Source organism: Oncorhynchus masou, chromosome 6 (assembly GCF_036934945.1).
Source record: "Oncorhynchus masou masou isolate Uvic2021 chromosome 6, UVic_Omas_1.1, whole genome shotgun sequence".
Taxonomy (NCBI): Eukaryota; Metazoa; Chordata; class Actinopteri; order Salmoniformes; family Salmonidae; genus Oncorhynchus; species Oncorhynchus masou.
This window is the reverse complement of record NC_088217.1, coordinates 33,619,501-33,679,814: the sequence shown is the minus strand read 5'-3', so window position 1 is coordinate 33,679,814 and position 60,314 is coordinate 33,619,501. Positions and strand designations below refer to the sequence as shown.

Genomic DNA, 60,314 nt, shown 5'->3' with positions numbered 1-60,314 from the left:
AGCTCCCATGCTGAGGTCTGTCCACACTCCGAGACTGCTTCCATCACGTGGACTGGGATATGTTTCGTATTGCGTCAGACAACAACATTGACGAATACGCTGATTCGGTGTGCGAGTTCATTAGAACGTGCGTTGAAGATGTCGTTCCCATAGCAACGAGTAAAACATTCCCTAACCAGAAACCGTGGATTGATGGCAGCATTCGTGTGAAACTGAAAGCGCGAACCACTGCTTTTAATCAGGGAAAGGTGTCTGTTAACATGACTGAATACAAGCAGTGCAGCTATTCCCTCCGTAAGGCTATCAAACAAGCTAAGCGTCAGTATAGAGACAAAGTAGAATCTCAATTCAACGGCTCAGACACAAGAGGTATGTGGCAGGGTCTACACTCAATCACGGACTATAAGAATAAATCCAGCTCAGTCACGGACCAGGATGTCTTGCTCCCAGGCAGACTAAATAACTTTTTTGCCCGCTTTGAGGACAATACAGTGCCACTGACACGGCCGGCAACGGAAACATGCGGTCTCTCCTTCACTGCAGCCGAGGAGAGAAAAACATTTAAACGTGTTAACCCTCGCAAGGCCGCAGGCCCAGGCGGCATCCCCAGCCGTGCCCTCAGAGCATGCGCAGACCAGCTGGCTGGTGTGTTTACGGACATATTCAATCAATCCCTATATCAGTCTGCTGTTCCCACATGCTTCAAGAGGGCCACCATTGTTCCTGTTCCCAAGAAAGCTAAGGTAACTGAGCTAAACGACTACCGCCCCGTAGCACTCACTTCCGTCATCATGAAGTGCTTTGAGAGACTAGTCAAGGACCATATCACCTCCACCCTACCTGACACCCTAGACCCACTCCAATTTGCTTACCGCCCAAATAGGTCCACAGACGACGCAATCTCAACCACACTGCACACTGCCCTAACCCATTTGGACAAGAGGAATACCTATGTGAGAATGCTGTTCATCGACTACAGCTCGGCATTTAACACCATAGTACCCTCCAAGCTCGACATCAAGCTTGAGACCCTGGGTCTCTACCCCGCCCTGTTCAACTGGGTACTGGACTTCCTGACGGGCCGCCCCCAGGTGGTGAGGGTAGGCAACAACATCTCCACCACGCTGATCCTCAACACTGGGGCCCCACAAGGATGCGTTCTGAGCCCTCTCCTGTACTCCCTGTTCACCCACGACTGCGCGGCAACGCACACCTCCAACTCAATCATCAAGTTTGCGGATGACACAACAGTGGTAGGCTTGATTACCAACAACGACGAGACGGCCTACAGGGAGGAGATGAGGGCCCTCGGAGTGTGGTGTCAGGACAATAACCTCACACTCAACGTCAACAAAACTAAGGACATGATTGTGGACTTCAGGAAACAGCAGAGGGAACACCCGCCTATCCACATCGATGGAACAGTAGTGGAGAGGGTAGTCAGTTTTAAGTTCCTCGGCATACACATCACAGACAAACTGAATTGGTCCACTCACACAGCAAGCATCGTGAAGAAGGCGCAGCAGCGCCTCTTCAACCTCAGGAGGCTGAACAAATTTGGCTTGTCACCAAAAGCACTCACAAACTTCTACAGATGCACAATCGAGAGCATCCTGGTGGGCTGTATCACCGCCTGGTACGGCAACTGCTCCGCCCACAACCGTAAGGCTCTCCAGAGGGTAGTGAGGTCTGCACAACGTATCACCGGGGGCAAACTACCTGCCCTCCAGGACACCTACACCACCCGATGTTACAGGAAGGCCACAAAGATCATCAAGGACAACACCCACCCGAGCCACTGCCTGTTCACCCCGCTATCATCCAGAAGGCGAGGTCAGTACAGGTGCATCAAAGCTGGGACCGAGAGACTGAAAACAGCTTCTATCTCAAGGCCATCAGACTGTTAAACATCAACCACTAACAATGAGTGGCTGCTGCCAACACACTGACTCAACTCCAGCCACTTCAATAATGGGAATTGATGGGAAAGGATATAAAATATATCACTAGCCACTTTAAACAATGCTACCTAATATAATGTTTACATACCCTACATTATTCATCTCATATGTATACGTATATACTGTACTCTATCATCTACTGCATCCTTATGTAATACATGTATCACTAGCCACTTTAACTATGCCACTTTGTTTACATACTCATCTCATATGTATATACTGTACTCGATACCATCTACTGTATCTTGCCTATGCTGCTCTGCACCATCACTCATTCATACCTTTATGTACATATTCTTTATCCCCTTACACTGTGTATAAGAAATTAGTTTTGGAATTGTTAGTTAGATTACTTGTTGGTTATTACTGCATTGTCGGAACTGGAAGCACAAGCATTTTGCTACACTCGCATTAACATCTACTAACCATGTGTATGTGACAAATAACATTTGATTTGATTTGATATACCAGCAGTCTTAAATGCATTGATTGACTTGAATACTGTTCTCTCTCTCTTGTTGAGCTCAGCTGCATTGCTATAGATACCAGCAGTCTTAAATGCATTGATTAACTTGAATACTGTTCTCTCTCTCTTGTTGAGCTCAGCTGCATTGCTATAGATACCAGCAGTCTTAAATGCATTGATTAACTTGAATACTGTTCTCTCTCTCTTGTTGAGCTCAGCTGCATTGCTATAGATACCAGCAGTCTTAAATGCATTGATTAACTTGAATACTGTTCTCGCTCTCTTGTTGAGCTCAGCTGCATTGCTATAGATACCAGCAGATGGTACATCCTCTGTCCATTAACCCGTGGTCACCTTGGGCTCACCTCAAAATATGCAGTATGCCCCCCTCCCCCACCAACACAGCTCTGTCTCTCAATCCATCTCATCTACATCCTCCCCTCCCCTCTCTCCTCCACTTTGACCTCCCCACCAACACAGCTCTCTCTCACAATCCATCTCATCTACTTCCTCCCCTCCTCTCTCCCCTCCACTTTGACCTCCCCCCGTTCTTCTCCCTCTGCCCCAATGCTGTTACTTTCTCTCTCTCTTGACCTTTTCCTTAATCTCTTATTGCCTTCCTCCCCATCCCACCCTATCCCATCCCTGTCTCTCAGTCTTAATCAGATGCGATTGACTGCTGGGTCTGTGAGTAGTGATCGGCAGAACACACATCATTTCAGACATTTTACTGAGACTCCACTTCTATGGGGTTGTAGAAAAGGCACCAGAGAGGGAGTGACAGAGAAAGTGACATGAAAAGAGAAAGTGACATGAAAAGAGAAAGTGACATGACAAAGAATAATGATTTAAGGTAGGAGGGTAACCCAATCCACATAGTGCCCTATCTAAATGTGCTTGTCTGTAACCTTACTTCTCTGATCATCAAACACAGACCTCTGGATCGCTGTCCTAAACATGCTGCCGTCTTTTGGTGGCAGGTCATTCAATGTTATGCTACTAAGACTGCAGAACTCTCCACCAAAAGGTATTAGGACGATACAAATAACCTCTTTTAAATCCAAGAACATACAAAAACGCATATTTGTTCTCTGTCCTATCGTGGCCTCTTAATCTGTTGTGATGTCTTGTGGTTTTATTTGGTTCTCTCTTCTTAGGCATTTATTTGACCTTTGTCTGTTTCACTCTTAATGCGTCAGTGTGCTTGTTCTGCAACTACCTTTTGTAATGTTTTTACTTCAAACGTTTTAAGATGTCCTGTGTCTGTTGTTCACTCTATCGTAAGAGGTGTCCTTGGGTTTGGTTAAGGTGTTCCATAAATAAGACAAACAGCCAGTCATCATTATTGTCATAGTCTGTCTCAGTGGGGTGCAGCTGGGCAAATTATGGAGGTGCTCGCACAATGGAACACCGCCCTGCACAATCATCATTACAATGTCTTCATTAGAACACCACCCTGCACCAACATCATCACAATGCCCTCAGTAGAACACCGCCCTGCACCATCATCATCACAATGCCTTCAGTAGAACACCGCCCTGCACCATCATCATCACAATGCCCTCAGTAGAACACTGCCCTCCACCATCATCATCACAATGCCTTCAGTAGAACACCGCCCTGCATCATCATCATCGCAATGCCCTCAGTAGAACACTGCCCTCCACCATCATCATCACAATGCCTTCAGTAGAACACCGCCCTGCACCATCATCATCACAATGCCTTCAGTAGAACACCGCCATGCACCATCATCATCACAATGCCTTCAGTAGAACACCGCCCTGCACCATCATCATCACAATGCCCTCAGTAGAACACCGCCCTGCACCATCATCATAACAATGCCCTCAGTAGAACACTGCCCTCCACCATCATCATCACAATGCCCTCAGTAGAACACCGCCCTGCACCATCATCATCACAATGCCCTCAGTAGCCTAACAACACATCTAATCAGCCAATTTGTCAGTGTGTGCGTGTGTGTGTGTGTGTGTGTGTGTGTGTGTGTGTGTGTGTGTGTGTGTGTACTCTGTACATGTGTGTGTGTGTGTGTGTGTATAACATTTGATTCATTAGATGTGTGTGTGATTACTCTGTACATGTGTAGTGTACGGTACTGAATGTGTGTATAACATTTCATTCATTAATAAAGAGTGAATGAAATGTATAACTGCAGAGGAGTCTGATGCGGCAGGGAGAGAGTATAGTCGTGTTCAACTACTGCAAAGTGAAAGCTTAGCAGACACACATGCACGCACACACACACACACACACACACACAGACAGACAGACAGACAGACGCACGGACGCACGCACGCACGCACACAGACACACACACACACACACACAGACACACAGACACACACACACACACACACGGACAGACAGACAGACAGACAGACAGACAGACAGACAGACAGACAGACAGACAGACAGACAGACAGACAGACAGACAGACAGACAGACAGACGCACGCACACACACACACAGGAAAACACGTTAACCCAGTCAATAACTGAATATACCTACACACACTGTTTTTCTCTCCAGCACACACATTGTCTGAAGACAGTGCAGAATTGTATTTAAAAAAATACTTATAAATCACATACACGCTTCTAAATCCCACACAGTTTTTCCAAATTTTCCCAAACTCACATTCTTCCCCAAACACAGAGCGAGCACTTGTCAAAGTTCCCAGTGAGCTCTGAGGCAGCATTTAAACCTGACCACTGAGGTGCAGAACATCTATCATTAAAGCCCGGTGAAGACTGAAGTTAACTATGTATTCTCCCTCACATCCTCTATGCCTCTCTCTCTCTCTGTACTGCTGAACTAGCCTCCAGAGGAACACTAATAGATCATTATGTGAATGAATGTCAGGCCAGTGAGGTGATATGACAGGAACACGTTGTGCCCTGGTAGTTATTGTGTGTCTTTTAAGAATCAACTTCTGATGGCACTGTAATTATAGTTTAGGACTGGAGGAGAGATAATGAGAGAACATCTCATTCTAGGAGCTGACTGAATAAATCTGCCTTATATATGCATGTACTCATTTCCAATGACAACTATAATAATTCATAAGTGTGTGTGTGCTGTGTGTACATTGTGTGTGTGTGTGTGTGTCCGCTGTGTGTGTGTACACTCTGTGTGTGTGTGTGTGTGTGTGTGTGTGTGTGTGTGTGTGTGTGTGTGTGTGTGTGTGTGTGTGTGTGTGTGTGTGTGTGTGTGTGTGTGTGTGTGTGTGTGTGTGTGTGTGTGTGTGTGTGTGTGTGTGCTGTGTGTGTGTGAGCTGTGTGAGTGTAAAGTTACCATTCCTCCTTTGAAAAAGTCATTAGCATTTGATGTCTGTGACTTTAGCTAGTTAACTGTGTGTGTTGCATGCTTGTGTTTGTGTTCGTATATGTATGTTTGCCTGCATGTGGATGTTTGCGTGTGTGTGCCCCCTGCGTAGGTCGAAATAGCTGCGTTTGGCTGGAGGGTAAGCTAAGCTGCAGAAAAATATGATTTCATTCCCAGTCTTTCACAGCGGCAGAAAGCGACACAGAGAGAGAATCATCTTTCCCCTGCACAAAAACATTAGCACTGTGGTTCTGTGACAAGCAATTGCGTATAGAATACTTTCCTGAGCAGCATTTTGTCTGCAGAGCAACTGAGGACTAAATAGCAATCTATCTCTGTAACTGATGCGTTGTGCGATTTATTGCCCTGATAATAATTGTAATCATCTATCGTCTGTATGTCTGTCTGCGCAGAGTAAGTCACTTCACAATGGACAAGACAAATCCAGCAGATGCAGTGGATAAGGGATCTGTAGTCCATCCATAATTGTCTCATGCTATGCTATCATCTCAGCCCTCCCCTCCGTGCTCTCTGGCAGCAGTTACATAGCCTTTTCTCAGGAGCCTGTGGTAATCCAGTACAGTAGGTAGCTAGCACGTCTCACAGCCGGCTGTGCAGCAACAGACCCATTTACATGAAGATGTGGGCAGACTGGCATCATCATGTGCTCAGCTTAATGCTAAAATAATCCACTGTGTGTGTGTGTGCGTGCGTGCGTGCGTGCGTGCGTGTGTGCGTGCGTGTGTGTGTGCGTGTGTGTGTGTGTGTGTGTGTGTGAGTGAGTGAGTGAGTGTAGCATTGGGCTCGATGCAGTGGTTTATGGGGATTTTGCGACGTTGTTGTTTATCAGGTTTTCATCGGGGGAGATGGGGAGACACATCAGTAGCCTCTGGTTCCCCTGATCGGAGTGAGATAGAGTTCGAGATAGAGACAGAGATAGTCAGGGAATACTGAGAGGCTCGACTACATCACTGACTTTGACATTACCTCTGTGATCATTACATCTGGATCGGGTAAATTAATTGCCAATTTCAGCAGCTTTAGTCACAGCTGTGTATGTGCATGGGGGTGGTGAGTCTGGGGGGGGGGTTGGTTACACTATCCTTATTTCCTTATTAGGGCCAGAAGTTCTCACAAGGATAGTAAAGCAAGGGCAATTCGGACAAGTGGGGACATTTCACCATTCACCACAAGGAAAATTGGGTCTCTTAGGATTAGGGGTTTGGTTTATCACTAGGGTTACAGGTGTTTGGTCCTCACAAGGATAGTAAAACGTGTGTGTGTGTGTGTGTGTGTGTGTGTGTGTGTGTGTGTGTGTGTGTGTGTGTGTGTGTGTGTGTGTGTGTGTGTGTGTGTGTGTGTGTGTGTGTGTGTGTGTGTGTGTGTGTGTGTGTGTGTGTGGGTGTGTGGGTGTGGGTGGGTGGGTGGGTGGGTGGTCTAATGTTTACTACCCTTTTGGGTTCCGAAAGCCCTAACAAGTTAAACAAAATAATACTGGGGATTTCACTGGTCCCCAAAAGTGCTTAGGGGTTAGGTTTAGGTTGACAACTAGAGTTAGGGTTAGGGTTAAGCGTTAGGGTTAGGAGTTAGGGTTAGGTTTAGTTTTAGAGTTAGGTTAAGGGCTAAGGTTTAAAGTTCGGGGTTAGGAAAAATCAGATTTTTAATGGGAATTTTATGGTCCTCACTTGAACAGTAAAACCAATGTGTGTGTATATGTGTGTGTGTGTGTGTGTGTGTGTGCGTGTGTGTGTGTGTATATGTGTGTGTTCATGAGTGTCTGTGAGCCATGTGCTCTTGCTAGACTGTTGGGGAGACTGGAGGTCAGACATTGTGTCAATATCAAATGAGATACAGTACATCAACATAAGCATTACACTAAAGTAGTAAGGTAGCAATCCTATAATACATTTTTTATTTGTATATCATTTCTGTATGTAAAAAAAATCATAATTTACAGTATATTTTAACATCTCTATGAAGCATCCCAAGGCCATCTGTCAGTCTGTCACTGTGAGTAGTTGTGTCAAGTGTCTGTCATCTGTGATTCAGTACAGTGGATATTAAGAATTATCCCCCTAGAATCAATGTCTGTGCCAGCACCAACATTTTATTACCATTATCAAAATCTGTCTTCAGCCTTCAGACCAAGACATCCATGGCTAGTTTGAAGAATCTAAAATATACTTTGATTTCTTTAACACTTTTTTGATTACTTCATGATTCCATTTGTGTTATTTCATAGTTTTGATGTTTTCACTATTATTCTACAATGTAGAAAATAGTGAAAATAAAGAAAAACCCTTGAATGAGTAGGTGTGTCCAAACTTTTGACTGGCACTGTAAATGTTGACTGTTTTGCTCTACGACACTGACAAGCTTTACGGGACTCGTCTGAAGGCAATACCGCTGATCGGTCAATTTCTGTCTGTAGAGTCTGAATGGTTTGGGCTACAAACTAATATGATCAGAAGGTGAGACTCTCACGAAGATGTACATGTCAGGTGTTTTGCTCTACATCCCCCATAAGCATCATGGGACTCGTCTGAAGGTAACCCGGTACCAGTTTAAAAATGAATAGAAGTATGGAAGTACAGTGCATTCGAGAAGTATTCAGACTTCTTGACTTTTTCCACATTTTGTTACGTTACAGCTTTATTTTAAAATTGATTAAATCATATTTTTTTCTCATCAATCTGCAGACAATAACCAATAACAACAAAGTGAAAACAGGTTTTTTGAAATTTCTTCAAATTTATAAAAAATTTAAAACAGAAATATCTTATTTACATGAGTATTCAGACCCTTTGCTATGAGACTCAAATTGAGCTCATGTGCATCCTGTTTCCATTGATCATCCTTGAGAAGTTTCTACAACTTGATTGAAGTCCACCTGTGGTAAATTCTATTGATTCGACATGATTTGGAAAGGCACACACCTGTCTATATATGGTCCCATAGTTGACAGTGCATGTCAGAGCAAAACCCAAGCCATGAGGTAGAAGGAATTGTCCGTAGAGCTCTGAGACAGGATTAGGGGAAAGGTCAAGGCACAGATCTGGGGAAGGGTACCCAAACATTCCTGCAGTATTGAAACTCCCCAGGAAGACAGTGGCCTCCAGCATTCCCCCTCAAGCAGACACATCGATGGCTCTGAACGAACTTTATTTGACTCTTTGCAAACTGGAATCCATACATCCTGAGGCTGCATTCATTGTAGCTGGGGATTTTAACAAGGCTAATCTGAAAACAAGACTCCCTAAATTGTATCAGCATATCGATTGCGCAACCAGGGCTGGCAAAACCTTGGATCATTGCTATTCTAACTTCTGCGACGCGTATAAGGCCCTGCCTCACCCTCCTTTCGGAAAAGCTGACCACGACTCCATTTTGTTGATCCCTGCCTACAGACAGAAACTAAAACAAGAAGCTCCCACGCTGAGGTCTGTCCAACGCTGGTCAGACCAATCTGATTCTACACTCCGAGACTGCTTCCATCACGTGGACTGGGATATGTTTCGTATTGCGTCAGACAACAACATTGACGAATACGCTGATTCGGTGTGCGAGTTCATTAGAACGTGCGTTGAAGATGTCGTTCCCATAGCAATGATTAAAACATTCCCAAACCAGAAACCGTGGATTGATGGCAGCATTCGCGTGAAACTGAAAGCCCGAACCACTGCTTTTAATCAGGGCAAGGTGACCGGAAACATGACCGAATACAAACAGTGTAGCTATTCCCTCCGCAGAAGGGACTCAAACAAGCTAAGCGTCAGTATAGAGACAAAGTAGAATCTCAATTCAACGGCTCAGACACAAGAGGTATGTGGCAGGGTCTACAGTCAATCACAGATTACAAAAAGAAAACCAGCCCCGTCACGGACCAGGATGTCTTGCTCCCAGGCAGACTAAATAACTTTTTTGCCCGCTTTGAGGACAATACAGTGCCACTGACACGGCCTGCAACGAAAACATGCGGACTCTCCTTCACTGCAGCCGAGGTGAGTAAAACATTTAAACGTGTTAACCCTCGCAAGGTTGCAGGCCCAGGCGGCATCCCCAGCCGTGCCCTCAGAGCATGCGCAGACCACCTGGCTGGTGTGTTTACGGACATATTCAATCAATTCCTATCCCAGTCTGCTGTTCCCACATGCTTCAAGAGGGCCATCATTGTTCCTGTTCTCAAGAAAGCTAAGGTAACTGAGCTAAACGACTACCGCCCCATAGCACTCACTTCCGTCATCATGAAGTGCTTTGAGAGACTAGTCAAGGACCATATCACCTCCACCCTACCTGACACCCTAGACCCACTCCAATTTGCTTACCGCCCAAATAGGTCCACAGACGATGCAATCTCAACCACACTGCACACTGCTCTAACCCATCTGGACAAGAGGAATACCTATGTGAGAATGCTGTTCATCGACTACAGCTCGGCATTTAACACCATAGTACCCTCCAAGCTCGTCATCAAGCTCGAGACCCTGGGTCTCGACCCCGCCCTGTGCAACTGGGTACTGGACTTCCTGACGGGCCACCCCCAGGTGGTGAGGGTAGGCAACAACATCTCCACCCCGCTGATCCTCAATACTGGGGCCCCACAAGGGTGCGTTCTGAGCCCTCTCCTGTACTCCCTGTTCACCCACGACTGCGTGGCCACACACGCCTCCAACTCAATCATCAAGTTTGCGGACGACACAACAGTGGTAGGCTTGATTACCAACAACGACGAGACGGCCTACAGGGAGGAGGTGAGGGCCCTCAGAGTGTGGTGTCAGGAAAATAACCTCACACTCAACGTCAACAAAACGAAGGAGATGATTGTGGACTTCAGGAAACAGCAGAGGGAACACCCCCCTATCCACATCATTGGAACAGTAGTGGAGAGGGTAGTCAGTTTTAAGTTCCTCGGCATACACATCACAGACAAACTGACTCGTTCCACCCACACAGACAGCATCGTGAAGAAGGCGCAGCAGCGCCTCTTCAACCTCAGGAGGCTGAAGAAATTCGGCTTGTCACCAAAAGTACTCATAAACTTCTACAGATGCACAATCGAGAGCATCCTGGCGGGCTGTATCACCGCCTAGTACGGCAACTGCTCCGCCCACAACCGCAAGGCTCTCCAGAGGGTAGTGAGGTCTGCACAACGCATCACCGGGGAAAAACTACCTGCCCTCCAGGACACCTACACCACCCGATGTCACAGGAAGGCCATAAAGATCATCAAGGACAACAACCACCCGAGCCACTGCCTGTTCACCCCGCTATCATCCAGAAGGTGAGGTCAGTACAGGTGCATCAAAGCTGGGACTGAGAGACTGAAAAACAGCTTCTATCTCAAGGCCATCAGACTGTTAAACAGCCACCACTAACAATGAGTGGCTGCTGCCAACACACTGACTCAACTCCAGCCACTTTAATAATGGGAATTGATGGAAAATTATGCAAAATATATCACTAGCCACTTTAAACAATGCTAGCACAGGGATCATCAACTAGATTCCGCCGCGGGACAATTTTTTATTGAGCGGATGGTTAGGGGGCCAGAACATAATGACAAATCATTTGTAGACTGGCCACAAGATGACCACAGGAAGCACAAACAGCTATAATATTTGACTAAACTGTAATAATTTCAAACGTTACTTATCTTTGTACAGTATATGATCACGTTTATCTCTCTATTATGCATGGCAATACTTTGGAACAGATATCCATAATTAAAATTACTCCGAGCTAATTTGCTGGTGTTTTACAGTCTTTTACAGTGCCTTGCGAAAGTATTCGGCCCCCTTGAACTTTGCGACCTTTTGCTACATTTCAGGCTTCAAACATAAAGATATAAAACTGTATATTTTTGTGAAGAATCAACAACAAGTGGGACACAATCATGAAGTGGATGCCATTTATTGGATATTTCAAACTTTTTTAACAAATCAAAAACTGAAAAATTGGGCGTGCAAAATTATTCAGCTCCCTTAAGTTAATACTTTGTAGCGCCACCTTTTGCTGCGATTACAGCTGTAAGTCGTTTGGGGTATGTCTCTATCAGTTTTGCACATCAAGAGACTGAAATTGGATTCCGGTCTGGACTTTGACTTGGCCATTCTAACACCTGGATATGTTTTTTTTTAACCATTCCATTGTAGATTTTGCTTTATGTTTTGGATCATTGTCTTGTTGGAAGACAAATCTCCGTCCCAGTCTCAGGTCTTTTGCAGACTCCATCAGGTTTTCTTCCAGAATGGTCCTGTATTTGGCTCCATCCATCTTCCCATCAATTTTAACCGTCTTCCCTGTCCCTGCTGAAGAAAAGCAGGCCCAAACCATGATGCTGCCACCACCATGTTTGACAGTGGGTATGGTGTGTTCAGGGTGATGAGCTGTGTTGCTTTTACGCCAAACATAACGTTTTGCATTGTTGCCAAAAAGTTCTATTTTGGTTTCATCTGACCAGAGCACCTTCTTCCACATGTTTGGTGTGTCTCCCAGGTGGCTTGTGGCAAACTTTAAACGACACTTTTTATGGATATCTTTAAGAAATGTCTTTCTTCTTGCCACTCTTCCATAAAGGCCAGATTTGTGCAATATACGACTGATTGTTGTCCTATGGACAGAGTCTCCCACCTCAGCTGTAGATCTCTGCAGTTCATCCAGAGTGATAATGGGCCTCTTGGCTGCATCTCTGATCAGTCTTCTCCTTGTATGAGCTGAAAGTTTAGAGGGACGGCCAGGTCTTGGTAGATTTGCAGTGGTCTGATACTCCTTCCATTTCAATATTATCGCTTGCACAGTGCTCCTTGGGATGTTTAAAGCTTGGGAAATCTTTTTGTATTCAAATCCGGCTTTAAACGTCTTCACAACTGTATCTCGGACCTGCCTGGTGTGTTCCTTGTTCTTCATGATGCTCTCTGCGCTTTTAACGGACCTCTGAGACTATCACAGTGCAGGTGCATTTATACGGAGACTTGATTACACACAGGTGGATTGTATTTATCATCATTAGTCATTTAGGTCAACATTGGATCATTCAGAGATCCTCACTGAACTTCTGGAGAGAGTTTGCTGCACTGAAAGTAAAGGGGCTGAATAATTTTGCAAGCCCAATTTTTCAGTTTTTGATTTGTTAAAAAAGTTTGAAATATCCAATAAATGTCGTTCCACTTCATGATTGTGTCCCACTTGTTGTTGATTCTTCACAAAAAATACAGTTTTATATCTTTATATTTGAAGCCTGAAATGTGGCAAAAGGTCGCAAAGTTCAAGGGGGCCGAATACTTTCGCAAGGCACGGTATGTCCCCCTCACCCAAAATCAGCTGTGGGCCAAATAAAATCAGCTGTGGGCCAAATTCGTCCTGCGGGGGGACACTTCTCTAGGGAGTTTAACATGATCACGTATTCAGTGTCAGCTCAGCTGTTGTTTACAGTGTCCATTTGTCAAATGAAAGTGTAAATTGTCAAATCACCTTAGTTCTGTTACATTACAACAATACTATATTGAACAGACAGTCATTACCTTCATAACCTTATCAACTCATTATTCCATTATGACATGATGATGTTTGTGGTGTCGGGAGAAAGTAGAGAAAATATATCAATCTGTCAATACATCAATCTGCATGTCAACCTAGTCAGACGTTCTCTCTGTTTCATAGTCTCACTCACTCCATCTCTCTATTCTTGCACTTCTCTCTCTCCCTCGATCTCGTTCTTTCTCCTTCTCCATCTCCATGTCTCCCCCACCTCTCTCATAACCCCTGTACAATCCAATAAGCTATTACACTACCATTGATCTTCTCCTCAGCCAAACATTTGCATTTGGGGGAGAAAAGCAATAAGGAGAGAGAACAGGGGAGGATCGACAGGACAGGACTGTCTTAAAGGAGAGAAGGAGAGAGGGGTGGATAATTATAGAGTTTGGCAGGGATTTAACACTTTAGTGCCTTTCACGCCATGTCAGATTGATGCTCTCTCTCGACTTCGTCACTGGAGAAGGCGGAGTGTGTGTGTCAGTGGAGGCTGGTGAGAGGAGCTATAGAAGGATGGGCTCATTGTAATGGCTGGATTGGAATAAATGGAACGTAGTCAAACATGTTGTTTCCATATGTTTGATGTGGTTGATACCGTTCTATTGATTCCATTCTAGCCATTACAATGAGCCCATCCTCCTATAGCTCCTTCCACCAGCCTCTTCTGGTGAGTGTGTCTGTGTGTGTCTGGGTGTGTTCACTGATCTGATGCCAAAGTAAATCACTCAAGACTGGATTGGAGCTTGTGCTGCTGTCCAGCCACTGTCTGCTTGGCTAAGATCGCATCTGTTCAGGCAGATGCAGGATATCATGTGCTTCTAGGATGTGTTTCTGCACTAGTACTGTATGGGTGTAATATGTTTTTATGTGTGTATAGTGTGTAATTTTACATGTATATGTAATTCGTCTTTTGAGTAAATGTATCTTCATGATATGGTAACACATGGTTTGATTAAGATCACTCTATTCATCAAAGGAAATTTGACTTCCACATTATCCCAACCCTGCCGAAAGACACATACAGGATGGAGAAGTTGGATCAGTGGGCTGCCACAGAGCACACGAGCACCCCCCACCCCTCCAATCTCTCTCTCTCTCTCTCTCTCTCTCTCTCTCTCTCTCTCTCTCTCTCTCTCTCTCTCTCTCTCTCTCTCTCTCTCTCTCTCTCTCTCTCTCTCTCTCTCTCTCTCTCTCTCTCTCTCTCAATGGTTTTATTGGCATGGGAAACATGTGTTAACATTGCCAAAGCAAGTGAGTTAGATAATATATAAAGTGAATATATAAAATGAAATAAACAATAAAAATTAACAGTAAACATTACACATACAGAAGTTTCAAAACAATAAAGACATTACAAATGTCATATTATAGATATACAGTGTTTTAACAATGTACAAATGGTTAAAGGACACAAGATAAAATTAATAAGCATAAATATGGGTTGTATTTACAATGGTGTATGTCCTTCACTGGTTGCCCTTTTCTCGTGGCAACAGGTCACAAATCTTGCTGCTGTGACACACTGTGGTATTTCACCCAGTAGATATGGGAGTTTATCAAAATTGGATTTGTTTTTTAATTCTTTGTTGGTCTGTGTAATCTGAGGGAAATATGTGTCTCTAATATGGTCATACATTGGGCAGGAGGTTAGGAAGTGCAGCTCAGTTTCCACCTCGTTTTGTGGGCAGTGAGCACATAGCCTGTCTTCTCTTGAGAGCCATGTCTGCCTACGGCGGCCTTTCTCAATAGCAAGGCTATGCTCACTGAGTCTGTACATAGTCAAAGCTTTCCTTTATTTTGGGTCAGTCACAGTGGTCAGGTATTCTGCCGCTGTGTACTCTCTGTATAGGGACAGTCACAGTGGTCAGGTATTCTGCCGCTGTGTACTCTCTGTATAGGGACAGTCACAGTGGTCAGGTATTCTGCCGCTGTGTACTCTCTGTATAGGGACAGTCACAGTGGTCAGGTATTCTGCCGCTGTGTACTCTCTGTATAGGGACAGTCACAGTGGTCAGGTATTCTGCCGCTGTGTACTCTCTGTATAGGGACAGTCACAGTGGTCAGGTATTCTGCCGCTGTGTACTCTCTGTATAGGGACAGTCACAGTGGTCAGGTATTCTGCCGCTGTGTACTCTCTGTATAGGGACAGTCACAGTGGTCAGGTATTCTGCCGCTGTGTACTCTCTGTATAGGGCCAGTCACAGTGGTCAGGTATTCTGCCGCTGTGTACTCTCTGTATAGGGTCAGTCACAGTGGTCAGGGGTTCTGCCGCTGTGTACTCTCTGTATAGGGTCAGTCACAGTGGTCAGGTATTCTGCCGCTGTGTACTCTCTGTATAGGGCCAGTCACAGTGGTCAGGTATTCTGCCGCTGTGTACTCTCTGTATAGGGTCAGTCACAGTGGTCAGGTATTCTGCCGCTGTGTACTCTCTGTATAGGGACAGTCACAGTGGTCAGGTATTCTGCCGCTGTGTACTCTCTCTATAGGGACAGTCACAGTGGTCAGGTATTCTGCCGCTGTGTACTCTCTGTATAGGGACAGTCACAGTGGTCAGGTATTCTGCCGCTGTGTACTCTCTCTATAGGGACAGTCACAGTGGTCAGGTATTCTGCCGCTGTGTACTCTCTGTATAGGGACAGTCACAGTGGTCAGGTATTCTGCCGCTGTGTACTCTCTGTATAGGGACAGTCACAGTGGTCAGGTATTCTGCCGCTGTGTACTCTCTGTATAGGGACAGTCACAGTGGTCAGGTATTCTGCCGCTGTGTACTCTCTGTATAGGGCCAGTCACAGTGGTCAGGTATTCTTCCGCTGTGTACTCTCTGTATAGGGACAGTCACAGTGGTCAGGTATTCTGCCGCTGTGTACTCTCTGTATAGGGCCAAATACCATTCCAGTTTGCTCTGTTGTGTAGGTCATTCTTTCCAATGTGTCAAGCAATTATCTTTTTTTTCTCATGATTTGGTTGAGTCTAATTGTGTTGACAACTAGTTTAGGGTACTCTCTCGCTCTCTCTGTCTCCCTCTCCCTCTCATTCTCTTCATCTTTCTTTCTTTCATTGTTTTTCAGGAGATCTTTCTTTCTGTTTTTCTCCATCACTACAGAGACTTGGAGGCATGTCAGGACCAGCAGCCACACACCGATGAGACTGATTGCAGTTGAGCTTCAGCTGTGACAGCCTTTTAGCTTCTGGGGAGAGAAAGAAAGAGGGAGAGAGAGAGTGAGAGAGAATGAGAGAAAGAGAGAGCGAGAGAAACAGATAAAGAGAGTGAGAGAGAGCGAGAGAGAAACAGAGAGAGAAAGAGAGCGAGAGAGGGGGGTGAGAGAGAGAGAGAGAGAGCACTGTCTCTAACTCTGATACTGACAGCACATTGATGATACTCTTCAAGTCTTTCCTATTCAAAGGAACTTCCTCCCTCACAACCAAAATAGCTCCTGCTCACAATGTTTTGGATTTGTGACCAGTTTTCCAAACGTAGCAAATTTGTTTAGTTACAGTCACACTGGCACCCGGAATAAAAGTCTACAATAAAAGATAATAAAGAGAGCGAGATGGAGACAGAGAGAGGGAAGATGAACGAACAGCCAGCAGGAGAGTGACGAAGTAATGGAGGGTAGGGAGGTTACAGAAGCAGAGGCAGAAAAAGAGAGCATCAAATGGGGAGAGAAAGCAGTGCACAGAGTGAGGGAGAAAGAGCCTGTGAGAGAGAGAGAGAGAGAGAGAGAGAGAGAGAGAGAGAGAGAGATGGAGGAATACCGAGGAGCTGATATCTGCAGCGCTCCAGCTGTGAGGCTTAAGAAGCTTAACCTCCCTGCCCGTCACAGTAGACTATTCAAGTGCGGGCTTTCACCACTGCTTCATCGCCAGAGAGAACGCAGGGGAGGGGGGGATGGATGGAGAGAGAGACAGCACAGGAGAAGAGAAGGGGAGAGGAAATGGATGATGCAGAGTGGAGGTCTATGTTTATTCTTCTCTACCAGAGGAGTTGGGCTCAGAGGTAATGGTTGATTAGAGGAGAGGTGGCTGTCAGGTGTAGAGCTAGTCTCTCTCTCTCTCTCTCTCCCTCTCTCTCTCTCTGCTGTAAATTAGTGATTGAGGAGAGGGGGGATAAATCATTCCCCTTGACTTATTCCACATTTGTTTTGTTACAGCCTGAATTCAACATGGATTCAATTCTATCCCATCTACACACAATACCCCGTAATGACAAAGCGAAAACATGTTTTTAGAAAAGTTGCAAATGTATTGAAAATGAAATACATAAATATCCTATTTACATACCGTACTGTAGGGGTAGGTGTACAGTACCAGTCAAAAGTTTGGACACACCTACTCATTCAAGGACTTTTCTTTATTTCTACATTGTAGAATAATAGTGAAGACATCAAAACTATGAAATGACACATATGGAATCAAGTAGTAACCAACAAAGTGTTAAACAAATGAAAACATATTTATATTTGTGATTCTTCAAACTAGCCACCCTTTTCCTTGATGACAGCTTTGCACACTAGGCATTCTCTCAACCAGCTTCATGAGGTAGTCACATGGAATGCATTTCAATTAACAGGTGTGCCTTGTTGTGAAATATCATTCCATCCTAATGCGTTTGAGCCAGTCAGTTGTGTTGTGACAAGGTAGGGGTGGTATACAGAAGATAGACAAACTTTGTAAAAGACCAAGTCCATATTATGGCAAGTAAAGCTCAAATAAGCAAAGAGAAATGACAGTCCACCATTACCTTAAGACATGGTCAGTCAATGCGGAAAATGTCTGCATGAATCAGGCCTTCATGGTCAAATTGCTGCAACCAAACCTCTACTAAAGGACATCAATAAGAAGAAGGGACTTGCTTGGGCCAAGAAACACGAACAATGGACATTAGACTGGTGGAATTATGTCCTTGGTCTGATGAGTCCAAATTTGAGATTTTTGGCCCCAATCACCGTGTCTCTGTGAGACGCAGAGTAGATGAAGGGATGATCTCCGCATGTGTGGTTCCCACCTTGAAGCATGGAAGAGGAGGTGTTATGGTTTGGGGGTGCTTTGCTGGTGACACTGTCTGTGATTTATTTAGAATTCAAGGTACACTTAACCAGCATGGATACCACAGCATTGTGCAGCGAAATATCATCCCATTTTTTGCGCTTAGTGGGATTATCATTTGTTTCTCAACAGGACAATGACCCCAAACACACCACCAGGCTGTGTAAAGGCTATTTGACCAAGAATGAGAGTGATGGAGTGCTGCATCAGATGACTTGGCCTCCACAATCACCCGACCTCAACCCAATTGAGATGGTTTCAGATGAGTTGGACTGCACAGTGAAGGAAAAGCACCCAGCAAGTGCTCAGCATATGTGGGAACTCCTTTAAGACTGTTGGAAAAGCATTCCTCATGAAGCTGGTTGAGAGAATATCAATAGCGTACAAAGCCGTCATCAAGGCAAAGGGTGGCAAGTTTGAAGAATCTCAATTATAAAATACATTTTGGTTTGTTTAAAACTTTTTGGGTTACTACATGATTCTGTATGTGTTATTTCATAGTTTTGATGTCTTCACTATTTTTCTACAATGTATAAAAGAGTAAAAAAATAAAGAAAAACCGGTGTGTCCAAACTTTTGACTGGTACTGTATGTGTGTGTGAGTATGTGTGTGTGGGGGGGGACTGAAACTGAGTCTCATGGATTAGCAGTATGGCAATGCACATTATTAGATGTCACAGCACAGCAGTGCACACAAATATTGTTATCAGATTTCAGATACTTTTGAAAAGCTAGATTACCTATTAGATTACTTTCAAATTTAGAAAGGATGTTTGTGATAAAACAAAATACATTTATGACACCTTTCTATTTTCTTAATGAAGTTCAATTCTGCTTGTTTCACCTAAGCGACTCCGACCACAAATCAGAGACCACAATGATGACACACCAAATGCATTTGATGGATCTTTTTGGTCTTCTTCTAATGCCTCTTAAAGGGAAAGTAATCCAAATGTAAGTAATCAGATTACGTTACGGATTTTGGGTAATCCAAAAGTTACGTTACTGATTACAATTTTGGACAGATAACTAGTATCTGTGACAGATTACACTTCGAAAGGAACCAACCCAACTCTGGTAGTCGGTTACATTAAGAAACAACAGAAAAAGACCACTGACTGTTAAGATATTTTCTGAATAAACCATCTCTCTCTCTCTCTCTCTCTCTAGGCAGCATGAACCGTCCAGGGGTGGTCCCTGCCTTCTTCAGGACCCCCACAGTGATCCCACCCCCGCTGGACATGAAGCAATTCCTGCAGTTCCCAATGGACACAGCTCCACCACAACACAGCATGGGCCTCTTCCACAACTTCAACACCAACAGTTACTCAACAGTGAGTAAACGAACTCCACACACACACAGGCATGTTAAGGCACATACCACACATGCACGCCATACATATGCAGACATACACTAACACAGCGCACACACATGTAGACCCCCTTCAACTCAGAGGTCGCACAAGTTTCAAAGCTGTGTAGCAAAATTCGTACTTGTCTTTTCTGGGGCCTGGAGTTTTTCCTGATCTCATGACCTAGTCACGTAAAACACTGGCCCAAATGGTGTAGTTTTTAATTGCATTGGGGTATTCTTTCTCTCTATATGCAGCTTTTAATAGGTTACATTTGGTTATGATATGTATTAAAAAGCTGTTCAATATCATTTAGCAATGTCAGTCATTACTCTATTCTACCTCGGGGGTTTGTGGTATATGGCCAATGTACCACAACTAATGGCTATATCCAGGCACTCCTGGCACCACACCACCTCAGGCCTTATTGCTGAACTATACCACTGCTGCCATCTTGTTGCAGGCTGTCTGAGAATATTCATTGTAATTGGCTTTGGTTTTGCATAATATTCCTCTGGGATGTGCGTGCCAGTCAATTTGAGGGGTCTTGTAACTGTAGACAGGTGAGGTATTCTGATTAAGTGGTTTTATAGAATGATCCTCAATAATAAGCTGACAAGTGTTTGCTATCCCTGTGGCAGAATAAAGTTCTGCATCTTCACAAAATGCCCCAGCGAGCATTTTACTGCAAGACAATTGTAATGAATACTCAGGGGAAAAAAGGTGGAGATTCACACACAGAGCACAGCAGATGTTTATTAAGCCTTCGCAGAAGGTATGAATCATGGTCACAGGCAGGCAATGGTCAAACACAGGTAGGCAGTCAAAACAAACAATACCTCACAACCATACAAACAGAAGGAACAGAACTAAATAGGGAGCTGATGAGACCAGGTGAGAAACGAACGCAGGTGAAACTTCACGTGAAGGTCAGCACGGTGACAAACATTGGTGGGCACGTACACACACACTCAAGCACAAACGCCACATGCACGTACACACACACTCAAGCACAAACGCCACATGCACGTACACATACACAGAGGGCCAGCCCACCTCGTGGGCAAAAAAACCCTGTTGACGGTGGAGAGATGTTTTAAAGTGAATTTCCTGCTATTCTAATAATTTTGCCAAGATTTATTCCATGTTAATGATATCTAAGGGAGTGACTAACAAAACCAGTGGGGGACCCCTGGAGGTCAGGTCCCCTGTGCACCTGCCCAGTTGGTATAGTTTAGATTGCTGGCTAGACTAACTAGACTAACTTACCAATACAAAACATGTTAGCTAACACTCACCTCTGGTTGCCTCTTCTCCGCTGTGGACCCCCCCTCCTCCGGTGCACTCTCCAACCTCAGTAAGTTCTCTGGTCCCACTAAACCTTCAATGCTCACACACCCCGCGGGTACAGCACACCGACAGGACCCCTTGCCCAAAGCTGGAATCGCTGTATTTTAGATGAATCCACTACACGCATTCCAAACATACCACATCTTTGCTGTTACTCTTTATCCACCGTTCGCAAGCTGAGCATGGGTGTATAGGTCGTTAGATGAGTTCATGATAAAGTGAGGTCCAGGGCATTGATGGATATCACCCAATAAGAGAAGGCATGGAGTTATTATAAGATCTCCACCATTAATTTGCGATTTCAGACTGGATTTCTATGATCGTTTTGGTTTCTGCCAAGGTACTTTGAAAGTTTGGTATATAACATTTCTTCCAAATCCGAAGTGCTGGATGCCATCAAAAGTGTTTGCATGATCGAGTAGTTGCTGAGCAGATGCAATTATTTCCAGTACCATTTAAAACAAACACATAAAGTAAAAGTGCTGCCACCATGCCGAACTTGCCGGTCGCCATCTTGAAATCATGTGTGGCAGCGACATGCAGCCATGGTCCATACTGGACCAGATTCTTCTTTATCATATCCATTGATGCTAGGCTCAGGCTCCGAGCTCTTCACCTTCCAACTCACTTAATTCACCCTCATTCAGAACGTCTTCTCTGTTTGCACTTGACACCAATCTTTTTCGACACTCAATCTCCATTTTTATCGCCATCTTCCTCAGATTCAGCTCTACCCTCTGCTTTCTTCAACCTCTTCTTTCTCTTTTTCCAGCTCCATTCCTCCTCAGAAATCCACCTTTCTGTGTCGCTGTCCCAATATTCCTCTTCAGTTGCCATTTTAGAACTTCCTGCAAGCAATCTTCCCCTCACTGCAAGGATAGCCAATGACATTACACCGTATTGACATCTGACTTAAACCAACCAGTTAAAATAAATAAACATTAAATACACATTTCTGCAGTGCCAAGTGGAATTCTAACCAACCCTGTTACACACATATGTAGCAGACCCCTCTCTCTCTCTCTCACACACACACACACACACACACACACACACACACGCACGCACGCACGCACGCACGCACGCACACACACACACACACACACACACACACACACACACACACACACACACACACACACACACACACACACACACACACACACACACACACACAAGCTTTACATGGTCCTAGTTGCTAGGACCATTCATTCACTTTCACTCAAACCTCTCCAGTTCAGTTAAAACATAAATAATGCACCTGTGGAACGGTCATTAAGACACTAACAGCTTACAGACGGTAGGCAATTAGGGTCAAAGTTATGAAAACTTAGAACACTAAAGAAGCCTTTCTACTGACTCTGAAAAACACCAAAAGAAAGATGCCCAGGGCAGTGGCAGACCACGTGTAACACGTTCACAGGACACATCCAAACATCACACCTGCGTGACAGGCACAGGATGGCAACACAATTGCCTGAGTTACACCACGCACAATCCCTCCACCAGTGCTCAGACTGTCCGCAAAAGTCAGGCAGGGCAGGCCTGTTGTAAGACAGGTCCTCACCAGACATCACAGGCAACAACATTGCCTAAGGGCACTTATATTATGGCCACTCTCTCTGAGTGGTTATTACAGCCAGTGAGCCTATGACAGAACATAAACTCAGCAAAAAAAAGAAATGCCTCTTTTTCAGGACCCTGTCATTCAAAGATAATTCGTAAAAATCCCAATAACTTCACAAATCTTCATTGTAAAGGGATTAAACACTGTTTCCCATGCTTGTTCAATGAACCATAAACAATTAATGAACATGCACCTGTGGAACGGTCATTAAGACACTAACAGCTTACAGACGGTAGGCAATTAAGGTCAAAGTTATGAAAACTTAGAACACTAAAGAAGCCTTTCTACTGACTCTGAAAAACACCAAAAGAAAGATGCCCAGGGCAGTGGCAGACCACGTGTAACAACACGTTCACAGGATCGGTACATCCAAACATCACACCTGCGTGACAGGCACAGGATGGCAACAACAATTGCCTGAGTTACACCAGGAACGCACAATCCCTCCACCAGTGCTCAGACTGTCCGCAAAAGTCTGAGAGAGGCTGGATTGAGGGCTTGTAGGCCTGTTGTAAGACAGGTCCTCACCAGACATCATAGGCAACAACATTGCCTATGGGCACAAACCCACCGTCGCTGGACCGGACAGGTCTGGCAAAAAGTGCTCTTCATTGACGAGTTGCGGTTTTGTCTCACCAGGTGTGATGGTCAGATTCGCGTTTATTGTCGAAGGAATGATCGTTACACCGAGGCCTGTACTCTGGAGCGGGATCGATTTGGAGGTGGAGGGTCCATCATGGTCTAGGGCAGTGTGTCACAGCATCATTGGACTGAGCTTGTTGTCATTGCAGGCAATCTCAACGCTGTGCGTTACAGGGAAGACATACCCTTCCTGCAGGCTCATCCTGACAAGACCCTCCAGCATGACATTGCCACCAGCCATACTGCTCGCTCTGTGCGTGATTTTCTGCAAGACAGGAATGTCAGTGTTCTGCCATGGCCAGAGAAGAGCCCGGATCTCAATCCCATTGAGCACATCTGGGACCTGTTGGATCGGAGGGTGAGGGCTAGGGCCATTCTCCCCAGAAATGTCCCAGAACTTGCAGGTGCCTTGGTGGAAGAGTGGGGTAACATCTTACAGCACGAACTGACAAATCTGGTGCAGTCCATGAAGAGGAGATGCACTGCAGTACTTGATGCAGCTGGTGGCCACACCAGATACTGACTGTTACTTTGATTTTGACCCTACCTTTGTTCAGGGACACATTATTCAATTTCTGTTAGTCACAGGAAACTTGTTCAGTTTTTCTCTCAGTTGTTGAATCTTGTTATGTTCATACAAATATTTACACATGTTAAGTTTGCTGAAAATAAACGCAGTTGACAGTGAGAAGACATTTCTTTTTTTGCTGAGTTTATTAACCCTGATAACCTATAGAGGGTGCTCACAGAGCACTGATGAGTAATTTATGAAGATGAGAGAGCCACTAGAGCAGGGGTACTCAACTCTTACCCTACAAGGTCTGAAGCATGATGGTTTCCTGTTTTTCCTGATAATGAATTGCACATACCTGGTGTTCCATGTCTAATTCAGTCCCTGATTAGAGAGGAGCAATGACTACATGCAGTGGAACTGGCTTCCAGGACTAATTCAGTCCCTGATTAGATGAATAAATGCAGTGGAACTGGGTTCCAGGTCTAATTCAGTCCCTAATTAGAGAGGAACAATGAATAAATGCAGTGGAACTGGCTTCCAGGACTAATTCAGTCCCTGATTAGATGAATAAATGCAGTGGAACTGGGTTCCAGGTCTAATTCAGTCCCTAATTAGAGAGGAACAATGAATAAATGCAGTGGAACTGGCTTCCAGGTCCAGAGTTTACCAGTTGTTGTCAGATAATTAGTGCTATTCTCATGAGGACCTGTCATTGAGACCGTGTATAATAAGAACAACAAACAGGCAGTGCAGTGAGGGAGCAAGTTCCGGATGCTCTGTGAGCCTGGCTGCTAGACTGAATGCTCCATGATCCACTTATAAAGAGTTTGCTTGCACCATATATTACGCTCAGCTATCATACTGTCCAATGGATCGAGTGCTGCCCTCGTCTATGGAGAGTGCAGAGTGGAGTAGGTCATGATTTCTCTACCAGCCCCATATGGTGTACAGTATGGGTGGAGGTATGAAGAGAGGAGGGAATGAAAGAAGGGATGTAAAAGAGTGACTTGATGTGTGAGGTCATAACGGAAGACAGAACGTAGAGCCGGGTGGATAGAGAAATGGCAGGGTGGAAAGAGAGAGATCAATCAGCCTGTTCACAACAGCTGGACAAAGAGAGGGAGAGAGAGAGAGATGTTACAAAACACAAAGAGTAGTCCAGATGGCTAACCAAAATTGACAGTAGGACTTGAATAGGTGAGGACAATGACTTGCCGTCTTGTTTGCGCACACACACACCTGCATGCACACACACACACACACACACACACACACACACACACACACACACACACACACACACACACACACACACACACACACACACACACACACACACACACACACACACACACACACACACACACACACACATCTTCACAGATCAAACACCGAGTTGTTGGCATATAGAGAGTGAGAGAACGGTGAGTACAGACAAATTAATTTGGAGTCAGACATCTGGGGGAGGGAGAGAGAAAAAGAGAGTGAAGAGTGGGTGGGAAGTGGTAGGTGTGGTCTCAGGGTTTAAATATCTGTATAACATATCAGGAGAGAGAGGGATAGCGAGAGAGTGACGAGGGGAACAAACAGAACTCCAGGTTAAGGAAGAGGAGTATAAATATAGACAGGAACTGTATTCAACCACTTACATATGGGAGAATAATTACACCTTTTGCCTGGTGTTTGGAAGTTGAAAGTGAAACTAGCCTCTCATTTTGCAGTACAATTTCACAGTAGCAGTCAGTGATTAGAAACTGAATAAAACCTCAGTCCTTTTGGCAGCAGAGTGGAGAAACACCCAGCCTGGGTTGTGGATACAGAGAAGAGTGGTCAGAACCCTCACAACGCTCACAAATCCTGTTTTGGGCTATTTTGTTCACCACTGTAAACATCAGACGTCTGGGTTGGCTTGAGTCAGAACCACATGGTCAACTTGTCTTTGTAAAGAGCTGTGAAGTATTTCAAAATGCTCCACATGCTGTAAAAGCCTTCTATATTAGTCTAAGAACATGTTGCTCACATCAGATTCTAGTTGTCTACTATCGTGGTCTGTTCCAATTCTAAGGGGAGTCCTCTCTACAGACAGTGTTCAGGTGATTTGTTCATACAGTTTTGAGTTTTAATGTCACATGCAGAAGTACAGGGAAATGCCTTTCTTGCAAACTCAAAACCCAACAATGTAATAATAAATAATAATGTATTACTAGGAAAAAAAACACGAGAAATAAGAAGAAATATGCAGAACACAATAAGTAAGTAAGCATACTATATACAGGGTCAGTTCCAATACCATATTTACAATGTACAGGGATACTGTGTGATGGATGGAGGTAGATATGATGGAGGTAGATATGTATAGGAGTAAGGGGACTAGGCAACAGGATATAAAATAAACAGAGTAGCAGCAGCTTGTATGTGAGTGGGAGTGAGGTGAGGTGCTGACTTGTTGCACCCTCGACAACTACTGTGATTTATTATTATTTGACCCTGCTGGTCATCTATGAACATTTGAACATCTTGACCATGTTCTGTTATAATCTCCACCCGGCACAGCCAGAAGAGGACTGGCCACCCCTCATAGCCTGGTTCCTCTCTAGGTTTCTTCCTAGGTTTTGACCTTTCTAGGGAGGTTTCCTAGCCCCCGTGCTTCTGCACCTGCATTGCTTGCTGTTTGGGGTTTTAGGCTGAGTTTCTGTACAGCACTTTGCGATATCAGCTGATGTAAGAAGGGCTATATAAATACATTTGATTTGATTTGAGTGTGTGTGTGTAGCGTCAGTATAAATGTATGTGCATATTATGTGTGAGTGAGCAGATGATGAAGGGAGTGTGTGTGAGAGGCAGTGCAAAAATACAAAATAAAAGGTCAATAAAGATACAAGGTTAACTCAGACAGTCCGTGTAGCTATTTTGTTAGCTATTTATCAGTCGTATTGCTTCGGGATAGAAACTGTTCAAGAGCCTGTTGGTGCCAGACTTGATGCACCGGTACCGCTTGCCGTGCAGAATAGTCTATGGCTTGTGTGGTTGGAGTCTTTAACAATTTTCCGGGCCTTCCTACCACACCTACCACAGTGATGTACTGGGCTGTCCGGCCCCAGTGATGTACTGGACTGTCCGGCCCCAGTGATGTACTGGACTGTCCGGCCCCAGTGATGTACTGGACTGTCCGGCCCCAGTGATGTACTGGGCTGTCCGGCCCCAGTGATGTACTGGACTGTCCGGCCCCAGTGATGTACTGGACTGTCCGGCCCCAGTGATGTACTGGACTGTCCGGCCCCAGTGATGTACTGGACTGTCCGGCCCCAGTGATGTACTGGACTGTCCGGCCCCAGTGATGTACTGGGCTGTCCGGCCCCAGTGATGTACTGGACTGTCCGGCCCCAGTGATGTACTGGACTGTCCATCCCCAGTGATGTACTGGGCTGTCCGGCCCCAGTGATGTACTGGACTGTCCGGCCCCAGTGATGTCCGGCCCCAGTGATGACTGTCCTGGACTGTCCCCAGTGATGTACTGGACTGTCCGGCCCCAGTGATGTACTGGACTGTCCATCCCCAGTGATGTACTGGGCTGTCCGGCCCCAGTGATGTACTGGACTGTCCGGCCCCAGCGATGTACTGGACTGTCCGTCCCCAGTGATGTACTGGGCTGTCCGGCCCCAGTGATGTACTGGACTGTCCGGCCCCAGTGATGTACTGGACTGTCCGGCCCCAGTGATGTACTGGGCTGTCCGGCCCCAGTGATGTACTGGACTGTCTGCACCACCCTCTACAGGGCCATGCAATCGAGGGCTGTGCTGTTGCCATACCAGTCAGTCAGCCAGTCAGTATGCTATCAATGGTACAGCTTAAGAACTTTTTGAGGATATTTCAACCTCTTGGGGGGGAAGACTTTGTTTAGACCATTTGAAGTCTTTAGTGATTTGGACACAGAGGAACTTGAAATTAACATGATCTTTATGAATTATGAAGCCTTTCTTTGATTTATGTGTTTTTTATTATAACATAAATTCTTCAAAATTCACAAGTGACATTAGCTGATGAAGATTGTGTCATAGAACAACCTGTATAAGCTCTCCTAAGTCTGTGTGTACCACATACCTTATTTTTGGCGTTTATCCTAAAACCCTACGAAAACGCCATTAATTTTCCTCATAGGCTTTGTCGAACGAACAATGACAGAGTTAGTACCTACAAAAAGACCCCATTACTATTTCTCTCTATAGGAGACCATTATAACTTCTTAGCCATACAGTTTCCTTGATCCTCCTGCTATACTGTTGGATGGAGTCTGTAATCAGGGCCCTCTAACCCCACTATCAAAAAAGCATTTGAACAGCACCCAAGACCCAAGGCACAGACAGCTCTGGCAGCTGCTGATGAAAATAAACACTCTCCTGTCGTCATCAATCAGGGCTCTCGTCCCTTCTCTAACTATCTCTCTCTCTCTCTCCTCTCTCCCTCTCCTCTCTCCTCTCTCTCTCTCTCTCTCCTCTCTCTCCCTGCTTCCCTTCACTATCTCCCTCCCACTGTAGGGGCCTTTTTCAAAGCGTTTCATTAACTCTGCTACCACCACCATGGCACAATGACCTATGTCTATCTGCTCCCCTACTCAGAGTACTTACCTTATAACCTGCTCTCTGCCCCCTCCCCCTCCAGATGGACCCAGTACAGAAGGCAGTGATGAACCACACCTTCGGCCCCCCCATGATGAAGACCAAACGACCCATCATCTCCTGCAATGTCTGCCAGATCCGCTTCAACTCAGAAGTAAGGCAGTAAGGCACTATCCATCCATCCACCCATGTATCCACCATCCACACATTCATCCAGGCATCCATCAATCCACATTCATCCAGGCATCCATCTAAGTATTCCACACATCATTCTATGCACTACATCATAACCTGACCAATATGTCAATGATTGACTGGACTGCTGGAGCAGGTGTCAAGTGAGAAAGTGTGTCTATGATTCCTCTGCTCCACTTTTCCCCTTGGGGCAGCATTGCTTAGCTTACATTACCGTCTCTATGTTTGACACCATTTCATTGGCACTTCCCAGAAAGGAGTTAATATTATGCAATTGTGCTCTGGCGGGCTGTGGGGACAAAGCAGAGTAGAGGGGGCTGGATGGCTAAGGGATTAAAGTAAAGGGGGCTGGGTGACTAGAGAACAGGGGACTAGGGGACTAAATAACAGGGGACTGGGGGACTAGATAACAGGGAACTAGGGGACTAAATAACAGGGGACTGGGGTACTCGATAACAGGGGACTGGGGGACTAAAGAACAGGGGATTAGGGGACTAGAGAACATGGGACTAGAACAGGGGAATAGAGAACACTGGAGAACAGGGGACTGGGGAACTAGAGAACAGGGGGGACTAGAGGGACTAGGGGACTAGAGAACAGAACTAGGGGACTAGAGAACAGGGACTAGGGGACTAGAGGGGATTGGAGAACAGGGGACCAGGGGGAGAACAGGGGACTATGGGACTAGAGAGGGGACTAGGGGACTAGAGAACAGGGGACTAGGGGGGGACTAGACAACAGGGCACTAGGGGACTAGAGAACATGGGACTAGGGGTGGACTAGATAACAGGGGACTAGGGGACTAGAGAACAGGGGGGGACTAGAGGACTAGAGACCAGGGGACTAGAGAACAGGGGACTAGGGGACTGGGGGACTAGAGAACTAGGGACTGGAGAACAGGGGACAGAGGGGACTAAAAACAGGGGACTAGAGGGACTAGGGGAAGAGAACAGGGGGACTAGGGGACTAGAGAACAGGGGACTAGGGGACTAGAGGAGAACAGGGGACTAGAGGGGACTCGGGGAGAGACAGGGGACAGGGGACTAGAGAACAGGGGACTAGGGACTAGAGAACAGGGGAGGGGACTAGGGAACTATAGAACATGGGACTAGAGGGGGACTGGGGGAGAACAGGGACTGGGGGACCAGAGAACAGGGGACTGGGGGACTAGAGAACATGGGACTAGAGGGACTAGAGAGAACTGGAGAACAGGGGATTCGGGGACTAGAAACAGGGGTAGGGGACTAGAGAACAGGGGACTAGGGGACTGGAGAACAGGGGACTAGGGGACTAGGGGGGGACTAGAGAACAGGGGACTGGGGGACCAAAGAACAGGGGACTAGGGGACTAGGGGACTAGGGGAACATGGGACTAGGGACTAGAGAACAGGGGACAAGGGGGACTAGAGAACAGGGGACTGGGGGATTAGGGGGAGAACAGGGGACTAGGGGACTAGAGACAACAGGGCACTACTAGGGGAATAGAGAACAGGGGGGGACTAAAGAACAGGAGAACAGGGGACTAGAGAACAGGGGACTAGGGACTAGAACATGGGACTGGGGGACTAGGGGACTAGAGAACAGGGGACTGGGGGACCAGAGAACAGGGGACTGGGGACTAAAGAACAGGGGACTAAAAGAACAGGGGGGGGACTAGAGAACAGGGATTGAGGGGACCAGAGAACAGGGACTAGAGGGGAACTAAAGAACAGGGGACTAGGGGACTAGAGAACAGGGTGACTAGAGGGGACTAGAGAACAGGGGAGGGGACAAGGGGAGTCTTGAGAACAGGGGACCAGGGGGGGACTGGGAGAAAAGGGACCAGGGGACTAGGGGAGAACAGGGGACTAGGGGATTAGATAACAGGGGACGATGGGACTAGAGAACAGGGGACTAGAGGGGACTGGAGAACAGGGGACTGGGGACTGGGACTAGAGAACAGGGACTAGGGGACTAGACAACAGAGGACTAGGGGACTAGAGAACAAGGGAATAGGGGACTAGAGAACAGGGGACTAGGGGACCAGAGAACAGGGGACTGGGGGACTAGGGAGAGAACAGGGGAAGAGAACAGGGGACTAGGGGAAAGAACAGGGAACTAGGGGACTAAATAACAGGGGACTGGGGTACTAGATAACAGGGGACTGGGGACTAAAGAACAGGGGATTAGGGGACTAGAGAACATGGGACTAGAACAGGGACTAGGGGAATAAAGAACAGGGGACTAGGGACTAGAGGGGACTAGGGGAGAACGGGGACTAGAGAACAGGGGACTTGGGGACTAGGGGAGCACAGAGAACATGTGACTAGGGGACTAGAGGGACTAGGGGACTAGAGAACTAGGGACTAGAGAACAGGGGACTTGGGGACTAGACAGCAGAGGACTAGGGAACTAGAGAACAAGGGAATAGGGGACTAGAGAACAGGGGACTAGGGGACCAGGGGACTGGGGGACTAAAGAACAGGGATTAGGGGACTAGAGAACATGGGACTTGGGGACTAGAGAACAGGGGACTAGGGGACTAGAGCACAGGGGACTAGGGGACTAGAGAACAGGGGACTAGGGGACTAGAGAACAGGGGACTAGGGGACTGGAGAACCGGGGACTAGGGGACTAGAGCACAGGGGGTTAGGGTTCTGAGATGTTGAGGTTGGATTGAGTGTTTCAGTCTGTGTCTTAAAAGGAAACACACTGGAATGACTGCTGGCCAAGTGCTTATGATATATCATCAGCAAGCAATAGGACAGCCACCAACTGCTTTTCTTTCTGGAATGCTTCATGGAGATAGTTGTGATCAAGGGATTGTGAGGGGTCAGCGAGGGTGAATGTGAATGCAACGAAAAACTGACTTGATCTGGTCATTGGGTGAAATTTGAGAAAGTAGTGAATGCTGACAAAGCACATTCCAGCATGTCTTTGTACAGGGCAGCAAAAATAGGATGACTGAGGGAGTAGAACTAAAGAATTAACATAATTAACAGAAGAGTGTTCACATACACTACCGGTCAAAAGTTTTAGAACACCTACTAATTCAAGGGTTTTCTTTATTTTTACTATTTTCAACATTGTAGAATAATAGTGAAGACATCAAGAATGTTGAATAACAAATATATCATAACATATACATCCCTTGTGGGTTATTCAGAGTGGTTTGTTCCATCGGCATGTAAAAGTGATTAGGATCTTGGATGTTTCTGCACACATTCCAGTAGAGTGGGGGTCTAACAGCTAGGTGCTTATGACACTGACTGCCTTCGGAAACATACAGTCATAAAGACAGAAGCCCTCAGCTCTGTACACATCATTAAATGTGAAATAAGCACATAAACCAATGCTCAGTTTGAATGCATGTCTTTGTCTGTATTTTGTATTTTATTAGGATCCCCATTATCTGTTGCAACAGCACCAGCTACTCTTCCAGGTGTCCACACAAAACATGAAACTTGACATAATACAGAACATCAGTAGACAAGAACAGCTCAAGGACAGAACTACATCAATTCAAATAAAATACAAATGGCACACGTTGTCACGAACGTCGTCTTGAAAAGGACCGGACCAAGGTGCAGCGTGGTGAGCGTACATTTTTCTTTCTTTTTTAAATGTCGCCAACAAAACAATAAACAACAAAAACTAACGTGAAGCTCCGTAAGGCTATACATGCATTAAATGAAGACAACAACCCACAAATGAGAAAAGGATAAAAGGCTGCTTAAGTAGGATTCCCAATCAGAGACAACGATAGCCAGCTGTTCCTGATTGAGAATCATACCCTGCCAAAAACAAAGAACCAGAAAGCATAGACTTTCCCACCCGAGTCACACCCTGACCAAACAAACATAGAGAATAAAAGGATCTCTACGGTCAGGGCGTGACACACGTAGTCTACATATCAATACATACACACAAACTATTTAGGTCAAATAGAGGAGAGGCGTTGTGCCTTGAGGAGTTGCTTTATCTGTTTTTTTAATACCAGGTTTGCTGTTCATTTCAGCAATATGAGATGGAACGGAGTTCCATGCAATAATGGCTCTACTATAGGCTTTCTTGAATTTGTTCTGGATTTGGGGACTGTGGAAAGACCCCTAGTGACATGTCTGGTGGGGTAAATGTGTGTGTCAGAGCTGTGTGTAAATTGACTATGCAAACAATTTGTATTTTTCAGCATATTAATGTTTCTTATGAAAAGAAGAAACATTCATTTGTTGAAAATCAAATTTTGTACTGTAACCACATACATCTGTTGTCCTTACATTATTTTCTCTGTATATGATCCTCTCTCCTTGCTGCTGTGTGTATTAGAACACAAACTCACCTGTAAACATACACGGTCAAATCTGAGGCTGTTTTTAAGGCCTGATTATACAACCCCTCCCCCTCCCCTACACAGATGGGAGCATTTTATCACCAGTAAGATGTGGTGAGACCTGTTTTCCAGTCATAGACTGCATTGAGTATAACAATTTCACTGTAGCAGGCTTAGGCAATTTGCTTCATAATGTGCACTGCGTGTATTCATCATTATTGTTGTGTAATATTAAATGTTTTTGAAGTGCTTCACAATGGGTATAGAAAGTACAGGCCAGGGTACATTGGACCAGCTTGAGGGATGGGTATATCCCCTAAACATACAATAAAAGTCTCTTTGCTCAGGGGAAACGCAGTGTCACCTCTAAGCCAGACTCAAGTTTGACACACGATCCTGGCTAAAAATATTGACACATGCCAATGAATAAAGCACTAAATACTTTTCAGGAAAGAACGGTGGAAACATAGACAGGGGAGCGTCTGAACCGCCATAACAGCTGCATCTATCTACCCTCTCGAATCCACTCTCCTGGACACCATGTTCTCACATTCTGTAGTACACACTCAAATCAAATCCAATGTTATTTGTCACGTGCCAAATACAACAGGTGTAGACTTCACTGAGAAATTATAATAAAAAGAATAATAGTAACACAAGGAATAAAATACACAAGAATAAATCAATAGAGTACCAGTACCAGGTCAATGTGCAGAGGTACGAGGTATTTGAAGGCAGGGTAAAGTGACTTGGCATCAGGATAGATAATAATAGCAAATGAGTGTAAAAGTGTGTGTTTTTGTTGTCGGTATGCGTGTGTGTGTTATGTAAAAAGAAGAGATAGGGGCGGCAGGGTAGCCTAGTGGTTAGAGCATTGGACTAGTAACCGAAAGGTTGCAAGTTCAAATCCTTGAGCTTACAAGGTACAAAATCTGTCGTTCAGGCAGTTAACCCACTGTTCCTAGGCAGTCATTGAAAATAAGAATTTGTTCTTAACTGACTAGCCTAGTAAAATAGAAATGTTTGTGTGAGTGTGTGTATATATAGTGAATGTACATAGGGTCAGTGCAGATAATCAGGGTAACCACTTAATTAGCTATTTAGCAGTCTTATGGCTTGGGGATAGAAGCTGTCCGAGAGCCGATGCTCCGGTACTGTTTGCCGGACAGTAGCAGAGTGAAAAGTCTACGGCTTGGGTGGCTGGAGTCTATGGCAATTTTTCGGCTATCCTTTCACACCGCCTGATATAGAGGTGGTGGATGGCAGGGAGCTCGGCCCCAGTGATGTACTGGGCTGTTCGCACCACCCCCTGTGGCGCTTTGTGGTCGAGGGTTTGCTGTAGGGTCAGGTGTCACTGTCGTCAACCCTGTGTGTGTGTCGTCTGTCCGTCTGTGCCTGTATGTTGCAGCGTAGAATAGTGTACTGTGTGTGGTGTGTATGTGTGTGTTCAACTTCCACTGCTGTAAAAACTCGACTGGACCCTTGGCCACCTGTTTGGCCTTCACTCTCTTTATGCATCATCATCAGTACAGTCAGTGTGTGTGAGAAAGTCCTGAACTCCATCTGCTCTACCAGTCCCGTACTCAGTAATCTGAGAGGGAAAGTCAGGTTGTGAGCTCAGAGCACAATGGAAGTTCTCTAATAATTAAAGAATAGTCTGCTCACAGTATACAGCCAAGGATCTGTTATTGCAGCACTACTGCATTTCAGAAGCACAGTTAGAGACACTATTATATAATACTTTCCACATGTTTCAAATGTTATACCCCAGCCAGCATATATTGTCTTTCCTGCTATGAACAGTAAGATATTTTGATATAAATATTTAAAATAAAGTACCGGCAGCACTCTCACTGAATTGTGTTTTCTGTCAGTCAACACTGGCTAATCCATGGATTAAACGTCATCATCTGCTGAACCAGATACAATTAACACCTGAAGCTGAACCAAACCAACATATCTGGATTGATTCATATAAACTCAGAAGCAAACCTATCACACTGCCAGTCTGCCACCGGTAATGTACTGTATACTGCAATTCATTCCAAGCAGCCACCAGCCATACAGGACAGGCTGTCAGAGCTCAGCCCAGCTCTCTATGCTGCAAGACCGACGTCACATGCCTCTTTATTGTGCTGCATTGGCTATCGTTACCACTGCAGCACCACAAAGCTGGACACCTTCTCTCTCTCTCTCTCTCTCTCTCTCTCTCTCTCTCTCTCTCTCTCTCTCTCTCTCCATGTCAATTTCAGTCCCTAAGATAGATCCTGCTTCCTTTTCCTTTGTTCCGCCTCTTCTTCATACATGTTGATGTCTCTATCTCTTTCTCTCTTTCTGGTCTACTTCCTGTGCCCCTTCTCTTCTGCATTTCCCTCGTCCTCCCTCTCCTCTCCCACCCCCCCTCTCCTCCATTGTGTTGCGTGTCGGCTGAACAGTAGACTTGGCTGCTAGACCAGTTCTCTCTGGTTCCTCTGCCTTTGTCACTCATAGATTAAACATCAAAGCCGCATCCTGCTCAGAGAGAAAAGGATCATATTTTCATATCCACTTTTCATAAGGCTTCTTAACCTATTCCAAACATCATGTACTCCTCTTTTATAACTCTTCAGTCCTACACTAAAGATCTCTCTTTCCTCCTTCCTTCTAATCTCTTTCTAGACTTCCTCTGCGCTATCCCCTCTTCCTGTCTCCCTGTCCGTCTCCCCTCTCTGTTGTCAACTCTGTTCAGTTGTAATTGATTGTTGAATTTCATTGATCCCCCAAGACCCAAACACTGAAGGTCAGGACAGAGCTTCAAAACCAAAGCTTTCCTCCACCGAGAGAGAGAAGAGGAGATGAGAGAGAGAGAGAGAGGGAGAGAGAGAGAGAGAGAGAGAGAGGGAGAGAGAGAGAGAGAGAGGGGGTACAATCTGAAATAGTGAAAGTAGAGTGGGAGAGAAGTGAGAGAGAGAGAGAGAGAGAGAGAGAGAGAGAGAGAGAGAGAGAGAGAGAGAGAGAGAGAGAGAGGGGGGTACAATCTGAAATAGTGAAAGTAGAGTGGGAGAGAAGTGAGAGAGAGGCAATTACTTTTCTCTGTAAAACTGTCTCTTTGGAGAACATAACTGTTGCTGAGTGGGTTACCCCTCCTCCTTCATGTCTAATCTGGGGCTATATGTGTACCTCTGTCGTCGGCAATTACTGCCTGAGGTTTAGGGAGGCATTCCTGACACGTCCCAATAGCCCCCTCACCTCGTTGATGCCCCCCTCACTCCCTCGCTACTGCCAAGCCCCAGCTCTCTTTGTAGCTATGTAGCTGCCTACAGTACCACACAGCCTCCCTTGGTGACACTCTGGCCACTCACATTACTTATTCCTCCTTGAGCAGCAGTAGTCAGGTTGCAGCTGTCAGTGTTTCCTCACACCTCTGGATCTATTTTAGATAATCCCATTCCCAACACTCGATAATCATCAGACTCAGTTCAGTAATTAGTCATTTACAGCAGAGGAACCACCAGAACATTCTATAATTCTCCTCTGTAAAGACAGACTAGAGGTGTCCTGAACATTATAGTACTATATAGGGTCTGGAATGTTCTAGAACGCTTCAAGAATTATTACTGCTGACCTACTGTCTGTACACTCAGTGTAGTTCTCACATTGACAACACACCACAGAGAGCATGTGCTCCTCAGCTGCTGTATTTTGTGCTATTTTGTGTTGAACAAGGATAGTTATGAAGTCACTACAGTCCCTGGCTCGAATCCAGGCTGTATCACATCCGGACGTGATTGGGAGTCCCATAGGGAGACGCACAATTGTTCCAGCGTCATTCAGGTTTGGCCGGAGTAGACCGCCATTGTAAATAAGAATTTGTTCCTAACTGACTTGCCTAGTTCAATAAAGGGTAAATTACATTTTATTTTTTTTTTAAACACCACTGTGCAGACATTGGGGATCTCAGTGATAAATTAATCAGAGATGCATAATTGATCTACTGAACTGCTGAAGAGTGCTCCAGCCAGTCAGCCAGCCAGCCAGCCAGTCAGCCAGCAAGCCAGTCAGCCAGCCAGCCAGCCAGCCAGTCAGCCAGCAAGCCAGTCAGCCAGCCAGCCAGCCAGCCAGCCAGCCAGTCAGCCAGCCAGTCAGCCAGCCAGCCAGCCAGCCAGCCATTCAGCCAGCCAGCCAGTCAGCCAGCCAGTCAGTCAGTCGGTCAGCCAGCCAGTCAGCCAGCCAGCAAGTCGGTCAGTCAGCCAGTCAGTCAGCCAGCCAGCCAGCCAGTCAGCCAGCCAGCAAGCCAGTCAGCCAGTCAGTTAGTCAGTCAGCCACAGGAACAGGCAGGTACAGAGCAGGGACAGCACAGGGCTCATATGACCGCCTGAAGCCATTCTGCTGAGAGACGTCCAGTTAACACTATGGCTAGAGTTTACTCCACTGACCTCACTGGGTCTCAAACAGGCCTGTGAATGATAGATACTGTACTAAACTACAGCCGTAGTGTGAAAATAAAACAGCCAGGGTGTGCGTGGTGTCCCATGCTATTGGAGTGAGTGAATTATCATCTGCTAAAGATTGTGTATATATTTTTTTATTTCTGATATACGCAGATATCAGATAAGCATGGTGCTCAGAAGAGTGTGAATAATAATACCCATGTGGATTATGATGTGACATATCATGTCATGCCCTCACCTCCCCATGTTCTTTTCTCAGAGTCAGGCAGAGGCCCACTATAAGGGGAACCGCCACGCTCGGAGGGTAAAAGGCATTGAGACCTCCAAGACTCGCCCCCAGGAGGGTGACAAGCTGGCCACTCTCCCCACCGCCGACCCCTCTCCACCAGGCCCCTCACCATCCAGCCCAGGCCCTAACCCTAGCAAACAGGGTAAGCACCACCTGTGCTCTACACCGCACACACACACATGCTGAACCCACACAAAGATATAACCTAAACACACACATGCTGAACCCACACAAAGATATAACCTAAACACACACACATGCTGAACCCACACAGAGACATAACCTAAACACACACAAGTCACTGCATTTAATCTTGGCAAGGTAACTGGAAACATGACCCAATTTGTAAGTCGCTCTGGATAAGAGCGTCTGCTAAATGACTTAAATGTAAATGTAAATGTAAATACAAACAGTGTGGTTATTCCCTCCGTAAGGCAATCAAACAAGCATCGTTTCAGTAAAGAGACAATGTAGAGTCGCAATTCAACGGCTCAAACACGAGACATATATGGCAGGGTCTAAAGTCAATCACGGATTACAAAAAGAAAACCAGCCCCGTCGCGGACATTGACGACTTGCTCCCAGACAAATTAAACAACGTCTTTGCGCGCTTTGAGGACAATGCAGTGCCACGACACAGCCATCTACCAAAGACTGTGGGCTCTCCTCCGTAGCCGATGTGAGTAAAACATTTAAACGTGTTAACACTCACAAGGCTAACGGCCCAAATTGCATCCCTAGCCGCATCCTCAGAGCATGAGCAAACAAGCTGGCTGGTGTGTTTAGGACATATTCAATCAATCCTTATCCCAGTCTGCTGTCCCCACATGCTTCAAGATGTCCAGCATGGTTCCTGTTCCCACGAAACCAAAAGTAACTGAACTAAATTACTATCACCCCATAGCACTCAATTCTGTCATCATGAAGTGCTTTGAGAGTCTAGTCAAGGATCATATCACCTCCACCCTACCTGATAACCTAGACCCACTCCAATTTGCTTACCACCCTGATAGGTGCTCAGACGATGCAATTGCCATCACACTGGAAACTTCCCTATCCCATCTGGACAAGAGGAATACCTATGTAAGAATGCTGTTCATTGACTATAGTTCAGCATTCAACACCATAGTCCCCTCCAAACTTATCATTAAGCTTGAGACCCTGGGTCTCAACCCGGCCCTGTGCAACTGGGTCCTAGACTTTCTGACTGGCCGCCCCCAGGTGGTGAAGGTAGGGAACAACATCTCCACCCCGCTGATCCTCAACACTGGGGCCCTACACCGGTGCGTTCTCAGCCTTCTCCTGTACTTCCTGTTCACCCATGACTGCGTTGCCATGTATGCCTCCAACTCGATCTTCAAGTTTGCAGACAACACTACATTAGTGGGCTTGATTACCAACAATGACAAGACAGCCTACAGGGAGGAAGTGAGGTCCCTCGGAGTGTGGTGTCAGGAAAATAAACTCTCACTCAACATCAACGTCAACAAAACAAAGGAGATGATTGTGGACTTCAGGAAACAGCAGAGGGAGCACCCCCCCCCTTTAAATAATGTCACTTTAATAATGTTTACATATCCTACAGTACTCATCTCATTTCGCTACACTGCGTTAACATCTGCTAACCATGTGTACGTGACCAATAAAATTTGATTTGATTTGACATGCTGGACCCACAGAGAGATATAACCTAAACACACACACATGCTGAACCCACACAGAGATATAACCTAAACACACACACATGCTGAACCCACACAGAGATATAACCTAAACACACACACATGCTGAACCCACACAGAGATATAACCTAAACACACACACATGCTGAACCCACACAGAGATATAACCTAAACACACACACATGCTGAACCCACACAGAGATATAACCTAAACACACACACACATGCTGAACCCACAGAGATATAACCTAAACACACACACATGCGGAACCCACACAGAGATTTAACCTTAACACACACACACACGTTTCAGTCTGTGTGTGTGTAAAGTTCAGCTGTTTATTCAGAGATCAGGGTGAAACCGAACAGTCGTACAGAGGGATGTCTGCTAAGAGACGCCTCTGTCAGCACTGACAAGAATCAGCTTCCCAGGCATCCGTCACTGGGATTGGCCTGCAGAGGAGAGGAGGGTGGTGGGGAGTGGTTAAATACTATGTAGTATAAAGGCTCTACTGGCTCTCAACACTTGTATTTTGTTTATCTCTTGGTTCAATTGGCAGGCCAGATGACCCTGTGCTACATACAGGGGTTAAGCTACAGTAACATTAAGATTATTGTGCTTTTCTACTGACCCTCCTTCCACCCTCTCCAACCTGAATAACTTGACATGACCCAGATATTCCACCCTACCCTGACTCACTCCAGATAGGGGAGACAGATGTGTGGCCCTCTGGGGCAGAGTTTTGACCCTGTAAGTTCAGACATAGTACTGTACTAGTGCCGCAGCATCATCATCATCATCATCATCATCATCATCATCATCATCATCATATTATCTGGTGTGCTCTACACGTAAGTGATAATGTCCAAGAATCCGGTGTTTGTGGATATATTGGCATGGGTGTTGTTAGGCCCGAGACAAAGTCAAGTTTTTAACCAATCAGCATTCAGGATTAGAAACACCTTTTGTATAAAATATGGTAAAAAATGTTCTATTTCCTATCTGTTCTCTTCACAGATGACGTCCAATCCCGCCCACATTCAAACGGCTCAGACATGACACCCAGCCCCATCCCCATGTCGGTCCAAGACACCTCGCTGTGTCCATCACTGCCCCCTTTGAGTACACCTATGCCCACCACCTCCACCTCCATCCCCTCCCCGGCCCTTTGTGCCCCCCAGGTGGACACCCCTATGGCGGGCCCCCCTGACACCCTGACCCCGGCCCCCAGCCTCTTTTCAGGGGAGTCTGAGGAGGACAAGGCCAAGAAGCTGCTCTACTGCTCACTGTGCAAAGTGGCCGTCAACTCCCTCTCTCAGCTAGAGGCGCACAACAAAGGTCAGGCTCCTTCCAAAGACAGAACTGATAACGCAATGTGTAATAAAGTCTATTGTCATTGAACATTCTGGCCTAGATAGGTATTGCCTTCTCAGCAGCCTCAAAATTAGCCACACAAAGTGATGCTTAAGCTTTTACAAACACAAACATTTACAAACATTTTATGTGTCCTCCTTCACACCCTGATCTCTGAAATTGAATCATGGGATACCACTGTTACACACAAGGGACAAAACTACACACAGTGGCATAACTGATTAAATATATTTTCTTCCACTCAAGGATTTATGAATACACTGCAAACTACGGCCAAGGCATGGTGGTTGAATAACTTCACAAGGACAAATATTGCAATACTAAGCCAGGGCTTCTGATGCACACACAGAACCAAAGTCACACTCCCAGGGAAGAAGAGTTAACAATGAATATTTCAGTGTGTTCAAGGCTAGATTAACCAGCTCAACTCAAATGACAGAAGAACAGCTTGGCTTTCATTCACCACATAGAGAGACAGGACAATACTTCCATGCGTCTGGTTCATTTAAACAGATATAACAATCAGACTGTTTTCTTTCAGTTACAATACGACATTTTAGTAGATGCTGTTATCCAGAGTGACTTGTAGTAGTGAATGCATACATTTTCATTCATACTGTTCCCCATGGGAATCGAGCCCACAACCCTGGTGGTGTAAGTGGCATGCGCTACCAACTGAGCCACATGGGACTACTAGTTATGTTTGTGTTTCCTAAAGCCATCCCTCCAAAACAAACACACCTGGAGGTAAATACATAGTGCAAAATTTTGAACATGAAAAGTTATTAATAAACAAATTAGGCACATTTGAACAGAAATGGAATGGTTCATTGGATGAGTCTAAAACTTTGCACATACACTGATGCCATCTTGTGGCCAAAATCTGGGCTGGAATAATACATTGTTTTTTAAATTTTACCTTCATTTAACCAGGCAAGTCAGTTAAGAACAGATTCTTATTTTCAATGACGGCCTGGGAACAGTGTGTTAACTGCCTGTTCAGGGGCAGAACGACAGATTTGCACCATATCAGCTCGGGGGTTTGAACTCGCAATCTTCCGGTTACTAGTCCAACACTCTAACCACTAGGCTACCCTGTGGCCTTTATCTTGCTTTTCAAAGATGATGGTACAAAAAAATACAAAAGAATGGTTGTTTTTTTCTTTGTATTATCTTTTACCAGATCTAATGTGTTATATTCTACTACATTACTTTCACATTTCCATAAACGACAAAGTGTTTCTTTTCAAATGGCACCAAGAATATGCATATCCTTGCTTCAGGGCCTGAGCTATAGGCAGTTAGATTTGAGTATTTCATTTTAGGTGAAAATTGAAAAAAGGGGATAAAATCCTTGACCTCATGCTCCTTTGAGACCCCGCTTTCAAAGTCACTGAGATCTCTTCTTCTAGCCATGGTAGCCAAAATAATAGGCAACTGGGCATTTTTATTCATGACCCTAAGAATGATGGCATGTTAATTACTTGGTACACTCAGGAACCACACCTGTGTGGAAGCACCAAGCACCTGCTTTCAATATACTTTGTATACTTCATTTACTCAAGTGTTTCCTTTATTTTGGCAGTTACCTCTAATGTACAGTATAATCAAGACCAGGGATGGGAAACTTTGATAGGGGTGGGGGCCACCAAAAATCTGAACTCATCATGTGGGGCTCAGTCTGCTTACTCACATCCATACTCACACATGTAGTCAGAGCCGGCACTAGCCTTTTGGGGGCCCTAAGCTAAATTTGGTTTCGCCAGTTGCTCTTCCCTGTACTAGACTGAGAAAGGAGAGAAGGAAATGTTCCTTTAAAAAAGAGCCAAAAGAAGGTGTGAACAGGGACTGACCGTGAAATGAGAGTGAACAAGAGAAATAGGATATAATGGTTCTGTACTACATGACAAGACAAGAAATGTAATTTCTTAATAGTACAAAAAATACATAAAATATCAATGTTTTGAAATGAACAAGAACATCATGAAATGTAGAACTACATTACACTCCACAGAAAAAATATAATCAAGGAGTTATCAGGCCTAGTTTTATTAAAATGTACAAACAACAACAACTAATATTTCCTTCTCTACCACTCTCTCCACGGGTAACAGGTACCAAACACAAAACCATCCTGGAGGCATGGAGTGGGCTGGGCCCCATAAAAACGTACCCTCGGCTGGGCCCTAACCTGAGCCCAGACCAGGCAGGGGGGCTGCCCTCGGACCACAACACTCAGGAACGCACCTTCCACTGTGAGATCTGCAACGTGAGAGTGAACTCTGAGCTGCAGCTCAAACAGGTGAGTGAGTAAGTAACACGACCACTGCCCAAGAGTGAAGTTTCCCCTAGGTACAGATCTAGGATCAGCCAGTGGTGTAAAATACATAAGCAATAATACTTTCAAGTACTCCTGAAGTCGTTTTTTTGTGGTATCTGTACTTTACTTTACTGTGAATATTTTTGACAACTTTTACTTTTACTTCATAACATTTCTAAAGAAAATGATGTACTTTTTACTCCATACAAGCACCTGTTATATTTAGAAGGCTCAGGCAGGACAGGAAAATGGTCAAATTCACGCACTTATCATTGGTCATCCCTACTGCCTCTGATCTGGCGGATTCACTAAACACAAATGCTTCGTTTATAAATTATGTCTGAGTGTTGGAGTGCGCCACTGGCTATCCTTAAATAAAGGAATTTGAAATTATTTATACTTTTACTTTTGATAGTTAAGTATATTTAAAACCAAATACTTTAGACATTTACTCAAGTAGTATTTTACTGGGTGACTTTTACTTGAGTAAGTTTCTATGAAAGTTTCTTTACTTTAACTTAAATGTGAGAACTGGGTACATGTTCCACTACTGGGATCAGCTACCCCTCCCCCAATCCTAACTAGTGGGGGAAATGCAAAACTAACCACAGATCAGCATCTAGAGGCAACAGTACCTTATACCTACAGCTTAATTCATCATTCAGATACCTCACTGAAAGAAGGATGCACATTTGGAGAAAGAAGAAAACCTATAACGCCCCACTTATTTTTCTCTTCAGCATATATCCAGTCGAAGGCATCGGGATGGAGTTGCAGGGAAGCCCAATCCCCTCCTTAGCCGGCATAAGAATCGCACAGACTTTGTGGTAATGATCCAATTATGTGTATAGGCTATAGCAATATTTCTAAATCATTATTTGATGATTCAGGCATTTAGCTCAGGGTTGTCTAATAGACAGCATACCACAGTTTGCCTCTTCTCTCACCTTACTCATTACTCATTTTAACCTTTACACTGTTTCTCTCTCTGGATCTCAGTCATCCTTGACCTTCTCAAAGGAACTTCCAAAAACACTGGGCCATGGACTGTTTCCTAACCCCCTGGCTGTTGCCGCGGCGATGGCAGCCGCTGCCTCCTCCAATCAGCTGGCTCAGCTGCGTGCCCCTGGTCCCATTTCTCACACTCAGAACTACCATCCCCACCACCACCTCTTACAGGGCACACTACACGGCACGCACCTCAGCCTCCTAAGGCCCGCCCCTGGGCCTATGCGCACCACCCATGGGCCAATCCTCTTCTCCCCTTATTGACGGTGATGGGATGGGGCACTATCAGGAAGGAGCACACTGTGAAGTAAACAGGGAAAACCATTGATAGATAATAAACAGATGTTAAAACTTAAATATTTGAAATAGGAAAGACTGCCTTTTCCTCTCTACCCTTCTACCCTTTTTTGTTTAATAAATTCCAAAGCAAAGGATGGACAGCTTGCAGACATTTTAAAGAGGAAGGATGCATGACAGACTAAGATGGACTTTCTGTCAATGCTTTCCCTCCGTTAACCCTCCTCTAACCTTCAGTTAAAAATATTTGTACAGGTCAAACTTGTATCCTGGCTGAGGGTGATTCAGTAGACTGAGTGTTCTATTTCCTCCACATCTCTGCATTTCTGGTTCAGTGAACTCCCACCCAAAGCCATCTGCAATTTACGTTGCATACTGCAAAACCCTGTTGGGGTGTTCAATAATCCAAGTGCAGTACCTATCTACAGGTGTAGGATCTCAATTTAATCAACCTGTTGCAGAAAATTTGTAGTGTACAGTGCCTTGCGAAAGTAGTCGGCCCCCTTGAACTTTGCGACCTTTTGCCACATTTCAGTCTTCAAACATAAAGATATAAAACTGTATTTTTTTGTGAAGAATCAACAACAAGTGCGACACAATCATGAAGTGGAACGACATTTATTGGATATTTAAAACTTTTTTAACAAATCAAAAACTGCGTACAAAATTATTCAGCCCCCTTAAGGTAATACTTTGTAGCGTCACCTTTACAGCTGTAAGTTGCTTGGGGTATGTCTCTATCAGTTTTGCACATCGAGAGACTGACATTTTTTCCCATTCCTCCTTGCAAAACGGCTCGAGCTCAGTGAGGTTGGATGGAGAGCATTTGTGAACAGCAGTTTTCAGTTCTTTCCACAGATTCTCGATTGGATTCAGGTCTGGACTTTGACTTGGCCATTCTAACACCTGGATATGTTTATTTATGAACCATTCCATTGTAGATTTTGCTTTATGTTTTGGATCATTGTCTTGTTGGAAGACAAATCTCCGTCCCAGTCTCAGGTCTTTTGCAGACTCCATCAGGTTTTCTTTCAGAATGGTCCTGTATTTGGCTCCATTCATCTTCCCATCAATTTTAACAATCTTCCCTGTCCCTGCTGAAGAAAAGCAGGCCCAAACCATGATGCTGCCACCACCATGTTTGACAGTGGGGATGGTGTGTTCAAGGTGATGAACTGTGTTGCTTTTACGCCAAACATAATGTTTTGCATTGTTGCCAAAAAGTTCAATTTTGGTTTTATCTGACCAGAGCACCTTCTTCCACATGTTTGGTGTGTCTCCCAGGTGGCTTGTGGTAAACTTTAAACAACACTTTTTATGGATATCTTTAAGAAATGGCTTTCTTCTTGCCACTCTTCCATAAAGGGCAGATTTGTGCAATATACGACTGATTGTTGTCCTATGGACAGAGTCTCCCACCTCAGCTGTAGATCTCTGCAGTTCATCCAGAGTGATCATGGGCCTCTTGGCTGCATCTCTGATCAGTCTTCTCCTTGTATGAGCTGAAAGTTTAGAGGGACGGCCAGGTCTTGGTAGATTTGCAGTGGTCTGATACTCCTTCCATTTCAATATTATCGCTTGCACAGTGCTCCTTGGGATGTTTAAAGCTTGGGAAATCTTTTTGTATCCAAATCCGGCTTTAAACTTCTTCACAACTGTATCTCGGACCTGCCTGGTGTGTTCCTTGTTCTTCATGATGCTCTCTGCGCTTTTAACGGACCTCTGAGACTATCACAGTGAAAGGTGCATTTATACGGAGACTTGATTACACACAGGTGGATTGTATTTATCATCATTAGTCATTTAGGTCAACATTGGATCATTCAGAGATCCTCACTGAACTTCTGGAGAGAGTTTGCTGCACTGAAAGTAAAGGGGCTGAATAATTTTGCACGCCCAATTTTTCAGTTTTAAATTTGTTAAAAAAGTTTGAAATATCCAATAAATGTCGTTCCACTTCATGATTGTGTCCCACTTGTTGTTGATTCTTCACAAAAAAATACAGTTTTATATCTTTATGTTTGAAGCCTGAAATGTGGCAAAGGGTCGCAAAGTTCAAGGGGGCCGAATACTTTCGCAAGGCACTGTATTTGAGTCCTAAAAAGGCCTATGGGGTTTGTAATTTCCACTTTGAAATTTCAGACTTGACTTTCCCTTATTAAAATGGATCAACCCCCACAAAAATGTCCATTATTTATAATCCACATAATAATTCACATTTCCTGTTGCTGCAGGATTATTTCCTGCTGTAGCAAACTGGATAAAATGAAGATCCTACATCTGTACCCCACTCTGTAGTTCCAGGTTCTAGATTAGGTGCCTGCTCTGCAGATCCAGGCACAAGGTACATTGTACTGTATGTTTCCAGGTTCTAGATATATGTTCTAGTGTTGTGTTGAGAATAATAGATGTTAGTCTATATTGTTAGTCTATATTGTTGTCAGATCAGGTGAGAGAGAGAGAGAAGTGAAGGAAGCAAGGAAGGAATAGAGAAACCCCACTGTAACTCAAGGCAGAAATGTGTACTGAATGCACCAAGGTAGAGATAAATGTTTTTAAGAAATCTGAATAAGATATTTTAAGAATGTGAATGAATACAATGAAAAATGATGGACTTGTGATAAACCATTTATTTAACTGTTGTTTTCTTAGCATACCTCCTCTTTCAGTCTTATTGTCTGTAAGAAGTCAGAGAGAAAGGGAGAGTGAGACATGTTACGGACTGGAACTGTTACGAGAAGTCAATTGGTTCCTTTGAGCATTCTTCCAGTTTCAGCCCTTGTCTTATATTTTTGTATGGCTGGTGTCAAAGTGTTGTTTCTGTGTGTGTGCGTATGTGTGTATTCTGGAGATAGGTAGAGATAGATGAAGCACGCAATTATGCCTCAATGGTGACCCCTTTCATTCAAACTGGAAACTACTCAGCGAGACAGCTCATTTTAGAACCTTTACTCAAAACTTAAGTATGTCTGCACAGTCCCAACAAAGTGTGGTATTAGGGTGTTAAGGAAATTGTTTCTACACAGTTAACAACAGGGGGAGCCTTAGGGATATCTGATGGCAACAGCCTCTTCTAGTGAGAACACAAGGGAGGTGGGTTTTCCCTTCCAGGAGTGATTGCTGACCTGTGATCCTATACCCAGATGGTAGCATGTTGAGTGTGGTGTGAGTGAGACACACTGTGATGGATGTTTGAAGTGAAGAAGTAGGACATGTTTGTTACAGTTCACAAAGGGGAAATTAATATGAACCTGTATTTTCTCTCACATGCTCATCACAAGCAGCGATGTGAGTGATAGTAGTATAATATGAGATATCAAGCCAAAATTTCCTCCAGAGTAATGAAATGAATCATACATTTCCACTTTAAGAGGAGACCGTCGTCCTATTCTGCCTCATGTACACTACCGGTCAAACGTTGTAGAACACCAACTCATTTAAGAGATTTTCTTTATTTTTACTATTTTCTACATTGTAGAATAATAGTGAAGATTTCAAAACTATGAACTAACACATATGGAATCATGTAGTAACCAAAAGTGTTAAACAATTCTGAGATTCTTCAAATTGCCACCCTTTGCCTTGATGACAGATTTGCACACTCTTGGCATTCTTGGCAAATTTGCACACTCTCGGGGTGGCAGGTAGCCTAGTGGTTAGACCATTGGGCCTATAACTAAAAGGTTGCTAGATCCCTGAGCTGACTTGGTAACAATCTGTTGTTCTGCCCCTGAGCAAGGCAGTTAAGCCACTGTTCCTTGGCCATCATTATAAATGAGAATTTGTTCTTAACTGGCTTGTCAAGCTAAATAAAAAATGTAATCCTCTCAATCAGCTTTTCCAACAGTCTTGAAGGAGTTCCCACATATGCTAAGCACATGCTGGCTGCTTTTCCTTCACTCTGTGGTGCGACTCATCCCAAACTACCTCAATTTGGTTGATGTCGGGGGATTGTGGAGGCCAGGTCATCTGATGCAGCACTCCATCACTCTCCTTCTTGGTCAAATAGCTATTACACAGTCTGGAGGTGTGTTGAGTCAGTGTCCCACTAAGTCCAAACAAGATGGGATGGCGTATCACTGCAGAATACTGTGGTAGCCATGCTGGTTAAGTGTGTCTTGAATTCTAAATAAATCACAGACAGTGTCACCAGCAAAGCACCCCCACACCATCACACCTCCTCCTCCATGCTTTACAGTGGGAACCACACATGAAGAGATAATCCGTTCACCCACACCGCATCTCACAAAGACAAATTTTGACTCCAGACAAAAGGACAAATGTCCACTGCTAGTGTTTCTTGGCCCAAGAAAGTCTCTTCTTCTTATGGTGTCCTTTAGTAGTTGTTTCTTTGCTGCAATTCGACCATGAAGGCCTGATTCACACAATCTCCTCTGAACAATTTATGTTGAGATGTGTCTGTTTCTTGAACTCTGTGAAGCATTTATTTGGGCTGCAATTTTGAGGCTGATAACTCTAATGAACTTATGCTCTGAAGCAGAGGTAACTCTGGGTCTTCCATTCCTGTGGCTGTCTTCATGAGAGCAAGTTTCATCATAGCGCATGATCGTTTTTGCAACTGCACTTGAAGAAAGTTCTTGAAATGTTCCGTATTGTCTTAAAATAATGATGGACTGTCGTTTCTCTTTGCTTATTTTAGCTGTTCTTGCCATAATATGAACTTGGTCTTTTAGCAAATACGTCTATCTTTTGTATACCACCCCTACCTTGTCACAACACAACTAATTGGCTCAAACGCATTAAGAAGGAATGAAATTCCACAAGTTAACTTTTAACCAGGCACACCTGTTAATTGAAATGCATTCCACCTCATGATGCTGGTTGAGAGAATGCCAAGAGTGTGCAAAGCTGTCATCAAGGCAAAGGGTGGCTATTTAAAGAATCTCACATATAAACAAATCAAAATATATTTGAACACATTTTTGGTTACTACATGATTCCATATGTGTTATTTCATAGTTTTGATGTCTTCACTATTTTTCTACAATGTAGAAAATAGTTAAAAAAATAAAGAAAACCCCTTGAATGAGTAGGTGTTGTAAACCTTTTGACCGGTAGTGTATTCATACCCAACCTCACACTAACCCATACAGATGGAGCCTGTTGCTCCTGTAAAGCCACCTAACTAGTTTTTTCTCATACAGTATTAGAAGGGTAAAGGACTGAGACAGCACTCCTGCTAACGACTCTTGTTCATTGCAATAAATAAATAAATGATGTGTACAAATATATTAAATGTTATTTCGGAGATAATATTGAATCATTATAGACTGTTTTAGCGATGTTGGCAAAAGAGCTTCCTTATTGTTGAATAAACAAACTGAAGATGAATAAATTATTTACAAAATGACTGTGGTGGTGATGCTACATACTGTGCAATGTATGTTTATAGAAATGCTTTTGAATACTGATTGTTAAGTTTTAATGTCTTATGTCTGACTAGTAGTGCAGAGTGAGCATTTCAAACAAAATGAGGATACAGTAGCCAGTAGGTGAGGAAATCAGAAAAAGAACACATTATTTGCTATGAAAACTCGGAATTGACCGGAATTGAGAAACATCCGTCATGAAACAGAAAACACACACATTGCATCACATTTGAGGAGGTCACAGGGATCTACCAATGAGAAGACTAGAGGAAGCTCAAAAGAGGTGAAAAGGAGAAGGAACCAGTTAAGTGACAGATAAACTGCATAAAAGCTTTGAGACAACAGAACAACCACGACACACAGGACAACACAAATGCCAAGATACTGCACAGAGAGAAAAAAGACTCCTTGACAGAAAACGTTAGAACTGAGGTGAGAAATAAACTTCAGGATTTATTCTGTTCTTTGTGGTGATACTCTGTTCGATAGTAATGTGCCTGTGTTAACACTACCTGTGGAAGTTGATGTACTTGTGTTTCAGATCAACTTCCGTGATGTGAGTTAATTATTCAACCCATATAGAGAACTATTATCAAAAGGAATGTACTGTCCCGTACTCTACATTTCAGCCGTTGACATCTAACAGAATTGTCTGACATCTACATCTGTATTTATTATGGTGTTAACAGTTCATTTCCAGGAACACTAACTGAAAGTGAATAGTTATTCCATCAAAGGCATTGGATTATATTGTCAAGTCTGCTATACAATCCTAGTGGGAGAATGAATGGATTTCCCTAGTCATATTATAATACAGCATGTCCATTGAAGTGTATTGTCCATTGAGGGGGCTGTGACCCCTCCAATTTTATCCATTTGTAAAATAGATACTATATTTATAACGTACGGTTTCTTTTACACATTATTAAGGTGTTGAATTTAGTCAGTCAAAACGTTATTGCCTCTGTAGTCATGCTGAAGTAGCTGCAGTATATCTACTACAGTACATGCCTTATTGGGAAGGCTGTGATCTGATATGCACAGAAATCCAAACAACATTAATTATTTGAATGGAAAAAAGAGCAGCAGAAATAGCAAGAACAGCTACTGACAAAGTAACAAAGCCAACATGACAGAGAACAATTAATGGCTCACCACATTTTTTCAACAAGCAGGAAGTGGTCTAGGAACCCTGCACCTACAGCACCCCACTGACTTAACCCCACTCGTCAACAGCCTGCCACTATTTGACTGAGAGCTGATCATTTTGGAATTTCTCTTCTCTCTCTGTGTATAATGTGTAAATGATGTGATGTGCAATACATTTGTTATGCGTATCTGATGTGGAATCAACTTTATATGATTTATATCATTGTGTTTCCAATCCAACTTCCCCCTGACCTGGGGAATAATAAAGTTGATACCTCTCTCTTCCCAGGATGCTGGAGAACGTCACAGGTGACGTGCAGAATGACACCTTCTCCTGCCACCACCCCTCGGTGGAGGCCTACCGCTACTTCGGCGTGCTGTGGGGTTCGGTAGTTACTATAGTTGGAACGGTGGGGAACATGCTTACCATTCTGGCCTTCGCCACGGACACCCGGCTGCGGACGCGTTTCAACGTGCTGATAGTGAACCTGGCCCTGGCGGACCTGTTGTACTGTACCCTGCTGCAGCCCGTCTCTGTCGACTCCTACCTACACCTCCGCTGGAGGGGCGGACCTCTCTGGTGCAGCATCTTTGGCCTCCTCCTCTTTCTCTCCAACTCTGTCTCTATCATCACCCTGTGTCTGATCGCGGCCAGCCGTTACCTGCTGGTGACGAAGCGGGATGTGTTTGAGCGGGTGTTTTCTGGTCGAGGCCTGGCTCTCCTCCTGCCCTCCACCTGGGCCCTGGGCCTGGCCAGCTTCGGCCCGCTCTGGCCCGTTTATGTATTTGCCCCACAGGTGTGCACCTGCAGTTTCCACCGCACCAGGGGGCGCCCTTACACCACCGTGCTGCTATTCTTCTACTTCTTTATCGGCCTGGGCTGCGTGGGGATTTTCTACCTGCTCATTTACAGGCGAGTCAGGGTGGCGGCATTGGCACTGGTCCGCTACCGGTTTAGCCGACGCTCGTCACAAAAGAAGCCAAAGTCATCAGAACAAGGGACGGAGGGGGATAGTGGAGTCGGGAGCGGGGTGGCCACCACCCAGAGCTGTGAATTGAGCAGCCAGGCAGAACTAACCCAATACAAGGGGGTAGAGGTGAAGGTGCACCCTGGGAAAGCCCAGTCCTCCCACTCCACCTGGGGCTCTGCTTTAACTTCGCATTCAGCTCACCTAGCAGGGGCACAGGAGCTAAACCCTGCCCTCAACCCTGTGCCCCGCTCGGCCACTCCTGCCCCCATCACTGCCCCCTCCTCCTCCACCACCTCTTCAGGGGACAATGTTGAGTTTAAACGTGTGACCCGGATGTGTTTCACTGTATTCCTGTGTTTCGTGGGCTGTTTTGTCCCGTTCCTGCTGCTGAACATTGCTGATAAGCAGAACCGTGCACCTCAGGTGCTCCACATGTTCTGTGCCAACCTCACCTGGCTCAACAGTTGTATTAACCCTGTGCTCTACGCTGTCATGAACCGCCAGTTCGGACAGGCCTACCGGGCCCTTCTAGTCAGGGCCGCCACACCCTTCACACACCTCTGGACACGGTGACCTATACATGTTGGTTGTTTAGTAGATGCAGTTATTCAGATTGACTTTAGTCAGTGTATTCAATTAAGGTACATAAGACAACCACACATTGGTAATTATCACTCACTTTTCTCAGCCCACACTGGTATGGATGGAGCTACTGCCTCCTGTCTAACTTCCTCTCCTCCTTCCTGAATATTACATTTACTGTCACTTAGCAAGGGAAAAATGAGCTTTTCTGTGATTTTTGGAAAGGGCAAATTTATTTTGGGCTAAGATTATGCTCGTTTTTTCCCCAGTTACAAACACCAATGTACAGTTACTGTTAAGCCTTTGTCCCCGTACATGAATTAGCTTTCAGAGCAGCCATATAATGTGGTCAAATCTCATCAGGAAATCTATTTGATTCCAGCAGGAAGCCAGAAGCCACCAACAGAGATAGTTATGCAAAGAACTATAGCCTCCTTTACGTCTTGTGTTTATTTATTGTCTGTACCATTGTACTTTTGTCTGTTCATTTACACTCCCCTACTGTACATGTGTATTTGGACAGTAATGATAAATGCTTTTAATCTGGCTCTGTACTCCAGAATTTTGGATTTGAGATCAAATGTTTCATAAAAAGTGACAGCACACACAGACTGTCACCTTTTTATTTGAGGGTATTTTCATACTTATCTGATTTAACGTTTAGAAATGGAAGCACTTTATATATCTAGTCCCCCCATTTGAAGATGTCAAGTATTTGGACACATTTCACTTAGTGTATTTAAATAGTCATAAGTTTAGTATTTGGTCCCATATTCCTTGCACACAATGATTATGTCAAGCTTGTTGGATGCATTTACAGCTTGTTTTGGTTGTGTTACGGATTACATTTTGTCCAATAGGAAGTGAATGTTGAATAGTATTTTTGGTGTCACTTTTATTGTAATACTATAATATATTTGTGAACACTTCTACATAAATGTGGACACTGCCATGAGTATAGATCCTTAATGAATTGTGAATGATGAGATAAAGTTACAAAGGGACAAAGATCATACACCCCCAATATCTCCCCCATTATTGGTAATAGTGAGAGGTGATTGACTAATCATTTTTCCTAATCATGGCATCATCAGAATTTACTGAATTTACTGATTTAAACAAACTGAAAATGGATCCAAGGAGTTTGTAGCCACAAGCTTGATGAAGTCATTGTGTGCTAACAATATGGGACCAAATACAACACTGACAACTTTGGTGCAGTATAAATGATATTTGAAATACATATGAATTTGGACAGTGAAGCAAAAACAAATCTAAGTTTCCTCATTGCTTCATAGTACCTTTTATTTGGAAACATAGGATATTATCCTTTTACACATAGGACATTTCATTTACACAACATGTGGAACTTCTGCCAACCCTAAAGCAGAACTTTTGAAAGATTTCTCAACTCGCATGACCTAAGGTAATGGTGCAACTCAAAATGTCCTCCATGACATGATTAAGTTGACCATCACCTCCTGATAGTTGAGAATATTTGTAATCATAGCAGTCATATTGGTATACGTGATTGGATTTGTCATATCGTAGTCTATTGCGGAATTACAATGTTGAGATTATTTTAATACAGAGCAACATACTGTATATTACTTAGCTCAAATAGTTTCTCCTTCCACAGCTTGTCTCATCCTAGCCTACTTTTATTGTAACTATCTCAGTAGATATGTCACTGTGACATAACTGAAGACTAGACAAATCTCCTTGGTTTTGCTATCAAACGCATTGCCACATTTCAGGGTTGAAGTAGAAGATGTATTTTATTGGCAGGTTGGGTCACAGGTCATTAAGTTTATCTGAAGCCATTCATCATTACTGTCATTATTCGAGCTTCAGTGCTCCGTAAAATAAACAAAGAAATGATCCCATGTATTGGGAATGTCATCTGTAACGCACATCTAACCTTGCTGTATTAAGGAGTACTGGACAAACAGAGCAAAGTTTTCAGCATCCCTGCTGCTGCTAGTACAACATAAAACGATAACAACTGGCTGCCTGTGGTGACGTTTCACTGCCACACTCGCTGAACTGTGAATAGTGGCATATACATCAATTCAGTCATTAATGATCACACTGTCGGCAGCGTACACTGTGCCATAGAACACTGTACACCCACAGTGGATTAACACAGAGGGACACGTTAATAATAATAAGGTAAGTGGTAATCAGAAATGCTATACAAGACAAGAAGTGCAAAAGGATCAATACCTTTTCAAAAACTAAGCTTTTTATTTTTATGAAGCCTCCAGCTGTGTGAAGGCATTGTTATGTTATACAAAAATCTCAATCTGATTCACATATGTTGTCTTGTCAGAACACAGTCAAGTCCCATAGAGCAAGGTCATCAAAAAATCTACATTCCTTCGCAAGAGCGAGATATTTCATCATACAAAAATGCATTATGCTGTACCCAATGGGCACAACATAATGGCCAGGCAGCATTGATATTGAAGCAGAGTAGTAGCCTACAGTATATAGAATGCACCATGTAACGAGGTTATAGTCAAATGAGCATGCTCAAAGCTGATGAAGATTGTACTACTAAAATAGTGTATGGGTAATATAGTTAGATTAAAAATGGATGGAGGATGTCTTCTCAGTTGTTATGGGTAAGTGATTCCACAGTAGTAAGTGTAATATCATTTTGTTAGACATAGTGTATTGTGGTGAATACTGTTTGAGTGGTTATTCACAGGGCTGCTGTGAAGGGGAGTCCGGGTAGAACCATTTCGGGAAGGCTGTGTTATCCTACAGGATGTCAACGCTGTCTAACACATTGGGGACGTTGAGGAACTCCTGGAGAATGGGCTTCAGGTCCTCCTCTGGGTTTACCATAGGGGGGGGGGGGGGTCTGGGGTTGATTAAATGTTCAGCAGTCTTATGACTTGGGAGTGGAAGCTGTTGAGGAGCCTTTTGGTCCTAGACTTGGCGCTCCGGTACCGCTTGCGAGGTAGCAGAAAAACAGTTTATGACGTGGGTGACTGGAGACTGACAATTTTTTGGCCTTTCCTCTGACACCGCCTAGTATATAGGTCCTGGATGGCAGGAAGCTTGGCCCCAGTGATGTACTGGGCCGTACACACTACCCTCTGTAGCGCCTTACGATCAGATGCCGAGCAGTTGCCATACCAGGCGGTGGTGCAACCAGTCAGGATGCTCTCGATGGTGCAGCTGTAGAACTTCTTGAGGATCTGGGGACCCATGCCAAATATTTTCAGTCTCCTGAGGTGGAAAAGGTGTTGTCATGCCATCTTCACGACTGTCTTGGTGTGTTTGGACAATGATAGTTTGTGGGTGATGTGGACACCAAGGAACCTCAAACTCTCAACCCGCTCCACTACAGCCCCGTTGACGTTAATGGGGGTCTGTTCGGCCCGGCCTTTCCTGTGGTACACGATCAGCTCCTTTGTCTTGCTCACATTGAGGGAGAGGTTGTTGTCCTGGCTATAGGCTGTCTCGTCATTGTCGGTGATCAGGCCTAAAACTGTTGTGTCGTCAGCAAACTTAATGATGGTGTTGGAGTCATGTTTGGCCATTCAGTACAGAAGGGGACTAAGTACACACCCCTGAGGGGCCCCAGTGTTGAGGATCAGCGTAACGGATGTGTTGTTACCTACCCTTACCACCTGGGGGCGGCCTGTTAGGAAGTCCAGGATCCAGTTGTAGAGGGTGTTTAGTCCCAGGGTCCTTAGCTTAGTGATGAGCTTTGTGAGCACTATGGTGTTGAACACTTTAATTTTGCTGGATCCCAGGAATAGTAGCTGCTGCTTTGGCAGCATTCTCACATTGGTGTCCCTTTTGTCCAGGTGGGAAAGGACAGTGTGGAGTGTGATTGAGAGCACATAACTGACATTTGATGAGAAAAAATTGATTTGGTTGATTGAGGGTTTGACTGAGAGAGGTGGCGACTCACCGAAGGCCTTTCCACACAGACCATTCATTGGGTTCAATGACCCCAAGCCATTTCCCTCCGTCATGGCAGAATACACAGGCAACTTATCCTCCAGTCTGTTCCTACAGTAACCAATAATAAACAGCCATTACACACAACCAGTTCCTGAGGTGACCAATGAGAGATTGGGATTACACTACCAGTTGAGGGGTTCAAAGTATTTTATTTTAGGAGCGTTCAGCACAAAATGGCCTCTGTTCAAAAAGCACAGGTAGAATAAGGGCTAAGGGAGGCTCACGTATGTATTTCAGATTACTCACAATCCACATGCTTGGGCTGAACAAATTCAAAAATACTCACTCTTTAGTGACGAAAAGCAGCTTAGTTTCTATGTACTTAATGTAATGTGCCCAAAAGACAAAGGTAAATTCTTTAGATGAATATCAATCAACTCTCATCTTGCAAGAAGGACGTCAAATTCTTTGTAAACAAACTATAAAATGCATCAAGAATCCACACTTCCATTGCACCACAAGCATAATGTCACGCCCTGGTCTTAGTATTTTGTGTTTTCTTTATTATTTTGGTCAGGCCAGGGTGTGACATGGGTTAATTATGTGGTGTGTTTTGTCTTGGGGTTTTTGTAGGTATTGGGATTGTGGTATAGTGGGGTTGTCTAGAATAGTCTATGGCTGCCTGGAGTGGTTCTCAATCAGAGGCAGGTGTTTATCATTGTCTCTGATTGGGAACCATATTTAGGCAACCATATTCTTTGAGTGTTTTGTGGGTGATTGTTCCTGTCTCTGTGTTTGTTTGCACCAGATAGGCTCAGTCACTTTGGTTTTTATTTTTTTCTTGTTTTGGAAGAGAATAGAACGTGAGTCGGGTGCGCCATTCTCCTTGCGGAGATGGTGCAAAATCCATCAACACGGTCGGTCCCTGGGATTGGGCTGGCCAACACGATTCGGTTTGCTTGGAAGGAAAAGGAGTTGGAGCCTTTAGGACGGGAAACTTTTGGAAGGACAATATTGATGGGGATTCTAAAGCTGACGGTGAAGGACGTGTTTTGTTTCCAAGGCAACTCATTGGAGGGAGCATACGACGTGGCACTAAATACAGAGGAAAAACACGATGATATCCTGAGAAGGGCAAGAGCAGTGGGAGGTGAGAAGGCTGATGAGCCACTATGAAATAACAAGCCTGGCGAAGAACAACTTTAGGGTTGTAACTGTCAACATATACAACCCATACGTTAAGGACGAAGAGGTGAGGGCCTTTCTGGGGAGATACATGGATAACGTCTCCTCAGCAAGGCACCTCAAAGACTCTCTTGGGTTTTGGAATGGGAGGAGAGGTTTCCAGGCCCTCCTCAGGGAGGACCCAAAGGGACATGGTGGATACCTTCATCCTCCTGCTATGTTCTCCCTGGGGGCTGACAGGGGGACGTTGTTTTATGCACGTCAGCCTTCATTTTGCAGGCGCTGTATGGCCTACGGCCATATCTTCGCCGTGTGCAGCGCAAGTAAAATGCAGATTTTGAGGATCTGGGGAGCACGAGGTGAGGGATTGTGACAAGCCTAAGGCGTGCCACGGGTGTGGCTTGTCAGCACACCTGTGGCGAGGGTGCCCGGCTCGTCAGAGGTCATACGCATCTGCAGCTGGTGGGGGAGCAGGGGCGGGGGATGGGGGAAGAAGAGGGGAAGGAAGCACGCCTCATGACCAGAGTACAGATCCAGAGGGGAAGGCCGCAAGGAAGGAGGAGGAGCAAGAAGCGGCGGATGGAAGAGAGAAGGAAACGGAAGGCACGGGAGTAGGAGAACCAGGAAAAGCGGCGGAAGAAGGCAAGCAAGTGGAGGAGCATGAGAGAGAAGAAAGCGAGGGAGGGGTGGTGGAGAAGGAGACGGTGGAAGAGCAAGTGGAGTGGGGGGAAAGTGCCCTGGTGGAAGAGATGAGGGGTATGGTGGAGGAGCTGGCGGGGGGGGAGGGTGGTATCTCTCCACTGCCGCCATCACCAAAGAAGAGAATGAAGAGGAGGGTGCGATTGGCCGACAATGAGAGGGAGGGGATGGTCAAGAGAGTGATGGGGGTGGGAGAAACCTCTGGGTTGCTGCTGGTTTCCCCAGGCCCTAAACTTCTGGTGGGTGGGGTCAAACCTAACAAGACTCAGGACTGGGTACAGGAGGAGGTGGGGAGTTTTTTATTTGGGGACTCAGCCTCCCCTATTTTTTTCCAAACCAGCTGCAGCACTGGGGAGGGGAGGAGTTTGGGGGTAGACCCAGGGTGCAGGGCACCCCGGAGCCAAACACTATTCCTGCATCCTGGGTTGGTGAGATGGAGAACGAGGGGGGGATGTCGATGGTGTTTTCACAGGTAGATATGGAGCAGGGAGCATCGGGTGAGTCTCCTGTTTTTGTTTTTTTGTGTCTGGGTTTAGTATTTGAGTGTATTACATGTTTTTATTTCATGGGGTCTAATTTTACTTTTGTTAGTTTAAATGTAAGGGGTTTAAGGGATTTTGTTAAGAGGAGGGCGGTTTTTAGTTATTTGGAGGGTGTGGGGTTTGATTTTTGTTTTTTACAGGAGGTTCACCTGAGGGATGGAGGGGATGTTAGTAGGTTTAAGAGGGAGTGGGACAAGGGGGAGTCAGTTTGGGGTATTGGGGGGTGCACTCATCGGGGGTAGGGATTTTGTGTGGGCACAGGGAGGTAAAAGTGGAAGGTTCTTTTGTGGTGATGCAGGGGAGGGTTATAGGGGTGGATGTCATGATAAGGGATTGTACATTTAGATTAGTGGTGGTGTATGGGCCACAGGTGGTGGCAGAAAGAAGGGAGATGGTGGACTGTCTGGCGCCCCTGTGTGTCACAAATAGGAAATTAGTGATAGGGGGGATTTTAATACAGATTTAGGAATAGGGGGGATAGCAGTGCAGGCGCCATCACCGGGTTGATGGTGGCCTGCACACTACTCCGAAAATGGCCGGACCTACATGGCGCAACTCCAGGGGGTTGTGCGGAGGCTCGACTATATTTTTGTACCCAGGTCTTTGGGTAAGTTGTCTGGGTGGCTGTTGCCTGTTGCCTCTTTTCTTTTCACTCTCTGTGAGGGGGCCCTGAGGATTCTCGGGGTCCATTTTGAGACCTCCGACTCAGCGACGCTAAACTGGAACATGCGTATCGCAGTGGTACAGAGGAAGCTAGCAATGTGGAAGGCTAGGTATTTGTCATTTATGGGCAAAGTCCTGGTCTTAAAGGTGGATGTGTTGCCGTCTCTTTTGTTTTTGGCGTACATCTACCCATTGCCGGCTTGTCTGAGGAGGCCTCTAGTGAGGCTTGTGTTTCATTTTATGTGGAGTGGCAGGTGCGAGTGTTGTACGCAATTTTTGTTTCTTTCTTGTTAACGGAGCTTGCTCATCCAGTGATACACCCGTCCGGTTACCTCCTGCGGGTGTTCTTCTCGTATCAGGCGAGAAGCGTAATGGTGTGGTCTAACACGGGTCCTCGGGCGAACCAGCTGCTGTGGCACTTTGGTCATGCGGCCAAGTGGCTGTGTGCGCACCCTGAAGTTGAAGTTGCCCGAGTAGGTTTAGATCACAGGCACCTGTACGAGGAGGTCAGAAAGGCAGGGAGTCCGGCGCCTGTAGTGGGCATCTCGGAAGTGGTCTGGGAGGGGGTGCAGGCGCGGGGTCTGGACAACAGGCTCAAGGACCTGAATTGGTTGAGCCTCCATAAGTGCTTGCCGGTACGTTCCATCATGTACCGGTATAGTTTGGTGCAATCCCCCACCTGTCCAAGATCCTCTTGTGGCAGGGAGGAGACTGTGCTCCATGTCTTTTGGGACTGTGCCTTTGCCGGATTAGTATGGGCTAGGGCACGGGTGTTGTTAGGTTTGGTAAGGGGGGATTTTGTATTGATGTGGGCCAGGTTAGAGAGAGGTGTAGGGAGAGCGAGAGGGAC

General features: G+C 45.0%; 2 protein-coding genes across 3 annotated transcripts; both read left to right on the top strand.

Annotated features, from left to right (window-relative positions):
- The first annotated feature begins 19,529 nt into the window (after positions 1 to 19,529).
- Positions 19,530 to 44,369, top strand: LOC135541084 (zinc finger protein 385A-like). Of its 2 annotated transcripts, XM_064967206.1 has the most exons (7): positions 19,530 to 19,688; positions 28,499 to 28,609; positions 37,648 to 37,819; positions 40,378 to 40,698; positions 42,849 to 43,036; positions 43,795 to 43,881; positions 44,054 to 44,369. In XM_064967206.1, the coding sequence occupies exons 1-7, from the start codon at positions 19,530 to 19,532 to the stop codon at positions 44,324 to 44,326; spliced, it is 1,311 nt and encodes a 436-aa protein (XP_064823278.1). In that variant the 3' UTR covers positions 44,327 to 44,369. The 2 variants fall into 2 exon arrangements, with proteins under 2 accessions (XP_064823278.1, XP_064823280.1); XM_064967208.1 differs by lacking the exon at positions 40,378 to 40,698.
- Positions 44,370 to 50,046: 5,677 nt separating this feature from the next.
- gpr84 (G protein-coupled receptor 84) lies at positions 50,047 to 52,998 on the top strand. The gene is made up of 2 exons (XM_064968462.1): positions 50,047 to 50,181; positions 51,188 to 52,998. The coding sequence occupies exon 2, from the start codon at positions 51,189 to 51,191 to the stop codon at positions 52,440 to 52,442; it is 1,254 nt and encodes a 417-aa protein (XP_064824534.1). The 5' UTR covers positions 50,047 to 50,181; position 51,188; the 3' UTR covers positions 52,443 to 52,998.
- Positions 52,999 to 60,314: the final 7,316 nt, after the last annotated feature.

Coding starts and splice junctions, on each gene's coding strand:
- LOC135541084 (XM_064967206.1), top strand. CDS start 19,530: ATGAACCGTCCAGGGGTGGTCCCTGCCTTCTTCAGGACCCCCACAGTG. Junction 19,689..28,498: donor ACACCAACAGTTACTCAACA/GTGAGTAAACGA, acceptor CTCCCCCTCCAG/ATGGACCCAGTACAGAAGGC. Junction 28,610..37,647: donor AGATCCGCTTCAACTCAGAA/GTAAGGCAGTAA, acceptor TTCTTTTCTCAG/AGTCAGGCAGAGGCCCACTA.
- gpr84 (XM_064968462.1), top strand. CDS start 51,189: ATGCTGGAGAACGTCACAGGTGACGTGCAGAATGACACCTTCTCCTGC.